The sequence below is a fragment of the Panicum virgatum genome, chromosome 1K (genome assembly GCF_016808335.1).
Source record: "Panicum virgatum strain AP13 chromosome 1K, P.virgatum_v5, whole genome shotgun sequence".
In the NCBI taxonomy this organism is placed as follows: domain Eukaryota; kingdom Viridiplantae; phylum Streptophyta; class Magnoliopsida; order Poales; family Poaceae; genus Panicum; species Panicum virgatum.
This window is the reverse complement of record NC_053136.1, coordinates 4,052,040-4,122,883: the sequence shown is the minus strand read 5'-3', so window position 1 is coordinate 4,122,883 and position 70,844 is coordinate 4,052,040. Positions and strand designations below refer to the sequence as shown.

At 47.5% G+C, this 70,844-nt stretch overlaps 4 protein-coding genes, 1 long non-coding RNA gene and 1 pseudogene across 5 annotated transcripts; 4 read left to right on the top strand and 2 right to left on the bottom strand.

Moving 5' to 3' along the window:
- The first annotated feature begins 13,122 nt into the window (after positions 1-13,122).
- LOC120651590 (polyubiquitin-like) lies at positions 13,123-15,540 on the top strand. The gene is made up of 2 exons (XM_039929177.1): positions 13,123-13,309; positions 14,381-15,540. The coding sequence occupies exon 2, from the start codon at positions 14,381-14,383 to the stop codon at positions 15,296-15,298; it is 918 nt and encodes a 305-aa protein (XP_039785111.1). The 5' UTR covers positions 13,123-13,309; the 3' UTR covers positions 15,299-15,540.
- A 26,488-nt stretch (positions 15,541-42,028) lies between these two features.
- LOC120648002 (vegetative cell wall protein gp1-like) lies at positions 42,029-43,201 on the bottom strand. The gene has a single exon (XM_039924792.1). The coding sequence runs from the start codon at positions 43,199-43,201 to the stop codon at positions 42,029-42,031; it is 1,173 nt and encodes a 390-aa protein (XP_039780726.1).
- Positions 43,202-48,335: 5,134 nt separating this feature from the next.
- On the top strand, positions 48,336-49,422 carry LOC120647992 (annotated as a pseudogene).
- Positions 49,423-51,714: 2,292 nt separating this feature from the next.
- LOC120651526 lies at positions 51,715-58,564 on the top strand. The gene is made up of 6 exons (XM_039929064.1): positions 51,715-51,939; positions 52,483-52,844; positions 53,469-54,024; positions 55,181-55,326; positions 55,906-56,208; positions 56,752-58,564. Exons 2-6 carry the CDS (start codon positions 52,593-52,595, stop codon positions 58,324-58,326), a joined length of 2,832 nt encoding a protein of 943 aa, XP_039784998.1. The 5' UTR covers positions 51,715-51,939; positions 52,483-52,592; the 3' UTR covers positions 58,327-58,564.
- A 2,382-nt stretch (positions 58,565-60,946) lies between these two features.
- LOC120651444 lies at positions 60,947-63,960 on the bottom strand. The gene is made up of 4 exons (XM_039928952.1): positions 63,713-63,960; positions 63,237-63,544; positions 62,443-62,681; positions 60,947-61,709 (listed from the first exon to the last, which is right to left on the bottom strand). Exons 1-4 carry the CDS (start codon positions 63,850-63,852, stop codon positions 61,128-61,130), a joined length of 1,269 nt encoding a protein of 422 aa, XP_039784886.1. The 5' UTR covers positions 63,853-63,960; the 3' UTR covers positions 60,947-61,127.
- Positions 63,961-69,119: 5,159 nt separating this feature from the next.
- LOC120651389 lies at positions 69,120-70,560 on the top strand. Its single transcript, XR_005666169.1, has 2 exons — positions 69,120-69,471; positions 70,117-70,560. It is a non-coding gene; the product is annotated as an uncharacterized LOC120651389 (long non-coding RNA).
- Positions 70,561-70,844: the final 284 nt, after the last annotated feature.

Genomic DNA, 70,844 nt, shown 5'->3' with positions numbered 1-70,844 from the left:
CCGACCCTAGAGGGGGAGGGGGTGAATAGGGTCGCTAATTCGCTTTCTAATCTTAGGGCTCAAACTACTTGTATAAGATAAACCTAACACATTCTACACATGCTAGTTATGACTAAGATTTATCTATGCTACTCTCTACTTACCCCAAAAGACTTGCAACCTATAGTCAATCCTAATCAAACTAACTAAAAAAGTAAAGGTACGCAAGATAGAGTAAATGTGGAAACGAAGTGCGGTAAATAAAGAGGTAAGGGAGAGAATATGCAAACTCCCATGAAGACACCAAGACACACGATTTAACATGGTACGGTTATGACACCAAGTCCATCCCTACGTCCACGGCCACTTGTCCAACAAGAACAAGTGTGATGCCGAGTCTCTTCGCTTGATCACCGTCTTGCGTTCGCCACCAAGGCTTCCGGCAAGCAAAGGCTAAGTGACCCCAAGTCACCAAGACAAGGCCACCGCCACCGTCTCTCTCGAAGTGTCACCAACAGCACCGTCTTCACTATCGGAGCTTCTCACCAAGAGGGGTCTCCTTCCTCATATAAAGTATCGTCGCCTCTCTACACCAAGTCGGAGGGTCACACGACGAGTACACAAGATGCTTGCCGCAGCAAGGCTTTCACTCAAGCTAGTTTTCTCAAGAACTAAGCCTAATCAAGCACTAAGCACTCTCACAAGTGTGCTTAAGCCTATATGATGTACAATGAAGCTCTAAGGTGGTTGGAGAGGATCTTCAACTCTTTTATGCTTCCTTAGTCTCCATCCCACACAAATGAGGCGTGGGGTGGCATATATATAGCCCAACCCCTCAAACTAGCCGTTGGAAAAAGGCTGACGAAATTCCTTAACGCCGGTTGATCCGACGCTCAGTTTTTGTCATCACCGGTTCAACCGGTGAATGCTTTTTCCCAGCAACTAGCCGTTACTGCTCCAATGACTACTTGATCAATTGCACCGACGCTCTTGAAAAGTATCGTCGGTTTAACCGGTGTATGTAAGCTCAGAAACCCCCAAAACGGAGTCTCTGGACAACTGCACCGACGCTTGTCTTCAGGCATCGTCGGTTCAACCGACGCCAAACCCTAGCCTTAGCTTCTGGGTCCATTGCACCGACGCCATCATTTTTCCCATCGTCGGTTCATCCGGTGCACTCTGCTGACTGAGTCTTCTCTGAGCTCATTGCACCGGTGTATGTAATTTGCCTCGCGTCGGTTTAACCGGTGAGTGCAAATTACCTCTGTCTTGGTCCTTTCGACCTGATTTCTTCGGGGGTTTGTATCTTTTCATCCCTTGGACCTATAAGCCTAATAATGATCATCTTAACACATATATTAGTTGAAGTGTTGTGTGTGTCATCAATCGCCAAAACATTATATTGAAATATGGCATGAGAGGCCATTTTCGCTACACCGGTTAGACCGGTCCAACAAAACTGAAGCGTCCCCTCATAAGAGAAGACTTAAATGTGTTACAAAGCACCAGTCCCAGGAGGCTGATGACACATTTATTACATCAGATGGTTCATTACCGTACAACCCTACGCGGTAGTGAGCAGAGGAATGCCACTATCGCGAGGATTACAATCCACACACACGCGACTATATTAAAAACAAAGAGAAAATCATCAAGGTCTTGCGCCATGCGGAAACTCCGGCGGGTGACCCAAGTCCACAGGCAAGGCTGGGTGCAGGACGATAACCCTACTCGGCGTCGTCTGGCACAAAGTCTGGATCTTCTTCTGTAAAAAGGAAAATGGGGTGAGTACAAACGTACTCAGCAAGTCCAACCACACCCACGGAGGGGGTTATAACAGAATAATATGCTTAGGTGAATCAAGGATAAGGTTACGGCTTAAGTTGCAGAAAAACGACATTTTATGCAGGGTTTTGTTTTATAGAAAACCTTTTAGAAATCAGTTTTTGTTTAACACGGAGTTCAGGTTTTAAAACTGCTACCGGACTCCCCGTCCGTCGTAGCACACGGCACAACTGCCGGAACCAATTCCAAAACAACTCACACCAGCCCATCCCAAAGAAACACTAGTTATGTGACCACACCGTAACTCGCCCAATACCGTGGGCACGGACTATTCGAATAGATTCTTAACTCTGCAGAGGTGTGCAACTTTACCCACAAGTAGGATACCACAACTCGAACACCATCGTGTCGGTGTAGATCCCAACATAGCCATTACCCACCATAGCTAAGCCTGACTAGCCATCACGGGATGCACCAAGGGGTCATTGACCGTTCACTTAGGTATAACCGGGCATAAGTCACTCGGGGCTCATCCCTTTTCCTTAGTCACCCGTTGCTCTCAGCTCTCCTGATGGCTATCACACCAACTAGTGGGATTTATGCTACGCCGTTGCCCACTCAACGGTTGAGTGGTTTGCACGTTAGTGGAGTTAGGTGAGATGACACATCAACTCGGTCCTTAGTCACGACAAGATGGATATCTCCCTTCTTTGCCCTGCCACACAGGCATAAGCACACCAATCGGCAATTCACACAGAAATGCCGTCCATCCCGTCCATACTCATCTTTTGAAAATCCACATTTTATCCCTTCCCACACACACGCATTTTTTTTATAAAAACAAGTTGTAATGAGTATGAGGTCCTAAGCGTTCTAGCAGCGATTAACGTCCAAACAGAATCAGACTTTAATCTAGGTGGTCAAGGATTGATTATAACAAATCAAGGGGTGGCTATCCGACCGTGTTTTCATGCAAGCAAAACATATGCAATTTTATAAAACAGGACATTGGGTTGTGTTTTATAAGAACTAGGACAGAAACATGCATCAAAGGATGGGATTGAACTTGCCGTCTTCAAAGCCTTCGGGGAAGTCCTGTCCTTCGGGCTCGGGGTCGCGGAACTGGTCCTCGTTCTCCTGCTCACAGTACGGCTCGTTGACGGGTTCTCCTTCGTTCACTCCGTGGTCTACAGCGCACACAAACAAGCACACAATCAATACACAGAACAAAGATATGTCGTCGAGCTCGGTTCGGAAACACACGAAATATCGAGCATAGAATATTATTTTTGAATGGTTTCTGAATGGTATGGCCAAAACTGAGTTAAGAGAGGCGTGGTAAAATTTTAGGTTAATCCGGGGTCGTTTGGCGCATGAAATAATAGGTCAAAGGAATGCTTAGGGCCCAGACAGGGGTCCAGGGACCTAATTGTAATTAAGTTTAAGAAGGCAGGGGCTTGGTTTATATTTTAGAAACTTCTTGGGTCATTCTAAAAAAGGTCAGGGTTTAATTAGTAATTTAGTTTATAAGGTGGGGGTTTGTTTTGAGAATATAACAAAAGAAGGGGTTTTAATTGAAAAAGGGCTTAAAGGGGTGGGGTTTCTTTAATGAATAGAGGAAAGGGGAGGGGGCTCAAGGCAAAACTGCCTGTCTTCTTCCTCCCCCGCGCTGAAAAACAGGGGAGGGGCCGGCGGCTCGCCGGTGTTGCCAAACCCGGCGGCCAAGGGTTCGAAGCGGCTCCGGGGTAAGGGGAAAAGGGCCAGGGAGGCTCGCGGGGTTGATTCCCGACCGCGGCTCGGCCCGAGGCGGCCGGAGTTAGTCTAGCCACGGCGGCGGCGGCAACGGGTGGCGGTGGTGTTCGGCGGGCGGCCCTAGGCCACGATAGTGGATGGGGGAAGGGGGAAAACGAAATGGAGAGGTGCGGGGTCCGATCCCCGGCTTCACCTTGAGTTGAAGTGGCGTGTGAGGGCGGATCGACGAGGCGGCGGCGATGGAGGAGTTAGGCGGCGGCGCTGCGAGCTAGGTGTGGGGGCCGGAGATGGTGGGGATGGTTGTGGGGCGAAGGGGCGGTGCTGAGCGCCTTTTTATAGGCGAGCTAAGGCGGTGGCGGTGCAAGCGGGGCCGGCGAGCGGGATGGGACTCGACGGGCGGGTCGCTGGTGGCGCTGTGCGGGGGTCGTCGCCGCTGTACCACGTCAACGACGGTCGGCGGCGTGGCGCGAGCGTGCGAGGATGGCTCGGTACGGCTGCGTGCGAGCGGCTTGAGTCGCAGCTCGGTGCGCCGAGTGCTGCGTGCGCGTGCGCGCGCGGGCGCACGGGCTGGCCGGGCGGCGTGCGTGGGAGCGGTCGGTGGCGGCCCGAGCGCCGTTGCGGCGTGCACGCAGGCGAGCGGGCCGGGTAGGAGGGGCGTGCGTGCGCGAGCGGTGTGAGCGGGACCGGTGGCGTGGTTCGTCTCCGTGGCCGGCGTTGAGGTGAGCCCGGGCCTGCGCGTGCGCGGGCGTTCGCGTCGGCCGGGGCGCGGGTCGGGGCGCGCCGAGCAGCTGTAGGGCGGGCGCGCGCGGGAAGGAGGACAGGGCCGGGCCGGCGTGCTGCGTGGCCGGAGCGTGGTCCACGGATGGCGTGTCCGGGTGGAGGGCGCGGCCGGGTGAGCAGGGGGCAGAAGGGGCCGGGTCAAGCGCGCGGCAGAGGAGGGAGGAAAGAGAGGGAGGGAAAGAAGAAAAAGAAAAAGAAAAAGAAAAAGGGAAAGAGAAAGAGAGAAAAAGGAAAAAGGAGGGGAGAGGAATAAAGAGAGAAAGAGAGAGGGGCGGGCGCGTCGGCGCCGATCGCGGCCGCGGTCGGCCACGCGTGGCGCCCGGGCGCGCGGGTCGAGGGGAAACAGGGTGCTGGATACGGGTGTCGGGTCTTTGGGGAATCGAAAGATCTGGCGGAACAGGGAAGTTTCCGGAAAAACTGGGGTTAGGGTTTCAAGGAGGGATCTCGAGCTCAACGACAAAGCAAAATTTTAGCGCATGATTTATTTTAGTAAATTTTCGGGATGCTACAAAAACAGACATGGTGCACACCCAACCTGCCCATGCGCACCCCGCGACCCCCTAGTCTAGCTATCCGGTCCAATGACCTCCCATCCTTCTGCGTCCCGGCGGATGAACTTGACGTAACAGGGACAGAAGTCAATGTCTGGGTGGCTTGTAAAAATTTGGTGGTAACAAATTCTGAGCAACTAATACTCAGCAAGACTTATCCGACTATTGGATATACTTAGCCCACATATTAGACATGCAAGACATTTGGTTGGTGGTTTATTTGCAGAAAACGCGGCTAAAGTAATTGCTCATTTTCATTATTTTAGCTCCAGATTCTATATATAGATTAACTATAATCTAATATTTGCATACCAACTATAGCAAACATGGTGGAGCAATAAATAATAATTCAATATATTCATCATCACATATATAATTATCATTCCATTATAACACTACGATGTGACGCAGTGATCAAGGTGCTCATATCCGAGAGCGACTGACGGCGAATCGATCCAATTTAACCTTGCAAGGTGGACCTAACCAACACGGCACGCATATGCCCTGTTGGACCACACGCACCAACCATTCCCCTCCTTGCCTCGAACTACAGAACCGTCCCACCTACTTATAGTCAGCTGAGCTCAATGAGAGACCACCAAAAGTAAATACATGATCCCGTTTCTCCATGACTACTCGACTCGCCCTAAGGGGTGGTGATGAAGTTCTGTACTTTCGAAGCAAGGCAGTACTAGGCTTACCGGTTTTGACTACCTCCTTCTCCCGGCATGCAGTTAGTGCAATTCAAACATAATCAGCAGGGCCAACAACGGTATGGTCCTTAACCGATACAGACGGGGCTAAGACACCCAGGAACCCTATCCTACTGCCATACCTATACATCATCATCATTCCCTGTCCAGTCTCCAAATTTCCATTCATTTCATATTGAATATATAGTAAACCATATAATGTAATATAAAGACAGCCTATATCTCGCGAGTGACAGAAAAATCACTCGACTTCTAACGAGCCCTATTAAGCATAGCAGCGCTACCGACCTATCCATACTAGTATAAGGTCCTGGAAAACCTAGAGATCATGCAACTAAGGTCTCAAACAACTCTTGAAACGTAATGCACAAGTAATAAATATATATATTAATTCATAAATTGAAATAATAGGACATGCACCGGGGCTTGCCTTGAGTCTGCTGCTCAGCACCGGGGTCAACTAGGCCTTGGGCCAACTCCCCACGAACCTCCTGCTGTGGGGCTTGCCCCTGTGGCTCCGCAACCACCTTGTATACAGTCACCTCCACCACGACTGCTACACGTATGCACATGCATATGATACGAGGAATGCAATTATAATTTTTCAATTTTAGAACACCCGATATACCAAAAACAATTGCTAATAAATTGCCCTAACTTCCCTAAGTACTACATGCAAATATAATTTTTCAATTTTAGAACACCCGATATCCCAAAAACAATTGCTAACAAATTGCCCTAACTTCCCTAAGTACTGCATGTCAAAACAAAGCTAATCCAACTGGTTTTATATTTTTAGCATGCGGCTAACTCCAACTATGCATTTATCAAACCATAAAAGCATTTTATATAGCCTAATTAAAAATGCAAAGAAAAAGTTGTCAAATAACACATTTCATAGTTTTATCATATAGAGCATAAAGATACGAAACTAACAAAATTAGTTTTGCATTTTTCTGTAATTTTCTGTGCATTTTACAAGTACAGTACTGATAGGAAGTTCCGACCCAGTTGAAGGAAGTTCCAACAAACGTCGAAAGTTCCGACAAGCACGTTTTCAGCCAAAAACAGAAATCGCCAAAAACAAAAATCCTTCTTGGGACAAAAATAACCAACCAAAATCGAAACCCTTTTAGATCCTAGTTAAGGGATGCATATAGAGACGATTGACCAAGGGAAATCACTTAGAACTTCCTAAAAAGATAGATCGGGCCGGCACAAGTTTGTATACCTAGAACAAGCTTTTCCTTGCACGAAGAACTTGAAATCAAGGGCACCCCGGGGAGGAGCATGTGGAGGAGAAGGTGCTACGCGCCATCTTGAAGTCTCCTTGGCCTTGAGATGGATTTGGGATGGAGGATTTGCACTCTAGGGCATTAGAAAGAGAGGGAGCTCATCCTTGGAGGTTTCGGTGATCTCTAGAAGGACGCGGTCTTCGTATCTGTGTGTAGTTGTAGGTCTGGTTGTACACGTGTGGTGTGTGTGGTGTGTGCGTGTGTAGGGTGGTGCGTGCGTGCGTGTATGAACAGATGCTACAGCTGTACCCAGATGAGAGGCGTCAAAAAAAAAAAGAGAGGGAGCTCATGAGGGAGAGAGAGAGCTCGTAAGGGAGGGAGGGAGAGAGAGTGAACGTGAGGGAGAGAGGAAGAGTGAGCTGTGAGGGGGGGAGTGAGATTCATGTTTTAATGATTGTGGGGTTAAATAGGTCATACAAGTTCGACCGATCTGACCGGTTACTCACACCGGTTGGACCGATCTGGCCCGAGTTAAACATCAAAGTTTCAACTAGTAATTTTTGTCGCGTAAATTTAAAATTAACGGCTGTGATTAAATTTAATTATAGGTGATTAACGCTTGAGGGGTTACATGCACAAGCATACATGAGCGTCTAATACATATAATCTGAGTAGGTGCATTTAGCACATGCATGCGTATCAGCAGGAATTAGGTGTCTATTCAAACAAGTATTTACGCATACTTGGTCTAAAAAAAAAGTATATACGCATACTTTTTGCTCAAGAACGGGACGTATCCATGCATACGTTTTTTCCTTAAATATGAATACGTAAAAAAAGTTAATATACCAAGGAAGTATGAGCCCATACTTTATCTTAGAATAGTATGAACCCATACTTATTAGGCACAGTTAAACAAGGAGTATGGATGCATACTCGCCGGAAATACCTTTTTAAACAAACCTACTGTATTCCTTTGATTGTAAAAAAAAATTAAAAGAAGTATGTAAATTCAGACTTGCTTCGTATCGGGAAAAGTATACATCCTGTGCAGTTTCAAACAAATAAATTAAAAGAAACATGTAGATTCAGACGTGATTCATATCGGGATGAGTATGTACGTCCCGTGCAGCTTCGCCCTAACCGACTAACAGAGATGGCCCCGGCACGCTGCTGATTGTGACCTTAGCTTGTCGACCTTTGCCACCGGTGAAGACGAACCTTGAATCCTTGATGCGTATCTCCGTTGCCGCGATGATCTTGTCTGGTACGGCCGCTGGCGAATGATGGCTGCCTGCCGAGAAGTGTGCGTAGCCGCCGCTGAATAGCCGCGTGAGGAGAATTACCTCGTTTACGTGTGCTTGACGAAACAATGGAAGCGGCCGCGGGATCCGAAAATAGCGTTAGGATATAACCGCGCATACTCATCCGGATAAGCAAGATGTATCGGGTTTAGGTTTCAGTACCCGATAAGGTGACGATGTGGCCTGGTACACAAGCCTAATTGCGGTGGGAGTAACTACACGCAGGTGTAGAATAGATTTTCCATATATATAGTCTATTTTACACACGGGGTGTTGAATACCGGCGGCGCTGGTCTTTCTCTGACGAGTAAAATCCACAGCTCACCATTAGTAATTATTACTACCCCACCAGTGCGTACCGTATTCATCAATGCAATTAAAAACCTACACCCTGTAATACTTTGGCCTACATTTTACAGTCAAGAAAGTAGCTACTTACCATCAATTTACTCCACCGTCATTAATTGAGCCAATAAAACTCCACATCCTTTCTTAGTTTCTCTCTCCTTTCTTCCTCCTAAAAACTAGAGCTCCAGACAGCGCCGATCTTCCCCGTGCCCATCCCGCCATTTCAATGCATGGCGGCATGGTCGGAGCTTCCTCGACGTCTGCTTCCCTATGACGACCGAATCCATGATAGCAGCGTGAACCTCGTGAAAATGGATGACCGTGGATGGCTGCACAAGCAAGCTCCCGAGATCCAGTAGGCCCTCGAGATCGGGCACTACGTACCACACCAGGTTAGTTAAAATCAAACACACTAAAAATTCTCGTTCTTCTGTGCGTGTTCCAGCAGATTAAATCAAAAGGAAACATGTAGGCGGTGGATATCCTGCAAAATCTCCATTGCATGCTCTTGGTTAGCAATCTCACATTCTTTTTTTTTTTGCGGGTAGCAATCTCACATTCTGATCTATCTGCTTCAATTCAATCAACTAATACTACTAGTAGGTTTCTTGCAGGAGCATCCCTTCAAGATAACAAAAAATCATTTTTGCGATCCTATGGTTACTGGCTTTGTTTCCCTCTCGCGGCCATGGGATTCATGGTGAATGGCAGCAAGTGGTGGGTAATCCACACGGTTTTGTCCTCACTCCAAGAAAAAGTGGGAAATTAATGTGTTTGTCGGTTCAGCTTGTACATCACTTAATCTTTGTTGAATCAAATTTTGTGTGATCATCTAGTGATTTTTAAGATATGTGATTACATATACCGGATATTACTTCTTGTTTGGTCGCACATTGTGAAGTTCAAAAGATCATTGTTGTCAAGATGCTGATAAATATTGCCCTAAATTTTGGAAATTACTTAAAGTCATTGAAGATACTTACTTTTTTATGTTTGAAAATTATTTTCTTCGAAAATTACTCCTACAACTTACTTGAAAGTTTAAACTTACTTAAAGTTATTGTAGATATTACTTTTCTATGTTTGAAAAATTACTTCTTTGAATAAGAAATTATATTTTGATTCAAATGGAGTAATCTTGTAGAACTCATTAAAATATTATTTGAAATTTCAAAAATTACTTATAGTTATTGTAGATATTACTTCTCTATGTTTGAAAATTACCTCTTTGAACAAGAAATATTCCTTAGATACAAATGGATTAATTAATCTTGTTGAACTCAACGTTTTTAAACCAAATAATGATGCATGGCTATTCACTCATGAGGCAAAGCAACCGCTTGTCTGCACTCATGCAAGAATATCTCTCCCAAATACAAATGCATGAGTGTATTGCTCTCCCTAATCTCGCTCACATTAATAAACATGCATGCATTTTAACTATCCCTGAAATCCCTCTCTTGCTGCAATTTTACCTGAATGGATAAATAGAGATTCCATGCATGCATGGTGTATATATGGTCAAAAGATTTGCATGCCCTGTATTTACGGCTCATCAAACATGGCGCACGACTACAGTGCTTTCTTCCACGGCTCATCTAATATCTGTGGTGCCGACAAATCAAAAGGTACGTTGGACACGCCCAGAATATCTAGTAGCACCAGCAAATCAAAAGGTCATTAAAACAGATGCGCAATACAGGTTGGATAGGAATATACGTGGACAGGAATTAGATGTACGCGCAAATCTTGAGGAGTATATATAAGCACATCATTAAGTATGAAAACGTACGAGTGCACGTTACAGGTCTGAAAAGGAGGTAGTATATACAAATCACGAATTTTACTACTTTTGACGAAAACAGAGTAATTTGTAAAATTGTGCGTATATAGTAACATCGACAAAACGCAAAAATTTTCACTTCCACACATCCCACTTTACACTCCATCTGCATTATTCCAACAACTCTGCAATTGCTGATGTGACCCCAACTCAAACATCTGTGGATGGCATCATTTTTAACGGTACAACAGTATTTTAATAACATGCGAGACAGTCAAACGTGCATTAATATAGTCCATAACTGTGACAAACCAGAGTCTCCAGTGCTAATTACGCATTAAAAACACACATTGCTACAAATTTTACTACCCCTCCCAATTGCCACCGTAATTTGCTCTTACCGCAGACTCCATTCTTTTGCTTTTATGTTCTGTGATTGCAGTCAAGATTCACTACAGATGCACTCCACACGACGCTTGTACCTTCGAAAAACTACTTTCATTCACAACTTTTTACTACCTAACAATCCAATTTATACTTCAGCGATACGCGGGGCAAGACAGCCCATAAGACACACGACTGGAACAATAAATTGTTGATGCCACGCCCCACACATAAGTGTGTCCTAGTTTTTTACTTCCGCAGATTCCAGTTTATACTCCATGTAAACATTTACATCAAACACAGGAAGATATGACACGCTCATGGCCAATTATGCATTGAAAGCACACAATCTAAGGATTTTACTACCCTCACATTGTTGTACCATAATTTTCCCTCAATCAGTCACATTGAAAGTCAATTATGTATTAATACAGTCAATAACCGCGACAAATCAGGGTCTTCATGGCCAATTATGCATTGAAAGCATACAATCTAAGAATTTTACTACCCTCACATTGTTGCACCGTAATTTTCCCTCACTGGAGTGCTGGTGGTGCTCCGCCGTGGGTGTTGAATATTATTCAACACCCGGAATGCTAAATAGACCATATATATATAATGTATGTATTTCATTTTTATACCTAATTTTCTGCATTACCTTCCTTGAATTGTTATCCATGTTCTTGACACCTGTTAGTCAATTAATAATTTAACATGACTAGATGCTTAGCCCTGCATAGATTACTTATATCGCTTGCTAGGAAGAAATGTCTTGGAGTATCACACTTACCGATAATCCTTGATTGCACTGGTTCGTTGGGGTAATATTGGAGTGGTAGTATCGAAATTCGAGCGGAATGGTAGAGCCTAGAGAAGCAGTCACATGGGCATAGTCCGCTTGGATCGTATAAGGACCGTCCGTGGATGCCATCATCTTTGAGCAACTTTTTGTGCTACCACATATCCAATATAACGGTACGAATGAGTCTTGTTCGGAACAGTTGATGTGAGTACCCCCTCGCCTGACATGATCGGTTGGGTGAGCCGCATGGTCCTCGCGTTGTGTGGGTAAAGTAGTACACCCTTGCAAGGTTTTAATTAATTCAAATTGCCGCGCTCTCGGTTATGAGCAAGCTCCTTGTTCGTCGAATTCCTTGTAGAGAGTTTCGATTATGTTCAAAATGATTTTGTTACTTACATGATCAATTGTATTTCATATCATGCTTTTAGTCAACTAAAATTATCTGTGGTTGGACAATAATAATTAATTCTGCTAGGTGTTAGGTTAGAGAGCTTATGCCTATGCAATAATTATTTAACCTTAAAGCCTCATTTGTTGAGCCTGTGCATGATCCTTGTTTAATTATTCGTGTAAGACTTGCGAGTACCTTTGTACTCAGGTTGCCTTCTAAACCTAGTTGCAGGTGAGCTGGAAGTGGTGTTCAGCCACTTCTACCCCGCTAATCCAAATACGGGGGAGGAGTAGGTCCTTGTGGCTGTGATGGTGTCCTTGAGCAAGTCACCATTATCTTAGTATATTTTTATCGTAATCGAACTCCGTGAGAGTATGTAAATTCAATAAACTTTAAGTTTCGGTTTAATATGCCGTTCGTGAGCCCAAGACTTGTAAAGGAAGATTGAACCCACCTATATCGAACTTGTAATATTAAATGTGTAAAATTGCTCATTGTGGATCATCGGTAATGTACGTGCTTGTATAACAGTACGCGTGCTTAATCCTGGGCATGTGTACCGGGACTACCGGATTTGCGATTGTTTTAGGTGAACTGTGTTGATTAAGTGCCTCTAAAATATGGATTAACACGTGGCGTGTCGAGAGACGGACACGTGTTAACTCTCATCTTAATGGATTAATCAATAATTTTCACTTAAATCGAGTGCAAATTGGGCGGTTCTCACATGTGTAACTTTTTGAGACGAATCTAATGTGCCAAGTTCGACCATAATTGGCTACAGTGATGCCTGTCCCTAATCATCCTCCAATCATGTGGTCAAATATCTTATTAGTTATAGTACCATAATTGTGGAGGTTGTTTTATAATTAAACTTCATTTAATATCTCTAATTAGTGGTCAAAGATTCATCCCTAACCAAATAAGGCCAGAGATTCTTGGGCAAAAGTCATACGCCTAGCTAAAGTAGAACCCACGGAAAAGTAAATATCTTGATGAATTTGTGTTATTCTTGAAAACATAAAAATGAATCCACCCATAAGAAATTGTCCAAGTACCTTGGGTGGCGGTGGCTCTGCCAAAAAGAAAACAAAAAAAAACAGTCTCTGAAAAAAAAGAAAACAAAAAAAATACGGGACTCTCCTCTCGGTGAGAAAAATCTGGTGGTGGGCCATGCATGTCGGCGACGTGCGAGGTCGAGGAGGAGCGCATTAACGGCGTCGACAAGTCTAACGGGCTAACGGCCACCAACCAGCGAACCCCCAGTCCGTTCGCGTCGGACCCGCCCGGAAATTGCCGTGCGCTCCTCTCACACGGAACGGAACCGTCACGGCACGGGATTCCTTCCCCACCTCTCGCCCCTCTCCTTCCCCCGCCGCCATAAATAGTCGCCTCCCTCCTCGCCTCTTCCCCCAATCTCTCATCTCGTCTCCTGCCGTTCGCAGTCAGAGCGCGCCGCCCCCTCTCGCGTGCCTCGGCGATCCCTCCACCCCGCTTCCAAGGTACGGCGACCCTCCTCCTCCCCCCTCGCTCGTCTAGATCGATCGGCTCTGTAGCTCCTCGCTCTGATTGGTTGGATCGGTGGTTAGGACTCATGCGATTTTGTAGTGTTGATGGCAGCGAGGTGGAATTTTTGTGTAGATCTGATAGGTTCTGCTGCTATGCCTGCGGCGCTCGTGCGATTTAGGTGGAATTGTGGGGGTGTTCCCATGCTGTTCGTGGATGATACCGTTCTCATGATTTTCCGGGTAGTACTTCGTAGATGAGACCGTTCTCATGATCTTCCGGGTTGTTTGCCTAGGGTTAGCTAGACCTACTCCTGCTTTTCTTCGTTTCTGATGATGATGCGGTTAACCAGCTTTTCTCGCTTTTGTACGTGTTACCGAATGTGTGCATCTATAATATGGTTCCATGGTGTTAGCTCGGTCTATGAGCTTGGTTTCGATCGATTTTGGTAGCATGCGTTTTTTGGTCTGATTCAGCTGTTGCTATGAGTAGAATAACATATACATATCTTTGTGGGTTACTAAAATTGGATCTGCCTGTGTGACGTGTTCAAAATTAAGGTGATGCATGAATATATGCTTAGTTGCAGATATATGCTGCTGTTTTTCTGTAGATCAGAGCAGATTAGAATAAGTCTTGTCAGCTATCTTCTTGTGTTATTAAAATTGAATCTGCTTGTCTCACAAATGTGTTCACGTTTAAGATGATGGATGTATATATATGCTTAGTTCTAGATATGCTGCTGTTTCTCTATGACATGGTAGCTAGATATGCATGCTTATAAAGGATGAAGATAAATTCTGCTATGCATGCTCATAAAGTTTGAATATAAATTCTGTTACATACTGTACGATGGGTTTTTTGAAGTACCTGATGATCATGCATGCTCCTGTACTTGTTTTGATATAGTTGGATGATAACTTGCTGCTGCTGTTTGTTGGTTTTATAGAACCCATGTATTGTACAAGCATGACCTATTAGTATGTTCCATGTTATTGCTATTTGTTTGAGAAGTCTGTTAGTTTACTGCTAGATACTTACCCTGCTGTTTGGTTATTCTTCTGCAGATGCAGATCTTTGTTAAGACCTTGACTGGGAAGACCATCACCCTCGAGGTGGAGTCTTCTGACACCATTGACAATGTCAAGGCCAAGATCCAGGACAAGGAGGGCATCCCCCCGGACCAGCAGCGTCTCATCTTCGCTGGAAAACAGCTCGAGGACGGGCGCACGCTTGCTGACTACAACATCCAGAAGGAGAGCACCCTCCACCTGGTGCTCCGCCTAAGGGGAGGCATGCAGATCTTCGTGAAGACCTTGACTGGCAAGACTATCACCCTTGAGGTGGAGTCTTCCGACACCATCGACAATGTCAAGGCAAAGATCCAGGACAAGGAAGGCATCCCCCCGGACCAGCAGAGGCTCATCTTCGCCGGCAAGCAGCTCGAGGACGGGCGCACACTTGCTGACTACAACATCCAGAAGGAGAGCACCCTCCACCTGGTGCTCCGCCTGAGAGGAGGCATGCAGATCTTCGTGAAGACCTTGACTGGGAAGACAATCACTCTGGAGGTTGAGAGCTCCGACACCATCGACAACGTCAAGGCCAAGATCCAGGACAAGGAGGGCATCCCCCCGGACCAGCAGCGTCTCATCTTTGCCGGCAAGCAGCTCGAGAACGGGCGCACACTTGCTGACTACAACATCCAGAAGGAGAGCACCCTCCACCTGGTGCTCCGCCTGAGGGGAGGCATGCAGATCTTCGTGAAGACCTTGACTGGGAAGACAATCACCCTTGAGGTGGAGTCTTCGGACACCATCGACAACGTCAAGGCCAAGATCCAGGACAAGGAGGGCATCCCCCCGGACCAGCAGCGTCTGATCTTTGCCGGCAAGCAGCTGGAGGATGGCCGCACCCTTGCTGACTACAATATCCAGAAGGAGTCCACCCTCCACCTGGTGCTTCATCTCCGTGGTGGCCAGTAAGCCATCGGTTGGTTGTTGAAGCTGCTGCTGTTCCTGGAAGCAGGTCGCTGCTGTGAAGGGTGTCGTCTTTGAAGTGTCTGTGGTGTTTGTGTCGAAATTGTATCTGGTTTCATGAACTGGATTGGGTCTGTGTTTACCCAAAACAGTTGCACTGCAGCAGTATGGGGCATATGCATGAATAAGTTATGTTTGAACTTAAATCTGTGCTTGATTTGGTATGCATTTCTTCTGATTATTTATTATGCCCGCTCTATCCTATAGCACCTGAGATCAAATTCTTTTTGAGTTCTTTCTGGCTTGTGATGGTGTTTGTGGTTCCTCCAGCTTCTAGCTGGCAACCGTTTCTACTCAAAACCCATCTTTGGGTTTTGAAATTCAGACTGGATGAGTTTTTGTTTGAAACTTGAAATTCATCTTTGGGTTTATGTTGTGCCAAATTCAAGCCTCCGGTTGAATGTTTGCAGGGCTAGAATATTCGGAGCGTCACAACGCTCCGGATGTGGCTTACCATGTTTGGGTCTGTGATGTACAGAACCTAATTTTCGATTTGTAAGGGTTCTCAGATTCATCGATCCATGTCATACTTTGAACTTCGAACTAGTTGGATATCACATATTTTATTTTCTAGGGATGAGATCATATGCACTCTGTTTTCTTTACTCGGTTTTCTGGAGAAAAAGATCACTCCGTTTTCTGGAGACAGGATCATATATGCTCTGTTTTCTGGAGACAGGATCATCTATGCTCTGTTTTCTGGAGACAAGATCATATATACTCTATTTTCTAGACAAGGTTGACTTGCTTTTCTATGGTATATAGTTTTGTGCTTTTGTATGTGTTTGAGTTTACTGCTTCACCATTGCAACAACTGAAGGGAATCAAGTTTTTTTTTTAACTCACGAGAAAGGAAGATAGTGGTTTTGAAATTTTTGACACCGATAAACCTATCTAAAGATTGCGTTGACTCATCAGAGTGCACAGAGCAGCTACTAATCGACATGCACATTTTTTGCCAATCTTGGAAAAAGGTTTGGTTCGAGAAATCAAATCATATTTTTTTTAGACAAACCCGAGAGCTTCATTACTCAAAAATAACAGGATTACAATCAGCACTCTCGCCAAACATTACGGAAAAGGAGTGTAACCACTGGTGGAGCTTGACCTCTAATTTCAGAAGAATGAGGGGGACACACTTTTGCTACAGTAATGAACAGTAGCCATTTTACTATTCACACAGTGGAGATTTTCATTGGCCGGGGGGCATGGCCCCCCTTGGCCCAATGAAGCTCCGCCATTGTGTAACCAAACCTCAACCGGGTTAGATAATGAGGCCAAGCCAAAATTCTGATTACATGAGCTCATATGATCAGCTCAAAAACTTACTACATGAATCTGATTACAACCCAAAGTTGCCACAATTGGACTTCTCAACTTAGTTTGTTTTAGAATTGGACGGCCAAATTCTTAGACACAAGTTATTCTCTTGTCACACCCGGTTTTAAGAACAAAACCGAATGCATATCCATATGTATGCCAGGATCAAGTTTCATATATATAGAGACATTATAAGTGAATAATCAGTAACAGTATCACGAAAAGGAGAAAAACAATAACTAAAAGACTATCAGAGTTATACAGCTTATCCTGGAAACGAAGGCTTCAAACTTCACAGGCAATCGACTGGGGTTGCGTACGCCTAGAACTCAGCAACATCTTCAACAGAGTTCACCACAACATTCTCCTTCTGAGCAGCAGTAAGTAAGGGTGAGTACACTTATGGTTGGTACTCAGCAAGGCCACAACAAATAACCAGAATATGATTTGAGCTCATCTTTAAGTTAAATTAATCATGTGAGAGTCCAAACCGCTCATGACCGTGAGCACGGCTGATATATCAGTTTTACACTCTGCAGAGATTGTACACTTTCACCACAATTCGCGTAAAAGTTCCGAAGAACTTTGAACCCAACCACGCAATGTGCTAGCTAGGCACAGCATCACACTTCCGAGGTGTGATTGCATAGGGACGCTACGAGGCCTTTACAAAGATTCCCTAACCCGTGACAATCCGCTAAGGTTTCAAGCCAAAGTGGTCATAACACTGTCCTAATGAGGTGGTACATTGCCAAAGGACCATTAAACAATACCAATTGCCCCAAGAGGACCGAGCTATACCCCATCGATGCATCCCCTCTTGCCCTTTCGGTAAGACTGTCACAAGCTAGAGTCTCTAATTAATCAGCCAAGACCAGAGCCATGTAGTATTGTGGTTATACGGTTTTCTTGGGTGGTTCTTCATGTTCCAATTAAATCAATATAATACTCTTGTAAATAAGCATAGACAGAAAGATGGTTAGGGTCACTTGCCTTTCTCCAACGAAAAGCTACTCTTACTGCTCTTCCGCTCTGGCTCACTTGGAAATCTTGATTCTTCAATCTTCGAACAGCGATCCTTCTACTCGAAGCGATCCTTCTACTCGAAGCAATCATCGAGCAAACATACAAAGCAACAAACAAAAAACACTAAGAACAGTACACCAATCATATAAAAGCATTAAAAGGTTGTACTAAAGGATCGGGCTGGCTGCTACGGTTACGAGAGCGCAAAAAACGCGGAAAATAGAACTAAAACGACAATTCTATAGACTAAACGGTGCTTCAGGGATCTAGTCGCGATTAACTAAAGGGTTAAGGTCTAACAGAAAAGATTTATGAGACACAACAAAGTGTGGTCACAGAGGATAACAAGGTGATAAAGCTATTGCACACGTCACAAGGATCACGTGAGCGTAAGAATTGATGAAAACGGAACTAAAACAGAGAAGTTATAGCCAAAACATGGTTCTAGGGGCTTAATTGTAAAAGTTTTGGGAAGAACATGGGCTCTGGGTGAAGAAACGAAGGGCTAAAACGTAATTAAACCCTAAACTTGGGGGCTAGTGTGCAAAACAGCAGCTCAGGGATGGCGGGTTCTATTTTTTAAAAAAAACAGGGGTCAAAACATAAAATAAAGGGCTGTTTTGTAAATCTTTTTGAACTAGCATGGACGGCGGGTTAATTTCCTAGAAACTTAGGGGTTTTTCTGCAAAACAGAGGGGGCCGGCTCGGGTTGACCGGTATTGACCCGATCTGGACGTATCGGGTCCGTCGGATCGTCATCCGACAGCGGAGAGGCGGGGAGGCTGGCTCGGCGCGCGGCTACCGGCTCGGCTGCGGCTCCTCACTTAGACGGGCGGCTAGCGGCTCAGCGCGTGGCTCGGGGCGGCTCTGGGCGAGGCGAGCTGCGCTGGGTGCCGGCGGTCGGCGGCGCGCGGCGGTGAGTCGCCGGAGTAGCCGATTCGGCGCTCTGGGGCTCGATTTGGCTCGGCTTTGGGTCTAGGAGCAAGAACGCGGCACGGCGAACTCGATGACAGGGTTCGCGCACGGCTCCGGCGAGCTCGCGCGGACGGAGGAGAGCGAGAGGGAGGGGAAAAAGGGGTCCGAGAGCTCCCTTGCTACCTCGCGAAACTCCGGGCGGTGAACTTGTCGAGGAGGAGCGGCGGATCGGCAGCGGCACCGACTTTTGGGCTCCAAATGGAGGCGCGCGCGGCTAGGGTTTTGCGCGAAGCGGTGCGGGTCGGGGGGGGTCCAAGACGGGTCCGGTAGCCCTTAAATAGGGGCGAGCGGGCGGCCTCGGCGTGCGGGCCACGCAAGGCTCGGACGGCGCGTGGCGTGCGGCGGCCGGACTCCTTGAGTCCGCGTCACTCACGCGAGGGAGACGACCCCGACAGGCGGGGCCCGCCTGTCGGTGGCAGAGAGAGGAAGGGGGAGGCGGAGCGAGCCGCGCGTGAGGAATGGGCCGGCAGAGCGAGTTGGGCCGGCGTGGAGAAGAAAAAGAAAGGAAGGGGAAGGGAGAGAGAGGTTTTGGGCTGGGCTGGAAAGAGAAATGAGAGGGTGAAAGGTTTTGTATTTTTTTTGGGAATTAGATCAAACGAGTTCAATTCAAATTTAAATTCAAGAGAATTTAAACTCGAGTTGAACAACAAGCAATAAAATAATGCATTGCAGCATGAATGCAAAACAAACCAAACAACCTCATTTAATTTAGAAAAACAACCAATTATATATATTCTTATACTTAAATTCCCTGTAAAGAAAATAAATGTTGGGAATTTTTTTAAAATTATAAGAAAATTATTGATTTATTTTTAATTTTAATCACATCCTGAAATCCAAAAATTTCAGGGTGTGACATCTCTCCTAGAACACTCACGGATCAAAGTTGACAGTAACATTCACTGAGATCAACGCAAAATCATTTTTTCTTCTCCCCAGTAGCATGCCCATGCTTGCTCGCCTTGAAGTTGAAGTGTTGACAAATCTGCTGACGCTTGACTTATTACTCACTACAAAAGATTTGCCCGGGGTAAAAATGAAATCTCCAAGATGCCCATGTTTGCTCCTCTTTTTGACACTGGTGGGAAAGGTGCCGCTGACATGATGCCGATCGCTGTAGCTGTGCTCGTAGGGCGTGTTTTCCCGGCGTGCCAGAAAGCATGGCCTGATGCTGTTACGAGTCTGAATTCTCTGAAACACTGATGGATCACGGGCACATGGCTTGCAGTTTGTATCTCTATCCCTATCCCGTTCGTCCCTCGTTAGTTGGTTATTACTGGCCTAGGCAGGCTGGCAATTTCTTCAGGTTGGAAGCACTAGCTAACACACGAGGACGATCAGCCGGATGATTCATCAGGATTCAGGAATAATCAGACCGTTTCTGATCCCCTGTCTCCTCTCATTCAGATTTGTTCAGTACGAAACTCTGAATACGAACTCAGAAATAAAATAGTGATCCGCGAGTGTGAGCTGTGAAGGCGGACGCTCGTGTTCATCAAAGAAACGAGAAGACACATGTAGTAGCCGAATGCAGGTGGACGCATTTCATTCCCCTGTGATCTGAACAGAAATTTAGCCTCGCGCTTGTTCGGGTAGCAAGAAGCCAAGAACAGCCAGCGGCGGCGGCGAACCGGCAAGCATGCGATGGACGGAGCGGGAGGAGTCGCGGTCGGATCCAGGAGGCGGAGAGGACGTTGGCGCATGGATGATATTGCGGTCATCCCGCATGGTGTCTGAACCGACGATTCCGCCGGCCGGAGCTCGCGCTGAGCGTCGAGCTCGCTCGGCGTTCGACGCCGAGGAGAAGCCGGGGCGCCCGCGCGGCCGCGCCTGCCTTCAGTCCGTCGAGACTGGAGAGGTCAAGTTGCTCCGGATCCGCGGCGCAGGCTCGCGCGTCAACATTCAACTCGGGATCTTGGATTCGGGCCGCCGCTTACAGCCCAGCGGATGCCGCCGGCGCCGGCGCCGGTGAACTGGCGCGGCCTCAGGGGCGGGAAGAGCAGACACGCGGGGTGGACGGTAACCCAAATACCGTCCAGGGTGGATGGTAACCCAAATACCGTCCAGGGTCGGGTTGGTTTTGACTGTCCGATCGGTATTAGACGGTCTAGATTCGTTGGACGAGATGCATATTCGGAAGGAATTTCTTGAAACCCCCCTGACGAGCCATTTTTCCTTGCAAAAAGACCCGTCCTCACTCCCCGACCCCTTCCTCTTCCCCGCGACAGCGGCCATGGCGGCAACGGAGAGCCCCCGAGGGTGAGGCCGCCTCTGCTTAAAAAATTTAGCGCCTATCCTATGGTAGCAGCCGTGCAGCGCGGAGAAGCATTCCCATGGGCAGAACCCTTGATCCTTATCTGCCCTCTGCCTCCATTGACCCCCGTTCTGAAATCAAATCTCTCCGATTAGTTGCTGGGACGTGTCCAGGAGAAAGGATCGCTCCTCCCCTTGGCATGTCGACACACTGAAGCAAGAGGTGGCTCCTTTCGAGCTATGAACTTTGAACAGCTCCCATCTTCAAGCGCGGTAGTTCATCTCCCATGTTCACTCCATGAGAATTTGGTGCTCATTCTCAATCTCAATCATCTCCAGCGAGTTCGAAAACTTTCTGGTTGGCATTCTGCACCATGTGATGTGACTCACCTCCATGTTCTAGCCAACGCTCTGTTTATCCTTTTTTTTTTCTTGAAACAAACGCTTGGTTATCCTAATTGTTGTTGTTTTTCACCTCCAGGTTGCAGACTATCTTCAAGTGTAAAGTATCATATCACAAATTCTTCGTGTTGCAGTGGTGATGACTAGATGATCCATGACCTGCACGTGCATGGCAGATACGCCTTGTTTGTTTTTTTTCGTCTTCGTCTTCTGCCATGGAGCGATGCAGTGATGATACTGGGCTTCATATCATCTCTGTAGGCTATGGATAGGTAGATCGGTGGATGCTACTGCTCTTAAGATCTTTGCCCAAGATCCAACTGTGCCGGAACTACCAAATTAAAACTCTAATTAAGCATAATGGACGTCATTTGAATACATCGAGCGCATTAACTTAACGGCTTAATTTGGCGATCCTTTCTCAACCCACGTCCCGATCGAAATAACACCGATAGTCTCACGCGAAGGTGAGCGCAGATGGTACACGCATGACAAACATTTGAAAAATACATCCATATACATAAGATTCTACCTTAAGTTTTACAAACCAAATTTGAATACATATATAGTTATAAAACTTTACAAAACCGGAATTAAGGTTCGAATAGAGTGAGGGCCTACAACTACTAAAAGTGTACCCTAGGGAGATCCCAAGCTAAACATCTGGTTCCACAACCTCTCATCCCTCTGCATCCCGGCGGATGAACTTAGCACAGCAGGGACAAAAGTCTACGTCTGCGTGTCCTGCAGTAATGTTTCCACAAAATCCCTGAGCAACTAATACTCAGCAAGACTTACCCGACTAGTGGGTATAACTTAGCCCACATATCTAGACATGCAAAGCTTTTGGCTGGTGGTTAGTTTTGCGGAAAAAGCGACTAAAGTGAATTCTTATTACCATATTTTAGCTCATGATTCTATATATCTTGACCACCATCTAAATTTGGCATATCTAGAGCAAACATGGTAAAGCATATAATAACATTCCAAGTGAATATAACCATATGCCATACATACTCCTACTCGATGCTACGCTGTGACGCAGTGATCAAAGTGCCCATGTCCGAGAGCGACTGACGGCGAATCGGTTCGTTTTAACCTTGCAAGGTGGATCCAACCAACACGGCATGCAAAAGCCCCGTCGGACCCCACGCACCAACCCTTCCCCTCCCCGCCTCGAACTACAGAACCGCCCCACCTACATATAGTCAGCCGAGCTCAACGAGAGACCACCAAAAGTAAACAAATGCATCCCGTTTCTGTACTCGACTCGCCCTAAGGGGTGGTGATGAAGTTCTGTACTTTCGAAGCGAGCCAGTACTAGGCTTACCGGTTTCGACTACCTCCTACTCCCCGCATGCGGTTAGTACAGTTCAAACATGATCAGTAGTGCCGACAACGGCTCGGTCCTTAACCGACACAGGCGGAACTACACCTCTTCCGCCCGGTCTCAGATTCTATTCATTCTTTCATTCCAAGACTTTCATCCCAAGATGAATAACTCATATATGGAAACATAAAATTATCCTATATCTCGCGAGTAACCAAAAATTACTCTACTTCTACCGAACCCTATCTAGCATAGCATTTCTATCGTCCTATACATACTAGTATAACTCAAGGAAATCTAGGGTTCATGCAACTAGGGTTTCAAACAACTCCTAAACGTAATGCACAAGTAATAAATACATAGATATGTGTCATAATTTAAATTAATAGTATGTGCACCGGGGCTTGCCTTCGGGCTGTTGCTCAGAGCTAGGGTTAGACGGGCCTTGGGCCGGGTTCTCACGCCTCTCCTCCTGGGCTTGCTCCGGATGCTCCTGCGGTGCCGCTATCACCTCATACACGACGTCCTCAACGGCGGATGCTACACGAATGCATATGAAATAATTGAGTGCAGCTCAATGATGTAACTACTATACTTCAAACTGGACTGCCCTGCGGACTGTCCGCGCCCAAGTGGCGGACCGTCAGCAGTACAACTCTGCCGACCCACCAGAACCAACTACCTCTCTGGACAAGTTTCAATCTATACGGCGGACCGTCCGCTCCAACATAGCGGACTGTCCGTAGTTTAACTCTGCAATACTACCAGAGGCAACGACGCCTCTGGACAAAATTTTAATCTCTACTACGGACCGCCCGGCCCTCCTTGGCGGACCGTCCGCAGTTCACTCTGCCAATTCCACCAGAGACGATAACGTCTCTGGACAAAATTCTAGACTATACGGCGGACTGTCCGCTCTCCAATAGCAGACCGTTCGCAGTTCAACCCTGCGAACCCCACTAGAGACAACATCGTCTCTGGATAAATTTTGATCTCTACGGCGGACTGTTCGCTCTCCAATAGCGGACCATCCGCAGTTCAATCCTACGAAAACACCAAAGACAACATCATCTCTGAACAACTTCTAACCTGACCGGCGGACTGTCCGGCCCTCCTAGGCAGACCGTCCGCGACTCACTTTTGCAGACCACCCGACAGGCGGCAGTAAGCACGGCGGCGGCGGCGGCGGCGACGGCGGTTCACCGGCGCCGGCGGCGCACAACGGGAGGGGGAAAGAGGCCAGGGGGCACAAGTTACTCACAACGAATCCATTCCCGCGGTCGGTTCGGGCGGGGGATGACGGGAGAAGCGGATCGACGGTGGAGCAAAGCTTCAAGTGCCTCCAATGGTGACCGGCGGTGGTTGGGCGATTCCGGCCGGGGAGAAGCCGGGCTAGGGGTTGAGGAAGGTGGAGGAGGTGCCGGGGAAGGTTCTCGCACGAGGAATCGAAGTATGGTGGCTGGAGGAGGGAGATCGATGGAAGGGGGCGACGGCGGCGCGAGCGAATGAGCTGCGCTCGTCTCTGGTCGGGGTGGGAATGAGGAAGGAGGAGATGATCACCAGGTCCACATCCAGCTAAATATCTGGGCGTTACTCTGGCGGACCATCCGCCGATCCCTAGCGGACCGTTCGCGGTTTTCCTGGGTGTTACAATCCTGCCCCCTTAAAGAAATCTCGTCCCGAGATTTAGAGTGAAGTTACTAATTGAAACAGAAGCGAAAGGTTAGGTACCTCGATAAGTTTGTAGCAACTCCGGACACTTGGATTGAACAAATTCTCCCGTTTCCCAAGTGGCTTCCCGCTCGGAGTGATTGCTCCATTGCACTTTATAGAAATCACTGGTTTAATTCCGAGTGACCCTGGTCTTGTGGTCAACAATTCTGATTGGATACTCCGGATAGACAAGATCGGGCTCCAGTTGCAACTTTTCTATGTAAATCACCTTTTCTGGAACACGGAGGCATTTCCGGAGCTGAGAGACATGAAAAATATTATGAACCGCGAATAATTGGGCAGGAAGTTCCAGGCGATATGCTACCGGCCCGCACCGCTCAATGATAGGAAAAGGCCCAACATAGCGAGGGGCGAGCTTTCCCTTCACTCCGAAGTGCTGGACTCCTTTCATTGGAGATACCCGCAAGTAGACATGATCTCCCACTTGAAATAAGACGGATTGACGTTTCTTGTCTGCATAACTTTTCTGTCGAGACTGTGCTATTTTCACATTCTTCTGTATGAACCAGACTTGTTCTTCTGCCTCACTGACCATTTCAGGGCCGAATACATTCCTTTCCCCGGCTTCTGACCAATTCACTGGAGTTCTACACCTTCGCCCATATAGTGCCTCAAACGGGGCCATTCTGATGCTTTCTTGATAACTGTTATTGTAAGAAAATTCTGCCAGAGGTAGGCACTCATCCCATTTCTTGCTGTAAGAGAGTACATAGGCTCTAAGCATATCCTCCATAATTTGATAGATTCGCTCAGTTTGACCATTGGTCTGAGGATGATATGCGGAGCTGCGAATAAGCTGAGTACCCAGAGATGCATGCAACTGTTCCCAGAAACGTGCAACAAACTATGAGCCTCTATCTGATATGATTGTCTTGGGTACACCATGAAGACTTACAATCCGAGCCATATATATCTCAGCATATTGGTGAGATGAATAACGGGTCTTCACTGGAAGAAAATGAGCGGATTTGGTGAGGCGGTCAACGATAACCCAAATAGAGTCATATCCCTTTGTCGTGGGAGGCAAACCAACAATGAAGTCCATACTATACCAGCAGGTCTGAGATGACTTGCTTTGACTCTTCAACAGATATCGCACTCGGACACATATTTGGCGACCTCACGTTTCATCCTAGTCCACCAGAACCGCTGCATGAGATCTTGATACATTTTGGTACTGCCCGGGTGAATGGAATAGCTAGAAAGGTGAGCCTCATCAAGAATTTGTTTCCGGAGTTCTAAATCCTTAGGTACCACCACCCGGTTCTTAAACCATAAAACACCCTCGCCATCTAAATGGAAGCGTGCCACTCGAGGGTCATTTTCTCTGAGTCTTTGCCTAATCTTTTCCATGCCAATATTGTTTTTCTGAGCCGCAATAACTTGATCTCGGAGGGTTGGAGTTAGAACAATGTTAGCAAGAGTACCCTCAGCTACAATAGCCAAATTCATCTTCTCCTTTTCTTGACACAAAGTTTCATGCAAAACTGTAGCTGAGACGCAGTTGCAACTTGTCTTGCGACTCAATGCATCAGCAACAACATTTGCCTTGCCTGGGTGGTAATGAATCTCCAGGTCATAATCCTTAATTAACTCTAACCACCGTCTCTGGCGCAAATTCAGCTCGCTTTGGGTGAAAATATATTTGAGACTCTTGTGGTTTGAATATATATGAATCGGATTACCCAGAAGATAATGTCGCCAGATTTTTAACGCATGGACCACTGCTGCTAGCTCTAAGTCATGAGTAGCATAATTCTCCTCATGCTGCCTGAGAGCTCTGGAAGTATAAGCAATCACCCGCTGATTTTGTATAAGGACGCAGCCGAGGCCCGTACCTAATGCATTACACAAAAATGTCAAGGCCAGAGCAATATCAGGCTAAGCCAAAGGCAGAAATGGGAATGTGGCCAAGACTCGTACCTGATGCATCACAGTAAACATCAAAAGGCCGAGTAACGTCCGGCTGAGCCAAGACAGGGGCCGACGTCAATAACTTTCTCAAGGTCAGGAAAGCATGTTCACATTTGTCATCCCAAACAAACTTCACCCCTTTCTTAAGCAATTCGGTCATGGGCCTAGCAATTTTGGAGAAGTCCGGTACAAACCGGCGATAATATCCTGCTAGCCCAAGAAAACTTCGAATTTCTGGAACTGTCTCAGGGGTCTTCCAATCTAGCACATCTCGGATTTTGCTGGGGTCGACAGAAATACCATCCTCCGAGATGACATGGCCTAGAAATTGCACCTCTTTGAGCCAAAATTCACACTTGCTGAATTTGGCGTATAACTTGTGCTCCCTAAGACGCTGAAGGACAATGCGAAGATGCTCTGCATGCTCTTCTTCATTCTTGGAAAATATAAGAATGTCGTCGATGAAAACCACGACAAATTTATCCATCTCGGGCATAAATACTGAGTTCATGAGATACATGAAATGTGCCGGAGCTTTTGTTAACCCGAAGGATATCACCAGATATTCATAAAGTCCATATCTGGTAGAGAAAGCCGTCTTAGGAATATCTTCGGCTCGGATTTTGATCTCGTGATAACCCGAGCGGAGATCAATCTTGAAAAATACTTTGGCCCCGAATAGCTGATCAAACAAAATATCAATCCGGAGAAGTGGATATTTATTCTTGATTGCGACGGCATTCAGAAGTCTATAGTCAACACACAATCTGAGGCTTTGATCCTTCTTTTTAACGAAAAGTGCTGGACAGCCCCAGGGCGAAGTGCTAGGATGAATATAGCCTTTGTCGAGCAGCTCTTGCAATTGCTTCTTTAATTCCACTAGTTCATTGGGTGGCATCCGATAAGGTCTTCGGGAAATTGGTGTCGTTCCCGGTTGCAATTCAATTGCAAATTCAACATTGCGATCCGGTGGCATCCCGGGTAAATCCTCCGGAAAAACATCCGAGTACTCACACACCACTGATATGTCAGCCAAAGTCTTGCCCTCGGTGTGACTCACAGTTGGAGTAATTAACTCATGGTCCCTTAGAGATAGGGTCATAGAACCATGGAGATGAGAATTTATATGCACAGAATATGACAAAGTGTCTAGAAGGATCCCATGAAAATTCATCCAATTCATACCAAGGATAATATCCACCTTCTGTGTTGGTAACACAATTAAATGAGTGACAAATTTTTTCCTTGAAGCCGTAAAGGCACTTGCTTGACCGTTTGGTTGGTTAGTAATTGCCCTCCAGGTGAATGAGTACTATAAGGAACCAACATATTTTCTACTTCCAGCCCAAGTCTAACTGCACACTCTTTGCTAATGAAAGTATGAGACGCCCCAGAATCAAATAATATTGTGACAGGGTGATCGTTAACTGAGAACGTACCCGTCATCACTGGAGCTCCCTCAGGAATACCCTCGAGATTGGTGTAGTGCAGTTGCCCCGGCTTGAAATGAGCCACATTCTGCTTCTGGCTCTGCTGACCGGACTGCTGGCCCTGCTTTGGTGGCATCGGGCAGTTCCGGGCAAAGTGTCCCGGCTGCCCACAGTTGTAGTGCGGAAACAAATTGGGGCGCACCCCCGGCTGCTGCACCCAGACCTTCTGCTCATTCTGCTGAGGGGCAAGAGGCCTGACTGTCCCCTGTGGCTGAGTGTACTGAGGGGGCATGTATCCCCACTGCTGCTGTGGCTGGTGCTGAAAGGGGGCACGCTGTGGGCTCGACTGCACCAGGCGGAACCTCTGAGGAGCACTGCTAGAAGACCCCACTGCCGGTGACTTTCTCTTCTTTTCTGCTTTATGAGCTAGGTGGGCGTCCTCCTGAACGATAGCCCCATTGACTAGCTCACTAAAAGTGTTGAATTTGAACATCGCCAGGCGATCCTGGAGCTTACTGCTAAGCCCCTGCCTGAAACACGTCTGCTTCTTCTCATCCGTGTCCACGTGGTACCCAGCGTACTGTGAGAGTGTGTTGAAATTCTGGGCATATTGCATCACACTGTTTGTTGCCCTGCTTTAGGGCCAAGAACTCCGTGAGCTTCCTCCTGATCACTCCCGCTGGAACGTGATGCGCCCTGAACGCTTCCTTAAATTGGGCACAGGTGAACAAAGTGCCCTCGGGGAACATGGCCATGTGATTGTCCCACCAAGTGCGTGCGAGACCCCTGAGCTGTTGGGCTGCAAATCCTGCATTGTCCCCATCATTGTACTGGTGCAGGGTGAACTTGGACTCGATGGTCCGGAGCCAGCTATCCACTTCTAGTGGCTCATCCGCCTTATGGAAGAGCGGTGGCTGGGTGTTAAGAAACTGCTCATACCCAGGGGCAGCTGGCTGGTGGTGATGCTCATGCCGCTGTGCTCTGCCTTGCTCAACAATCTCCCGGAGGAGTGCCGTCTGCTCGTCGCGTCCGGTGAGCATGGCCGTAATGGCCTGGGCCAAATCAGGAGGGTTCGGGGGTGCTGCCATTCTACATTTAACCATGACAAGATTAGTTCCATCATTCAGTTTAATTAAAACAATCCTGCTTAATCTTTCTATTCCTGGCACAATGCAGAATGTAGAGCTTCAAAACAATTCTGGATGATGCTTGCAGGTGGGGCCAGGCGGTTCGATCGACTCAACCAGTCGGTCTGACCGGGCTGCCCTGGTCCAGCCGAAAAATGTATGGCGGACCGTCTGCTGTACAAGGACGGACCGTCCGCTGTATAAGGACGGACCGTCCGCTTTACAAAAATCCAGCTAACCGGACCGTCCTTTGAGTTTCTGCAGATCGTCCGCATTACAAAATGTCAACTCAACTCAGTTTCAGATGGTTTTGTGTGTTTCTCCTCAATAGCCGGCAGAACCGTCCGCATATCATTACCGGACTGTCCGCTGAACACGGTTTTTAAACTACCAGACCATGTCTCCGGTCCGGTCGACGACACTTCCGCTACACTTTACGGCAAGCCTATGAAACCTCACGACCCGAACTTCATCTTACATAGGTCCTTAAGGTCTTAAACTCACTCCCCCAAACAACTCCTACGGGACAAATCCCAAAACACAACAAAAAATATGATGCATGCTCGCCCTACGCTAAAATTCATTTTTATATCTTTGGAAAAACTTGAAATTAGTCATGCCTGTACCACCCTCGGTGCATTTCGGCTCTGATACCAGCTGTGACTGAACCGCCATATTAAAACTCTAATTAAGCGTAATGGCCGTTATTTGAACACATCGGGCGCATTAGCTTAACGGCTTAATTTGGTGATCCTTTCTCAACCCACATCCCGATCGAAACAACACCGATAGTCTCACGCGAAGGTGAGCGCAGATGGTACATGCATGACAAACATTTGAAAAATACATCAATATACATAAGATTCTACCTTAAGTTTTACAAACCAAGTTTGAATACATATATAGTTATAAAACTTTACAAAACCGGAATTAAGATTCGAATAGAGGGAGGGCCTACAACTACCAAAAGTGTACCCTAGGGAGATCCCTAGCTAAACATCTGGTTCCACAACCTCCCATCCCTCTGCATCCCGGCGCATGAACTTAGCGCAGCAGGGACAGAAGTCTACGTCTGCGTGTCATGTAGTAATGTTTCAACAAAAACCCTGAGCAACTAATACTCAGCAAGACTTACCCGACCAGTGGGTATAACTTAGCCCACATATCTAGACATGCAAAGCTTTTGGCTGGTGGTTAGTTTTGCGGAAAAAGCGACTAAAGTGAATCCTTATTTCCATATTTTAGCTCATGATTCTATATATCTTGACCATCATCTAAATTTGGCATATCTAGAGCAAACATGGTAAAGCATATAATAACATTCCAAGTGAATATAACCATACGCCATACATACTCTCACTCTACGCTGTGATGCAGTGATCAAGGTGCCCATGTCCGAGAGCGACTGACGGTGAATCGATTCGTTTTAACCTTGCAAGGTGGACCTAACCAACACGGCACGCAAAAGCCCCATCGGACCCCACGCACCAACCCTTCCCCTCCCCGCCTCGAACTACAGAACCGCCCCACCTACATGTAGTCAGCCGAGCTCAACGAGAGACCACCAAAAGTAAACATATGCATCCCGTTTCTCCGCGACTACTCGACTCGCCCTAAGGGGTAGTGATGAAGTTCTGTACTTTCGAAGCGAGGCAGTACTAGGCTTACCGGTTTCGACTACCTCCTACTCCCGGCATGCGGTTAGTACAGTTCAAACATGATCAGTAGGGCCGACAATGGCTCGGTCCTTAACCGACACATGCGGAACTACACCTTTTCCGCCCGGTCTCAGATTCTATTCATTCTTTCATTCCAAGACTTTCATCCCAAGATGAATAACTCATATATGGAAACATAAAATTATCCTATATCTCGCGAGTAACCAAAAATTACTCGACTTCTACCGAACCCTATCTAGCATAGCATTTCTATCGTCCTATACATACTAGTATAACTCAAGGAAACCTAGGGTTCATGCAACTAGGGTTTCAAACAACTCCTAAACGTAATGCACAAGTAATAAATACATAGATATGTGTCATAATTTAAATTAATAGGATGTGCACCGAGGCTTGCCTTCGGGCTGCTGCTCAGAGCTAGGGTTAGACGGGCATTGGGCCGGGTTCTCACGCCTCTCCTCCTGGGCTTGCTCCGGCTGCTCCTGTGGTGCCGCTATCACCTCATACACGACGTCCTCAACGGTGGATGCTACATGAATGCATATGAAATAATTGAGTGCAGCTCAATGATGTAGCTACTATACTTCAAACTGGACTGCCCTGCGGACTGTCCGCACCCAAGTGGCGGACCGTCAGTAGTACAACTCTGCCGACCCACCAGAACCAACTACCTCTCTGGACAAGTTTCAATCTATACGGCGGACCGTCCGCTCCAACATAGCGAACTGTCCGCAGTTTAACTCTGCAATACTACCAGAGGCAACGACGCCTCTGAACAAAATTTTAATCTCTACTACGGACCGTCCGGTCCTCTTTGGCGGACCGTCCGCAGTTCATTCTGCCAATTCCACCAGAGACGATAACGTCTCTGGACAAAATTCTAGACTATACGGCGGGCTATCGACTCTCCAGTAGCGGACCGTCCGCAGTTCAACCCTGCGAACCCCACCAGAGACAACATCATCTCTGGATAAATTTTGATCTCTACGGCGGACTGTCCGCTCTCCAATAGCGGACCGTCTGCAGTTCAATCCTACGAAAACACCAGAGACAACATCGTCTCTGAACAACTTCTAACCTGACCGGTGGACTGTCCGGCCCTCCTAGGCGGACCGTCCGCGACTCACTTTTGCAGACCACCCGACAGGCGGTAGTAAGCACGGCGGCAGCGGCGACGGCGGTTCACCGGCGCCGGCGGTGCACAACGGGAGGGGAAAAAGGCCAGGGGGCACAAGTTACTCACCACGAATCCATTCTCGTGGTCGGTTCGGGCGGGGGATGACCGGAGAAGCGGATCGACGGTGGAGCAAAGCTTCAAGCGCCTCCAATGGTGACCGGCGGTGGTTGGGCGATTCCGGCCGGGGAGAAGCCGGGCTAGGGGTTGGGGAAGGTGGAGGAGGTGCCGGTGAAGGTTCTCGCGCGAGGAATCGAAGTATGGTGGCCGGAGGAGGGAGATCGGCGGAAGGGGGCGACGGCGGCGCAAGCGGACGAGCTGCGCTCGTCTCTGGTCGGGGTGGGAATGAGGAAGGAGGAGATGACGACCGGGTCCACATCCAGCTAAATATCTGGGCGTTACTCTGGCGGACCGTCCGCCGATCCCTAGCGGACCGTCCGCGGTTTTCCTGAGTGTTACACCAACTATGCATGTCTCTGTGGGCTTCATTTTTTTTCTTCTCCGCAGTAGCATGCCCATGCTTGCTCGCGTTAAAGTTGACAAATCTGCTGACGCTTGACTGATTACTCAATACTCCAAAAGATTTGACCGGGGTAAAAATGGAATCTCCAAGATGCCCATGGTTGCTTCTCTTTTTGACACTGGTGGGAGGGAAAGGTGCCTCTGACATGATACCGGTCGGGTAGCTGTGCAAGAAAGCATGGCCTGATGATGTTACGGGCCTGAATCCTCTGAAACACTGATGGAACACGGGCACATGGCTTGCAGTTTGTATCTCTATCGCTATCCCGTTCGCCCCTCGTTAGTTGTTTATTACTGGCCTAGGCCGGCTGGCAATTTCTTCAGGTTGGAAGCACTAGCTAACACACGAGGACGATCAGAGCTGGATGATTCATCAGGATTCAGGGATAATCAGACCGTTTCTCTGATTCCCTGTCTCCTCACATTCAGATTTGTTCAGTTCGAAACTCGAACTCAGAAATAGTGATCTGCGAGGTGAACTGTGAAGACGGACGCTCGTGATCATCATAGAAACAAGAGGACACATGTAGCCGGATGCAGGCGGACGCATTTCATTCCCCTTCGATCTGAACAGAAATTTAGCCTCGCGCTTGTTCGGGTAGCAAGAACATCCCGGCGGCGACGGCGAACCTGCAAGCATGCGATGGACGGACGGAGCGGGAGGAGTCGCGGTCGGATCGAGGAGGCGGAGAGGACGTTGGCTCGTGGATGATCTTACGGTCATCCCGCACGGTGTCTGAACCGACGGTGCCGCCGGCCGGAGCCCGCGCTGAGCGTCGAACTCGTTCGGCGTTCCACGCCAAGGAGAAGCCGGGGCGCCCGTGCGGCCGCGCTTGGCTTCAGTCCGTCGAGACGTCAAGTCGCTCCGGATCCGCGGCGCAGCCTCGCGCGTAAACTTTCAACTCGGGATCTTGGATTCGGGCCGCCGCATACGGCCCGGCGGAGGCCGCGGGCGCCGGCGCCGGCGGACTGGTGCGGCCGCAGAGGCGGGAAGAGCGGACACGCGGGGGTTGGACGGCCAAACACCGTCCGGGGTGGACGGTAAATGAGATACCGTCCGGGGAGGATTGGTTTTGACCGTCCGATCGGGAATAGGCGGCCTCGATTCGTCTGACGAGATGCATATTGGGGAGGAATTTGTTGAAAACCCCCTTGCCGAGCCATTTTTCCTTGCAAAAAGACCCCTCCCCGCTCCACGACCCCTTCCTCTTCCCCGCGACTGACAGGAGCGGAGGACGCGGGGCGGCTGCCATGGCGGCAACGGAGAGCCCCGGAGGGTGGAGGCCACCTCTGCTTAAAACTTTTAGCGCTTCTCCCAGGCTAGCATCCGTGCAGTGTGGAGCAGCATTCCCATGGGCAGACTCCATGATCCTTATCTCCTAATACTTCCGTCCTTCGGTCCTTGAGACCTCCATTGTTCGTATCCCCTGTTCACTCTTCTCAATCATCTCCATTGAGTTCGAAAACTTTCTGGTTGGCATTCTGCACCATGTGACTCACCTCCATGTTCCAACCAACGCTTAGTAATCCTAATTGTTGCTGTTTTTCACCTCCAGGTTGCAGACTGTCTTCAAGTGTAAAATATCAGATCACAAATTCTTCGTGTTGCTGTGGAGATGGCCCATGACCTGCACGTGCCTGGCAGATACGCCTTGTTTGTTTTTTTCGTCTTCGTCTTCTGCATGTAGCGATGCAGTGATGATACTGGCTTCATGTCAGCTCTGTAGGCTATGGATAGGAACTAGATCGGTGGATGCTACTGCTCTTAAGATCTTTGCCCAAGATCCAATTATGCATGTCTGTATATGGACCGAACATCGGTGGAAACAAGGTGACTTTGGGGAAAAAAAATGTGCCGTCTTTCCCTGCAGTGCAAGAAAACATGGCCTGACGTTACAGGTCTGAATTCTCTGAAACACTGATGGAATACGGCGTGGCGTCTGTATCTCTATCAGACTATCACTATCCCGTTTGCTGGGCGTCCTGGCAATTTCCTCCGTTGGAACCACGAGTTTGTACACGGAGGACGATGTTGAAGGACAGAGCCAGTTGATCCGTCAGTAATAAGGCCGTTTCCCTCCTGCCTCCTCTCCTTGATTGAGATGGTTCGGACTGAAACTCTGAAAGTCTGAATCTGAACTCAGGCAGACTGATCTGTGAGTGTGAAGGCAGTGATCATAAACAAGAAGACACATCTAGCTGGGAACACAGGAAGGCAACGATGATTGGCGCGCGTTCATTCCTCTGGCCTCAGTGATCTGATTAGAAATTTCGCGTTTGTTCGGGAACATGGAACAAGAACAGCCTGGCGGCGACGGCGAACTGGCATGCAAATGGACGGAGGAGTCGAGGTTGGATCGAGGAGGTGAAGAGGACGCGATGGATGGATGATCTTGCAATCATCCAGACCTAGCCTGAACCGGTACCTGAAGCCTCGCCGCCGCCGCCGCCGCCCGGATGCTGCGTCGTGGACTGGCGCGGCCGCGGCGCGGGAAGAGGGGCCATGCGGCGTGGACGGCAAGTACCGTCCAGGGGTGGACTGTGAATGAGATACCGTCCAGGGTGGGTCTGCTTTCGACTGTTGGATCGGGAATAAGTGGCTCAGATTCGTTCGAGAGAAAGTATAGTGGGAAGGAATTTCTCAGAAAACCCCTTGCCGAGACATTTGTTGTTGCATAAAGACCCTCTCCAGTCTCCTCTCCCCGACCCCTCTCCTCTTCCCCGTCGCATCCCCCGTCTCCCCGCCAGATCGAGGCGGCGTGGCGGCGGCAATGGCGGCAGCGGCGAGCCACGGAGGGTGAGTGGGTGAGGTCGCTGCTGAATTCTGATTAAAGTAATGGCGATTCTCCCATGCTAGCAACTGACAACTTCGGAGCACCATTCCCATGAGCAGACTCCATGATCCTTCTCTCCCAAGTCCTCCATGTTCCAACTGACGGCATTCCATATCCTACCTGCTTTCTTTCTACACTCGACGTCACTTGTTCAGCATCTTTCTGCACCTTCAGGCTCCCATTTGTAACCAGACCTCAACTTGTAGGATGTTTTATCTTAACTACAAAGAATGATGCAATTTTGCGAAGGAAATGAAATTAGCAACTGCAGACCAGGGTTGACAGAAAACATGGTCTGATGTTACGGATCTGAATTCTCTGAAACACTAATAAAACATGGCTGGCGTGGGCGCCGGGCGGGCTGACAATTTCCTCCGATGAATTGGAACCACGAGCTGATAGATGGAAGATGATGATGATGAAGGATAGAACTGGATGGATTGTCTCCATCCGTCATCACGAATAATCAAGCCGTTTCCCTCCTCTGACATGTCACTTGAGATGGTTCAGTCTGAATCTGAACTCAGAATGAGTGTTCTGCTGCGACCTGCGAGTGTGAAGGCGGACTCTCGTAACGTCGTAATCGTATGAACGGAAGACACATCTAGCCGAAAAGCAAGCTGACGCATCTCATTCCCCTAATCTCGGTGATCTGTACACAAATTTAGCCTCGCGCTCGTTCGGGAACAAGAACAGCCTGGTGGCGCCGGCGAACTGGCGAAGCATGCCATGGACGGAGGCATGATGGAGCGGACGGAGACGAGGATTGTAGCCTTCTAGGTAGGACCGTAGGAGGAGGAATTGGATCATGGATGATATTGCGGCCATCCGGACCTAACCCCCACGGTGTCTGGGCCGACAATGCCGGCCGCCGGCCGGAGCTCGCGCTTGAGCGTCGAGCGCGTTCCATGCCAAGGAGAAGACGCGGCGCCGGCGCACAGCTTCAGCCCATCGAAGCTCATGTTCCGAAGCGCAGGCTCGATCATAAGAAATTGGGTGCAGGCCGCCGTGAACGGAACCTCGGAGGCCGCCGGCGCTGGCGACGGTGGCCCGGCGCGGCCGCGGGGCGGCATGAGTGGCCACCTCATGGGGACGGCAAACCAAATACCGTCTGGGTGGACGGTAATTGAGATACCGTCCAGGGTCAGTTTGATTTTGACCGTCAGATCGCGACTGGGCGGACAAGATTCGTTGGAGGCGATGAATACTGGAAAAGAATTTCTTAGAAACCCCCCTGCGGAGCCATTTTTCGTTGCAAAAGACCCCTCTCCTCCTCTCCCCGACCCCTTCCTCTTCCCGGCGACGTCTCGATCTCATCTCCCCACCGCTGGAGCGAGGAGCGAGGAGGTGGGGTGGCGGACATGGAACCGGATCCGCTGCAGTTACCTCCCCTGCAGTTGGGTCATTGCCACATGGGCCCCACTCGTGCAGGCCCCACACGCAGTGACTCAACTGCACGGCGGCCAACTGCAGCGGAGCCTCGTCCGGCGGACATGGCGGCAACGGCGGATCCCCTGATGGTGACAGGTGCACTTCTGCATAAACCTTGGGCGCTTCTCCCAGGCAAGCAGGCGTGAAGCTGGAGCAGCATTCCCATGAACAGACTCCATGATCCCTATTATCTCCCTCCATTGACCCCGTTCTGAAATCTCTCCGGTTAGTTGCTGGGCCATGTGCAGGAGAAAAGGATCATTCCTCCCCCTCTCAAGTCGACACACCGAATCAGGAGGCGGCCTTCGAGCTCTGAACTCTGAACATCCTCCCATTTTCATGCAGGATTGTTCATCCGCCCTATTCACTCCACGAGAATTTGGTGCTCAACCATCTCCAGTGAGTTCGACGCCTACTGAGTTATGCGCGTCGAAGTTCCATTAACTTGTGGGCATCTGTGCTGCACGCGTGCAGTTTCCAAATTCCAACCAACAATATCTATTTTTCCTCTCAAAGCTAGCCGGCTGCTATTCGTCTTGATAATTTTCCAGCACATTGCTGCAGGCACCTCCAAGATGCAGTCTGGATTTAACTTGTGAAGTACCACATCACAAATTCACAAGCACTGAATGCTGAAGTCAGATGAAAATACTGACAGGGGTTCATTGCTCTGTGCTAGGTGACGTGACACATGCTGAGTTTCCTGCGCACATTGTCTCAGTTGAGCACTTGTCATTTGTCAACTGTCATCGCAAGTGGGACTTGTCAAAGTTTTGTTCTTCCTTTCCTGGTGGCGCCGGCGAAGTGGCGAAGCATGCCATGGACGGACGGAGGCATGGAGCGGAAGGAGACGAGGAGTCCAGGTTGGAGGAGGAATTGGCTCATGGATGATCTTGCGGCCATCCGTACCTAACCCGTCCGGTGTATGAATCGAGGCTGCCGCCGGACGAGCGCGACGGCCGCCGGCGCCGGCGACGGTGGACTGGCGCGGCCGTGGGGCGGGAAGAGCGGCCCCACGGGGTGGCCGGCAAACCAACTACCGTCCAGGGGTGGACGGTAAACGAGATACCATCCCGGGTGGGTTGGTTTAGACTGTCCGATCGGAATTAGGCGGCCCAGATTCATTGGATGGGTGCCAGGTGGGGAGGAATTTCATAGAAAACCCCCTGCCGAGTCATTTTTTTGTTAAAAAGGATCCCTCGTCGCTCCCCGACCCCTTCCTCTTCCCCGCGGCACCTCCCCGCCGGATCGAGGAGCGAGGAGGCAGGGCAGACGGCGGCAATGGCGGCGAAGGAGGAACCCCGGATGGTGAGGTCACTGCTGCATAAACCTTCCGCGTTTCTGGTTTCTCACAGGCAAGCAACCGTGAAGTGCAGAGCAGCATTCCCGTGGGCAGGCTTGCTCCACTGCACGGCGGCTTCCGGTCTATCAACTCTGAAGTCTGAACAGCTTCCATTTTCTTGCACGATTGTTCATCATCTCCCCTGTTCGTTCACTCCATGGGAATTTGGTGCTCAATCATCTCGCGGGTGAGTTCGAAGCCTTCCCATGAATTTTTTTTTGATGGTCAACGGAGGGGGAGAGAATCCCCCACCTGATTCATTCAAATGTGGCCCAAAACGGCCCGCAGGATGTGTACAAAGTTTACATTTTCAGTTTTTCCTGGGTTTACATTGCCAAAGAAAAGAAGGAGCACCATTGATCGCCAACAGCGATATCCTGCCGGGGCAGCCGTGCTATCCAGAGTCTTGCTTCTGCCTTGCATCCCGCAAGGAGTTGGTGTAATGTCACGTGCTCCTGCCGGAAGACGATTCCATTCCGCCATTTCCACAGTTGCCAGCAACACAAGAGGACTAATGTTTCAAAGTGCGCGGCAGGTACATGAGGCGGCGCCTACAGAGTGTGTAGAGAGCTGACGGTGAAGCCGGGTGGGATCTGAATCCCCACGGCCCTCCAGAAGCTTGAGGCCATGGGGCATTTGAAGAGCAGGTGTGTGGTGGTCTCCGCGTCATGCCCGCACAGATCACATACAGCATCATCCACTATCTTTTTCTTGTGTAAGTTCTCTTTGCTCTGCACACGGTCATGAACAAGTAGCCACCCGAAGAACTGAACACGAGGTGGAGTAGTGCGGGACCAGATGAACTTGGCAGCTGCATCCAGCGTTCCCTGACCTGACTTGAGCAGCTTGTAGAGAGTTGACGTTTGGAGGGAGCCGTCCAGGCCGATCATGGGCGACAGCCTTTTGTCCCGAGTTTCGGTGAGGCAAATATTCTCTGTAAGTTTTTTTTTATCAAATCCAATTCTGCAACCGCTGCTCCACTTAGACGGGGAACGAGGAACTGTTGTAGCCCCGAAGCACAGACCTCCTGCACTGTCTGGGACGTGCTTGTGCAGTGGCTCAGCAGGGAAGGGAAGCGATCGGCAAGGCTGTCGTCCCCTGACCAGACATCGTGCCAGAAGGAGGTGCTTCTCCCATTCCCAACTGCAACTGTGGTGATGGCACGGTAGATGGGCAACAGGTCCCGAAGAGAATCCCAGTGGCTCCCCTGCAAATTTCCTTCCAGAGATGCCATGTTTACCTGCTGCCGCGCCCAGAGCGCCCATGAAGAGGCTTCACCATCAAGCAGCTTGTGGAGCAGTTTGAGTAGCAAGCAATTATTCTGAATGGCGAGGTCCTTGATCCCTAAACCTCCCTGCGCCTTCCCGTCCCTGACTCTATCCCAGGCAACCAAGCAACTAGAACTATGTGAGTCTCCTTCTCCTGTCCACAAAAAACCACACCGCCGCTTGTCTAATTTCTCGATTACACCCAGGGGGAGCGGCAGAGCCCCCATCAGATATGTCAGTTGGCCGTCAAGAACAGCATTGATCAGGACCACACGACCCATTGGATTAAGAAGGCTTGCCTGCCACCCGACTAGGTATCGATCAGCCCGGGAGATGTATGGGTCAAAGGCTGAAACTCGAAGCTTGTCACAGGACAGCGGAAGTCCCAGATACACCTGTGGGAATGTTTCTTGACGACAGCCTAGGGCCGCAACGCATTGAGCAGCAAACTGCTCGTCCATGTGCATCGGAAACGTTGTACTTTTGTGAAAGTTGATGCGCAGACCAGTGGCAAGTGCGAATTGGTCCAGGATGTGTTTCACCTTACTGACATCTGCCAAATCACCGCGGAGTAGCAAGAGGGTGTCATTAGCGTACTGTAATATCGGGCAGATTTGGCTAGGGTCAAGAGGGTGCCTCACAGTTCCATCATTCCGGATCAGTGCTTGTAGAACGCCGGCAACAAGGAGGAACAGGTACGGCGACATGGGGTCCCCTTGTCTGAGCCCACGCTTGACAGTAATCCACGGACCAGGGCATCCATTCACCAACACGGCGGTGTGAGAGGTCTGTAGCAGCTGCAGAACCCAAGATGTCCACTGCTCAGGGAAACCACGGGCATCAAGAATGCGGAGGAGGCCTGACCAATTGACAGTATCAAATGCTTTCGCGAAGTCGAGTTTGAGGACGAGGGTAGGCACTTTCCGTTTGTGGCATACCTGAAGCAGTTCGGCTGCATACACAAAGTTCTCTGCTATTGACCGACCCTTCAGGAAGCCTATTTGATTGAGATCAATCATGGAGGCAATCTCGCGTTGCAGCCTGGTCGTTAGAATTTTCGCGGCAATCTTGATACTGCAGTTCTGGAGGCAAATCGGCTGGAAGCAATCCACAGCTACTGCCCCAGGCCTTTTGGGCAATAAAACCATGTAGGATCGGTTGATCCGGGCAATATCTGCTTCCCCCTGATGAAAAGCTTGCAGGAAGTGCAGAACATCAGTTTGCACAGTGTTCCATGCTGCGCGGTAAAAACTGGGTCCAAAACCATCTGGCCCTGGTGCACTACATCTGTTCATGGCACGAACTGCCTGTAGAGCTTCAGCAGCTGTGAATTCCTCAACAAGCTTCTCGCTGGCACGTTGGCATCCTTGGTAGAGCATATCCAGATCAAAGCTGAACGTGCTATTCCCCTCCTCAGCCAGGACTTTTTTGTAATACTGAGTCAAGGCAGTGATCTTGCCGTCGTGTGAGCTGATCTATGCCTCATCAACCTCGATCACTTTGATTGAATTTCGCCGGAGGCACTGGGTTGCATGAGCATGAAAGAAGCTGGTGTTGGAGTCACCTTCCCTGACCGCTTTCCTCTTCCCCCGTTGCTTCCAGTAAGCAGCTTGTTCCTTTAGTGCTTGAGCAAGTTTCGTCTGGCAGAGTGACCGAACATCGTGTTCAGCTGAGGACAGGCTGCGACATCCTTCCAAGTAATCAAAGAGCATGATAATGAACTTGCAGTTTGGTATAAGAGAAGGAGGCGCCCTGTTACGCCGAGCCCAAACCTTTACCGCAGCCCGAGTCGTCTTGAGGCAACACGCAAGCCGTGCGGCGGCATCAGCATGAACTAGAGCATCATTCCAGGCTGGGAGAATCGAAGGCAGGAAGGAGCTACTGTGCAGCCATGAATTTTCAAAGCGGAAAAGGCAGGATTTCGGGATGGTGGTGGCGATGTTGAGGAGGATTGGTGTGTGATCAGAGGTCGCCCTAACCAGTGAGGTTAGCGACGTGTTAGGGAAAAGGTTGCACTGGTCGCGTTATCAAAAACTCTGTCTAAACATGCAAGGGTGGGGTTAGGGCGCTTGTTACTCCAAGTGTAGAGCCGGTCAAGTAAGGGGACCTTAGTGACCTCAAGACGGTCCAACGTGTCATTGAAAGCACGGCACAGGTTACTATTGACGGGCCCCGAGTTTTTGTCAGCAGCGGAGCGGTGCAAATTGAAATCCCCAGCCATGACCCAAGCCCCAGAAATGTATTGCCGGAGCACAAGGAGATTGTCAAGAAAAACAAGTGAGTCCCGGTGGTCCGCCGGTGCAAAGACGTTGGTGACGGAGAGACGGTGCTCGGACTGTGTGGAGGCAAGCACCGTGGTGAGTGTGTGTTGGCAGACCACGAAGGATTCTAGGGAAAAGCAGTTAACATTCCAAGCAGCGAGGATACCCCCACGGGTGTTGTTTGCACGGATAAAATGAAGGGAGCTGGCAAAGGAGGGAGGTAGGAAGCTACGTGCTTTAAAGGTGGTGATGTCATGGAGTTTGGTTTCTTGTAGGCAAATGATGGAGGGTGCGGCAGCGATCAGTTCATCCCTAACAATGCTGCATTTATCCGAGTCGCCTAAACCACGAACGTTCCACGACACAACACCAAACGATTTCAAAGAGCTAGACATCGGGGGATAAACGGACTGCTACCTCCAGGATCCCTCCAAGAGTTACAACACAGATTCCCGAGGCACAAAGCCCAAACAATACAACAACAAAGCAGTGTGAAGGAGGCACAAGGACGACAGGGAGAAGCAAGCCCCTGCACAAGCACAGTGCAACCGAAAGACCAGGAACATCTTGACATCCTGCTGATAGCCCAGCCCCACCGAGATCTCAAAAGAGAGCAGGCAACCTCGTCGGTGGGGAGCATGAAGCAGTGGAGTGTCATATGGATGGTCCAGGCACCACCCCTCCAGCCCCTGGTCCTGCACCCAAGCCTGCTGCAGAAACCATCCTGCGGAGGTCAGAGGCTGAAATTGGGAGCTTGGAGCGCTTGAGGATGCCTTTCTTCTGCACGGCGTTCTTTAGTGATGAGGAGCAAGGCACCAAGGCATTTTGGAGGGCCTTGAGCTGCACAGCTTTCTCGGTCATGTCCACGAACTTGCCACCAGCTTTGGCTGCTAGGCGCTCACTCTTGCGTTTGTTCTTCAAAGCAGACATCCGAATGCCAACCCTTGGCCTGCGACCACAGCGTCCTGCCGAGTTGCTGCTGCGAGAAACAGAGGCAGCAGGAGATGGCGGCAGAGCAGGGGGGCTATCCTCCACCAGGTTCAGGGAGTTTATGTTGTCTGGGAGCATGGCTAGTGGAGCCGAGGTGGTGGAGCAGTAGCTGGTTGAAGGCGGCGATGCAGTGGTGGTGGTACTGGGGGATTGCAGGACGAGTTTGGTGGCTGCAAGAAGCGCGGCCAGCCGCAGGATAATGGCGGCAGTATCAGCGTTGTTTTGAACAGGGCCTGGAGGGTTGTTGGATTGCGGCCCAGCACCGTTGCTTGGTCCTAGTTGCAGCGGGAGCGCTGGCTCAGGCTGAGCCGGCTGTTGTTGGGTTGGATTCATCGGTGGCGGCCCAAACAACGGTAGGAGCTGACCATTGTCCCCTAACTGTGCATTGCGAGGCCAGACTTTGATCACCATAATCGGTGCAATGCTGCCCCCCAAAATGTTGTTTCCTGCATCAATCCAAACGTCGACAGCTCTTGGGTAGATCTGAGACGGGGGCACTGTGGTCGGGCCCGGAGACGGCATCGCGGCGGCCGGATCCCGCTTCCTGAGCGGGCTACGCGGGAACACCGAGCCAGCATGGAGGGTCTCCACGGCAGTTGCCAGACCGTGTGGCAGCTCAGAATTCGGGGCATCCGTGCATGAGGAGGCGACGAAGCTCAGTGGGTCAAAGGCAAGCGCGTGGTTGGGTGTGTTCATGGGGGTTGGTGGTGGTGGTGGTGGTGAAGCAGCGGAAGGCGGTGGTGGCGATGGTGGGGAGCCAGAGCGCGCTGTGTAGGGGACAGGGTGGACGGCGGCGCGCGGCGTGGGTTTTGCGATGGTGGGGCGGCGATGTGGCATGGGCGTCACCCTGCTAATGGTTTGGAAATCAATCCAAAACCACACCAAACTATTTCATTATCAATATGCTTTAGAAACCAAACCAACTCCATCCACTTGCTATTCCACCCAAATCAATCCAAACTAATTCCTATTTACTCCCAAAGCAAACCAAATCAATAGTTTCAACCCAAGCAAACCGGTTTCGAACTGCTGCGTCTAATTCTCTTCAACTAGTTTAGTGCATCCACTCTTGACATGGGGCTCACGTGTAGTATTTGCCACACTGCTTTTCATAGAGTAGCTGCCAGCCATATTGAGTCATCTCCAATAAGTTTCAGTCAATTTCGATAAAATTTTATAGTGTGAACGCGAGGTTTTATTTCCAGGGTCCGACTCTTGACGTGGGGCCCACGTGTAGTTTTAGCCACACTGTTTTGCACAGAGTAGCTGCCAGTCATACTGAGTCATCTCCAACAAGTTCCAGTCAATTTCGATAAAAATTTATAGTGTGAACGCGAGGTTTTATTTCCAGGGTCCGACACTTGACATGGGGCCCACGTGTATTTTTAGCCACACTGTTTGCACAAAGTAGCTGACAGTCATACTGAGTCATCTCCAACAAGTTTCAATCAATTCTGATAAAATTTTATAGTGTGAACATGAGGTTTTATTTTTAGGATCCGACCCTTGATGTGGGGCCCACATGTAGTTTTATCCACACTGATTTGCACAGAGTAGCTGTCAGTCATACTGAGTCATCTCCAACAAGTTTTGGTCAATTTCGATAAAATTTTATAATGTGAACGCGAGGTTTTATATCTAGGGTCCGACTCTTGACATGAGACCCACGTTTAGTTTTAGCCACACTGTTTTACACAGAGTAGCTGCCAGTTATACTGAGTCATGTCCAACAAGTTTCAGTCAATTGCGATAAAATTTTATAGTGTGAACGCGATGTTTTATTTTTGTGGTCCGGCTCTTTATGTGGGGCTCACGTTTAGATCTAACCACACTGCCTTACCAAGAGTATCTGCGAGTCATATTGAGCCATCTTCAATAAATTTAAGTCAATTTCAAAAATTATATGGTGTGAATTTTTAGTTTTAGGGTCCATACTATTTTGGACAAAATATCCATTTCAATCCATTCCAACCTATCTTAACCCGTATTTATATAGAACCCACTCCAATCCAACCCACTACTTAATTCAACCCATTTCAACCCACCCAAACATAAATCCATCTTAAAACCCAATCCACAAAACTCATTTCAGCCCAAACCATTAACAGGGTGACATGGGCGTGAGCACGCGGGCGATCGGCATGGTGCAGTGGCGGAGGCGGTGGCCGCAGCCGCGGCAGTTGCGGCAGCGGATGGGATCACGGCAATCGCTGATCTTGTGGTCGGTCGCGAGGCAGCGGAAGCAGCCGGAGGTGGTGGTGATTGGTTTGGGGCGAGGCGGTAGTGTTTGCGGCGGCTTGGAGGGTGTAAGGCAAGGTTTTAAATAGCCGGCTATAGCTTCCGCTATAGACCACTATAGCTTCTAGAAAGGGCGGCCGCTATGGCATTTAGCCCGCTAAAACCGGCTATAGCCCGCTAAATTCCGGATATAGCCCGTTAAACGCCGTAATGGCAGCTCTGCCGCTAAACGTCTTAGCCGGCGATTTAAAACCTTGGTGTAGGGAGGGCGCGGCGATAAGGATCGCAAGGTGGTTGGGGGGCATTGAAGGTTGTTTCCCCAGCTGGCAGAGACGTGCGGAGCGGCGTGGGTGCAGGCGTTCCTTGACCGGGAGACAAGACCCCTCCAGAGAGAGGAAGGTGTGGTGAATCTGCTGGGATTTGGGGCGCCGGGCGCTGCCCACCAAAATGTCCTCGAGCCCAGTGCCTCTTTAACTTGCCAGTGCCAGAGTTTGAACTCGCCTTCACCCTGGTGGCTGGTTGTTGTGCAATCAAGGCAGCGTCTTCCCCGGCTTCGTCTGGCGTAGCTTGAGCAGCTCGAGTTGCTGCATCCATGGTGGAATGGACCAGGAGAACAGAACCAGCCATACTCAGACGACCGCGAATAGCTAGAACGTTCGCCACATTCTGACAGGACACAGTGACTCGGAACACTCTAGCGCGGACGCGAACGACCGTAAGACGACTCGGAGCAGCAGCTATGGTGTAGTTTAACATGTTATGGACAAAGGCAAGATTGTAGCGAGAGGCACGGGATGCAGGTGTGATCCAGAGGGAAGCAGCAGATTGGGCAGGAGCGATTGCACCTGGAACAGCGGTTGTATGAAAATCTCGGAGTAGCTCTTCCTGCAAAGATTCTCCAGGCCTGGACGTGGCTCCAGTCCTCTGCGACGCGCTGATGCTGCGCCGGGCCTCAAGACGATGCCGGGCTTGCGGCGCTGGGAGAGGGCTGGCGGGGGCTGTGGGGGTGGTGGTGGGTGGAGTGGTGAGTGCGGTGGCGGACGGTGGCGGCTAGCCGGGAGGTCCGGCCGGTGCATCGCCGGCAGTCGCCGCGCGGTCGCCAGGGGCGGACGCGGGCATCCTACCAGCCTCCCCCATCGACAGAACAAACATTGTGTTAGCAGTGTGTAGGTGCCTTCCCATGAATTACTATCAGTAATGCTCATGCAAAGTCTGGTTAACATTCTGCATTGTGAAACTCGCCTGCAGGTTCCAACCGACGGTATTCGTTACCCTACTTAGCTTTCTTTCTGCACTCGATGTCACTTTCTGGTTTTCGGTTATGCCAGTTTTATCATACAGCTTCTGACATCAAATTCTTTTGAGTTCTTGTTGGCTCGTGGGGGCTGTTTGCTGCTGCAGCTCCTGCTACTGGCTAGCGACAGTTTCCTACTGAATGTTAACTCATCTTTGTGTTGTGCCAAATTCATACCTCCGGCTGAATATTTGCAAGTGTTGGATTGTAACTGGAGGGTCACAACTCACAACGCTCTCATTACTCACTACTCTGATCAAGTTGGAGATCATATATTCTCTTTACGTTCGTCGAAAAATATACATATATTTTCTGTTTACTAGTAGATACAAGATCTATATTCTGATTTTCGGAGACAAGAGACAAAGATCATAGATACCCTGCTTTCTGGAGACAAGATCAATAGATCATATATACTCTGTTTTCCGGAGACAAGGTATCATATATATGGGAACATATTTGGTGAAAACTACAACCTTCGTGAAAATCTGTACAAACCACGACAAAAAAATCGTCTAAATTTACTAAAAAAAATGGAAGAAGTCTACATAACCCCCCAACTATCAAAGTCGGAGCACTTACCCCCCCCCCCAACTACAAAATCAGATATCTAACACCCCAAACTATCAAATACCGTGCACTTAACCCCCTCGGGCGGTTTTGCTAAACGGTTTCGCCACGCTGGACGCTGATGTGGCCTCCTGACGTGTGGGGCCCACTTGTAAGCGACACATGGATCCTTTCTTCTTCCTCTATTCTTCTCCAGGAGGGCCTCGCCGCTAGCGCGGCGCAGGGGCCTCGCCGCGAGCGCATCACCCCTCCTCTGCTCCTCGCCCCTCCGCTCCCTCGCGCGCCGGCCACCGGAGCTGGAGCTCGCGCGCGCCGGCCTCGATGGCGAAGCAGGGAGGCCCGCAGCCGCCGAAACTCCAGCTCCCCACATGGAGCTGGCCCTCCTGGAGCTTGAGCTCGGCCAGCGCAGGGCCATGGCGCGGGCCGGCGGCCGAGCTCGGCACGGCTCGCCGTGGACGCTCGCGCGGGGCGGCGCCCGAGCTCACCGTGGACGCCCGCATGGGGCGCTGCCCCCTCCCTCTACCTCCCTCTTTCTGAGGTCGACGGCGGTGGAGCTCGCCCCCCTCCTCCTCCTTCGTCCTCCCTCTGCTCCCTCCGCCCGCGAGGCCCGCGCCCCTCCAGCTACGCCGAGGCGACGAGGCGTCCATGTACTCGTCCAGCCAGGCCGCGCCGCCAGGGAGGTGGAGAAGGCGCGCCAAGCTGGCGGCGGCGCGACGGCGACAGGAGAAGAACAGAGGAAGAAGGAAGGATTCATGTGTCGCTTACAAGTGGGCCCCACGCGTCAGGAGGCCACGTCAACGTCCAGCGTGGTGAAACCGCTTAGCAAAACCGCCCAAGGGGGGTTAAGTGCACGGTATTTGATAGTTTGGGGTGTTAGATATCCGGTTTTGTAGTTGGGGGGGGGGTTAAGTGCTCCGACCTTGATAGTTGGGGGGTTATGTAGACTTCTTCTCTAAAAAAATCACACATGTAGATGATATGATGATACACAACCTTATTTTTTGGAGACAAGATCATATATAGTCTGTTTTCTAGAGACAGTGACTTGCTTTTCTGTGAGTTTTGTGCTTGAACATTGCAAATTGAAGTAGATAGGTTTTTTGAGTAAAAAAAATGGAGAATAATTAAATGATTTTAAAATTTTTGACATCGATAAACCTTTCTAAGGTTTTGCATTGTCTCATCAGAGTGCACAGAGCAGATACAAATCGACATGCATATTTTTGCCAACCTTCGAAAAAGGTTTGGGTACAGAAATCTAATCATATGATCAACTCAAACACTTGCTACACCAGTCTGATTACAACCCAAAACAGCCACAACTCGACTCTCTGAACTCTTAGTTTGTTTATTATTCGGAGGCCAAATTCTTAGACAGAAAATTTATTCTCGCTTAGAACCCACGGATCAAAGTCGACCAAGTCACCTTTGCTGAGATCAACGCAAAATCAGTCGTTTTCTCCTGAGTAGCACGCCCATGCTTGCTCGCCTTGAAGGAACAGCAGTGTTCAGCAGAGATGGATGAGTCTGCCCCTACCCTGAACTTCAAATCCATCCAAGTATCCATCACCACTTCAAATCTTTGCAAAGATAAACGGAAATCTTGTCACTTGTCAGTTGCTACTTAGGAGTTGCATTGTTAGATGTTTGCAGAAGTAGGAGACATCTAAACCATCACGCCCTAACTATATTGCAGCGTGCGAAATTGGTCGATATCTATTCAACATGAGTTTGGTCTAGGGACAAGGTGAGATGGGATGGTACCATCCACCTTTTGTTTGGTTGGATGACTAGGAATAACCACATAAAAACTCTGGTCACCTTTTCTGGTTACAATATAACTCGTAATTTGTTTATGAAGCTCGGTTGGTGGCAATGATGTTATCAGATCCTGCTGATTGCGTCCTCCGTGTTGATGGAACTTGCATGTGGCATCCACCTCGCCCGATGTTGCAGATTTTCTCACTAAAGTTGCATAAAGTTCATGTGGACGGTGGCTTGGTAGAGTTGTATAGGATATATAGCAGCGTGAGATCGTCTGGATCCATTGCTTAATCATGTCATCAATTTCAGTAGGGATGATCCCATCATTGTGGAGCAGGTGAACATCTGTGATCATTTGTAAAGTTTTTTAAATTGCTATATTCGTTTCAGAATATAAGACCAAACCCACCACATGGCATAGAACTGACCATGCTACATAGGTTTATCTCGTTGAATACTTTTGATTCAAAACAAAACCGATTTAACAATGATCTTGGTCATCAATAGTAAAAGTATCCCTTTTAAGTACGAGTGGTACATCATAAGGGAAGGGTTTTTCTTTACCTAATACTTCGATATGAAGAGCTTCTAAATAATAATAATTTTGTAGGGTTCTCTCATCAACATGGCTGGCCCTAAGCGAGGGATCGAATTAATGGACACTATTCTAATAGAATATGACTTGAGGATCAGGACTGGCAAACATGAAAATGATGATCTACAGCTGATTGATGGTGCGTCAATCATAGACGACATTTGGCTTGAGGACCGGGACATTTTCACAAGACGAATTCATGGTGAATATGGCTCAATTGAGATAAGTGCATCACGTCTTCTCTATGCAGTTGAGGCGACCATAGAAGTTTTCATATCAGAAGTGTATAAAAGCTTCAATATGCATCTTGGATGTTTTACGAGCGGGTTGCATGAACAAATTCAGCTCTTTGATGGTGACATTGGCGAGTCATGTGGCTTAAAGAGATCTGTGGTTGCTGTAAGGATGCATACATCTGTGAAATTGAAGTTCAAGGTAGGTTCAGAGTCATCCAGATCTGCAGAGCATTGCTGTTCCTTCAAGGCGAACCAACATGGGTGTGTCGGTAAAGAGATAAAGACTGATCTTGCATTGATTTCAGTAAAGGTGACTTGGTCACCTTTGCCTCTCGGACTAGATGTAGTGTTTCCTGCCTAATAGGTTTATGTGGCCATATATAGCAAGAAAATTGGCCGTTCAACCTTGTATAGAACTTATTAAAAATTGCCTCTGTTATGAGGAGGCCAAGAAAGATTAGGCAACCATCAAGACATGATGCAAGGTTGTAGTGGCACTGGCAGCAATCGAACATCAAGCTAACAGTATTCTGTCTGCCTGTAATTGTAATCAGACTTGTAAAACCAAGTGTCTGCTGTCTGCTCATGTAATCCCAGAACGTCTCCTCTACCTTAAATGACACGGCAGTGCTCCTACCCTTTCCTAAAAAAAAAAAAACTCTGACCCGCTCCCACACTTCACAAAGCTGCAGTGCAGTATCAGATGTGCTGCGGTGTCATGTTGTTGATCACATATCCTACAGGTTGGATTACATGGCCAATGTTTTTGCACTCAATTTGTCCGTAGTGGAAATTCAGCAGCTGAATTACTCGTTCATTATACTACTCTGCTTCGAAAGGCTTGTCTGAATTCTACATTGCGCAAATGTATGGAATCATCTTGTTGGCGTGTATAACAAATTATTTCTGTGTTCCACTTGAGATCGCCCAATTAACACAGTCAGGGATTGTCGCTGCGTTCCTTTGCTGCAATCTGTTGCTTGTTGAGTATGCATGAGTAAAATTGGAGGAGGAATTTTGTTTAGCACTGCCTTTTTGGCCAGGCTAACAGTCAGGCAAATGCGCGAAGTGAAAGTTCCCTAGTTATTCAATAGGAATTTACCGCTCCATCTATTCTATTAGAAGAAAGCATGCGCAGAACTAAATTCTAGTATCAAGCTTTCATGGGAAATATCCTTAAGAAATGTAAATAAACCATCTATTATTTATATTAGTATACGGGATTTCTAACTGCGCAATTATAACACAGTAAAAATCACTGGAGTGAAAATCTGCGCAAACAACCAACCAAGCCCCGAAAACTTCATCTGCCTTGGCCCGTAAGTTTCACGGGCTCGGCCCACTTGGCTCACTTCGTTTGCCTTGGCCCGTAAGTTTCATCGGGTCCAGCCTGGCATAGTGCGGCAATGCGGCCGGGCCGGGCCGGCACCCCTCTTCCTCCTCTCCTCCCTCAGGGCTCTTCCCGGTTCCCGCTCGTTTCCATTCTCCCCCCGCTCCTCTCCTCCTCTTCCTCCTCCCCTCTCAGCCTCGTCTCGAACCAAACTACCATCCCAACCTAGTTACCTAGCCTCTCGAACCTTCCAGAGCCCGTGTGCTCTATCCCTCCCGCCATGGCGTCCTCCTCCTCCGGCGACGGACCCTCCTCCTCCGGCGACAGACCCCCTACTTCAGGAGGTGGGCGCTCCTCGCGGCCCGTGTGCTCTACCTCCCCTCCCGCCATGGCGTCCTCCTCCTCCTCCTCCGGCGACGGACCCCTTACTTCGGGCGGGCGCTCCTCGCGGCCGCAGTACTGGGACTTGCCGGCGGTCGCGACGACAACAAACGCGAACGATCTGGCGCTCCGGGAGCTCCTCGTTGCGGTGATGAAGCTAGACGTCGTCAGCGCGAGGAGTAAGTCCTCTCGATTCGATCGCTGGCGTGGTTTCGAATTTGCGATCTGATCGTTTCGTTTTCTCGATGTGGGCTTCCTTGGTGGGGGTGGGGTTAGGATCCATCGAGAATTCGATCGAGATTACTTTTTTTTTTGAGGGAATTCGATCGAGATTACTAGCTCCTAGCCTTGTTGGTTCATGCAGAGTTCGCGGAAAAGCTGATGAGGACAGGTCTGGACGAGGCAGAGAGCAAGCGCTACGGGCCGCTCCACCTGGCCGCGTGGACAAACTGTTTGGAGATGTGCGACATGCCGGTCAAGGACTGTGGCTGCAACCCAAACGCGACCAATGCTGATGGTAACTAGTTCTGCATGCGTTTGATGGGTTTGGTTTTGCGTTGTTTAGTCGCGCAACTATGGGGATTGATGGTTGAGTGTGCTTCCTAATGCTCGATTGGGATTGATCACGTGTCATGGTAAACAAGAGCAGATGCCCCCCATCAATCGTCGGAACTATGATCCGGGCGGCGGCAGGCATAGGCGTTACAGCATTTGTATTGAGGAAACCATAGATTGTTAGTAGCGAGCTTAGGAGAGGGACTCGTGCTTGGTTGATTGCTGCAACGAAAACGTGGGTGGGATTAGCAATTGGGCTTGGCCCAGCTTGGATTTGGGCTTAGAAATTGAGCTTGGTCCAGCTTGGATTTGGGCTTGGGGCCATGTATAGCAGTCTATCAGAGCCGCTGCCAGTCGCACTGGCGGCGAGGCGCGCGTGGCCGCGTGGGTGGGCGGCGCCCAAGCGCCCGAGCGTGATGCGCGGCGACGGCGAGGGCACCGCCGCGCCGCCCTCGCTGGGCTCGTGGCCGCCTGGGTGGGCGGTGGCCAAGCGTGATGCGCGGCGACGGCGAGGGTGCCGCGGCGCCGGGCGCGTGTCGAGCAGCCGACCCGTCGGGGCCGCAAGTGGGAGGGGATCCGGCAGCGCAGCGCGGCCAAGGCGTTGATAGCCAGGTGAGATAGCGGCACGGCTAGGCTAGAAACTAGTGCGATTATCTTTATTTGTAAAGGAGTGTTTGTCAGTTTAATGTGATGTCTGGTTAGTTTAGCAGTCGAGTGAATGTAGTTTGAACTACAGAGACCAGCCTTTAGAATTTTGCCATGTGCTGACACAAAATGCACAAGAGAGCAAAGGAAATCCGGTAATCTGTAATCACAAAACCTATGCTCCTGCCGTCATTTGTTTCTGGCAGGAGTGGAACTAGTAGTTAGTTTTTTATTTTATTAGTGTAGGTCTGCAAATGTATCAAGCCGTAGGAAAACATTAACTTGGTGGTCACAGCTGCACCTATCCAGATATAGGTGAGTTTCTAGGACAGCTTAAGTTTCAATAATCGATGTTAATTTAGCTTTAGCTTTCAGGTCTATAAAAATTCTAAAATGATCAATTATTAAAATATTGAGATCTTGGTGATGATTGATTTTTCATTATGAAACACATGTTATTGAGATATCATACAAGTCAATTATGTGATTATTTTCATATGTTTCATCCAGGTTACTGGGAAACAGATGAGTACTTGTTGTCCAAAGGAACTAATGTTGATACGATATGTCAAGATGGTGAAGCCTCACTACGCATTGCTGCTTGCCATGAGCATGCAAGAATGTTGGAATTATTGCCGAAGCATAACCCAAATGTGGATTCTGCCATTGGGAGGGTTGCTTCTGTAGATTCTGGCTTATGGTGGATTATTCTTCTTCGTGCTTACACCAGATGGACAGGGGATTCTCTGGCTGAAAGCCCTAACTGCCAAAGGGCCATGCACCTTATTCTCAGGCTGTGTTTCTCAGAGGGGTGTGATACTTCTCCAGCCTTGCTTTGTGCTGATGGCTGCTCCATGATAGACCGAAGAATGGTAGGAGCTCATATCCAACTACTTCTGTTTTTCAGTGTTATTGTTGACAATACACCTCGTGCCTGTTTTCTCAGGTTCTCTAGAATCTTGCTGTTCTACTGCATTCTTTCAAGTCCAATATCAATCAGAACTGAAACTGTTTTGCCTGTCTGATAATCTGTTGATACTTTGGAAGTTTTGATATGAGTTTTATAGAAGGATTCACTTGTAGGATGGTCTTGTAACTGCTAAGATCATGACCAAAAACCTGAAACACAAGAGTGCTGTGGACATTAATAATGCTACAAAATAGTGCATAGGTTTTGGAATGCTATATAGTTGTGAACAACAGTGTACTTTGTGTATAGTAAACATGTCATCAAATTCTTAGGCTTCTCAATTTAGGTGCTAATTTCCTTTCTGTTTGAACCCATGCTTTGTTCTTATTGAACATGCTTAGTAGGCTGCAGGTAGTTTATCTTAATTCCCTGTGGTTTGTGACCTAATCACTACATATTCATCCTTTAGGGAATCAGTTTGATGCCCTTGATCTTGGGATGACAAGTTATTAGTGCTTTTCTTGAAAGTTCTTTCCATGTTTTATCCTGTATCTTGTTTACTGAACTATTGACTGAATCCTTGCAGGGTATATATGGCTATCCAATTGAAATCCAGTCTCTCTTTTTCATGGCTATGAGATGTGCCCTAAGTATGTTGAAACAAGATTCTGATGCTGACTTTGTGAACCACATCACCAAAAGAATCCAAGCTTTGAGCTGCCATCTGCACAGCTACTATTGGCTTGATTTCCAAAGACTCAATGACATATACCGCTACAAGACTGAAGAGTACTCGCAGATAGCTTTGAACAAGTTCAATGTGATACCTGAATCAATACCTGATTGGATATTTGACTTCATCCCTAGCCATGGTGGATACTTCATTGGCAATGTTAGTCCTGCGAGGATGGATTTCCGCTGGTTTTTCCTGGGCAACTTCATTGCAATTCTGTCGTCACTAGCAGCTGGGGAACAGGCTGAAGCTATACTGTATCTTGTGAAGGAGCGCTGGGAAGAACTCATCAGAGAGATGCCACTCAAAATCTGTTACCCTGCAATGGAAAATCAGGAATGGCAGATAGTCACTGGATACGACCCGGAGAACAGCAGGTGGAGCTACCACAATGGAGGCTCGTGGCCAGGTTAGGGCGCTTTGGAAACTCGATATATAGCACTGGACTGTGTTATTGAACATCTTAACAGTCATATTATTAGTTTGTTAAGCATTATATGGTTTAGGGAGTAATAAGTAGCTACATTTCAAATCTTATGAACCTACGAGATTTGTTATTTGTCGATCTTTTGGGTTTGGAAAACTGATAGCAATATTAGCTTGATTTGTCTATATGAACTTCATCTTTGGGTTTAGCAAATCTTTACTTTTATAATCTACCGATGTACTTCTGGTAGAAAAGATCAAAAGATAGTGTGTATATACAGATACAGCAAGCTGTACATCCTTGATTGGAACTAGGGGTGGTAATGGGCCATGGCCCTAGTGGTCTCTTCACAATCCAAGTTGGCCCTTATATATTTTTAGCTCAAAATTGTATAAGATTAGAGCCCAGCCCTTAGATAATCTAAGTCAATTTTAAGGCCCTTTACCACCCCTAATTGGAACAAAGCAAGCTAGAGTTTGTGAATATGAACAATTTTTTTTGCAAATTGATATCTGTACATTATTGACCTTGCATTAACATCCTTTTTACATGGCATGCTTTCGTCTTCTGTTTGTCCTGCTTATTAATCTGCTACTCTGGCTCCTGGTGGTCCTGGGAGTCGTTATTAATGTTATACCATGTTAGGAATGGGAGAGGAAGAAGATGACTGCACTGTGTGTGTGTGTATTGGATAGCCCCAAAGTGGATAATATATACATGAGAACACCCAAACCCTAGAATAGGAAAAGACTAAACTACCCTTGACTTATTGATTCTTGTACCCTTAACAATTAATTCTGTGGTTTAGGGACTTGGCAATTCAATTTCATATTGGTTATTTGTCGATCTGATCTTTACTTTAACTGTTTATAGGAATTCCATCTCTGGGTTAGCGTATGTGTACATGTGTAATCTGCTCTGGCAAAACAGATAGTATGTAGAAACTGAAAACTATCTTCAATCAGTACAGTTTGCATAAACTGAAAGCTATCTTCAATCAGTACAGTTTGCATATATGACCAGACATTTTTGTTTGTCCAATTGATATCATTGGTGTACATTATTCACCCTGCATAAGCTTCCTTTTTATGCTGCATGCTTTCTTCATCTGTTTGTTTAATCCCGGGTGCCTGTGCAGTGTTGCTGTGGCTGTTGGTGGCGGTGAGCGTGAAGCTGGGGCGCCCGCACCTCGCGAGGAGGGCAATGGAGCTGATGGAACGGCGGCTGGCGAAGGATGAGTTCCCCAAGTACTACAATGGCTGCTCCATGATAGACCGAAGAATGGTAGGAGCTCGTATCCAACTACTGTTTGATGAAAGCTGCATGCCCTCCCTGCTTTCCACCTTGTCCCCATAACTGCTTACATGTTGGCACTCCAATGGGCAGTTTGTATATGATCTTACTGTTATGTTACTTTGCATGGAGTCAGAATGGGTACAAAAATACTATATAACGGTATAACCTTAAATTATCCTGGTTTTACTGTTGCATTGTTGGAGTGCTCATTGATGTTGGAGGAAAGAACACTTACATAGGGAACCTTGTTGATGAAAGCTGGAATTTTCACCAGAAAAATGTTTGGACATAATTTTTTGTATAGTGGTACAAAGGAAAAGAGATGGCATGGCATTGTGGCTTCCCATGTCCATGCTATCCATTTGCATATTTAATATATTTTGTAGGTAAAGTTGAATAAAGTGATCAGGTTCTCCTGTTCGTGACCTTGTATCTTATAATAGCTGGCATACTACACTGCTTGAACTTTTCTTTCTGCTCGAGTTCCACTTCTTTTCTTTGCAAACGAAGGAAATGCCATTTCCGAATTAAACTAAAGTTTGTTCTGGTATCATTGAATAACTGCAGGCAGAGAAGCATGGTTGTCACACTTATCAAGCCTTACATGCAAAGAGGAACGGGAACCTTTGCCGTATGTATAACAGTGATCAACAGAACTCTCAAGCTACAAGTTCTATCTTCAAAACAGCTCTTTACTGTGCCATGTCCTGGATTATGATGAAGATGGGTTTTAGTGATACTTCTGCAACTTTACTTTGTGCCAATGATTGGTCCGTGATGGATACTTTGATGCTGTTTTTCTCTGGTACACCTGATTATTCTCCAACCTTTCTATGTTGCATGGGCCTCCCAATAACAGACATGAAACTGGTAAGCTGGTCAGCTCAGGTCCGAGTACTTCAGTTCTTTCATTATTATGGTTGACAGTGCATCAATACCTGTTTGTTCAATTCTTATGACATATTGTTCAACTACATGCTTTCTAGTCCCATCTCAGTTAAAGTTCTTTATCGGGAAGAAACTTATTTAATATTAAAAATGACATTAAGCTCACCTGAAAATATATTGACCCTTCAGAGTTTCCATGTGGGTTCTAAAAGGAACATTTTTAAGATCAGGAACAAATACCTGAAGCACAAGAGGATTGTGAATATTAAGAATGTCACTGAGTAGTGCATAGGTTTTGAAAGACGTAGGAGCAGTATGTAGTTGTGTACAGTTTACTTTGTGGTTGGTCAGTTCGTCAAATATGGAAGTGCCAATTCCTTGTAATTTGAATCCATAATTTTTTAATGGAAAACTCTTAGGCAAAAAATCTCTCATAATTCCTGTTGTGTTCCTATGGCCTGCATATTCATCTTTTTAGAAAACCTGAAAAAGTACTGATCCGTTATAGATGGTATTTTGTTTCAGGTTGAATTTATTATGGACATCATTGATGAGATGGAAGTGAGCAATAGGGCCACCATATGCTTAGATCAGTCTGATGATGGAACTGAATTTGAGTCTCTAAAAAGTGTCCTGGGCGGTATTGGAGCCATCCGTGCCTGGTGCTTCAAATATGGCTTACGTTTTGACGTATCGAGAATTTATGGACCCAATCTCATTATCTATTCCACACCAGCTGGTGGTACATTCTATCTCACCATCAAGTACCTGGGACGCTCTCTTACCTTGTTGCTTGCTGGCAGAAGTTTGTATATTAGGGGTTGGAGGGATGGCTTGAATGGAGCCTTTGAAATATCAATGGGAACTGAGACGCCGTACATGCTGGGAAATGTGACTACTATATCTATTCCAGAAAATTACAGGTTTCTCAGTCCTGGTACCAGTGTTGGGCAAACTTGGATGGGCCCGGATGCTCTAAGATATGCATTTGAGACACTGTACAAGTGTCAGGGGAAAAGATCCAGAGATCTCAAGCGAGCAATTGGAATTTTGGCAGTCCATATTGCCAAGGCAGCACGCATACAATGTGTCTTGAAAGCAGAGTGCAGATCATTCTTGAGTTACGACCAGACTACATTAGATGGCGCACCTGAACATCATTCTGGATCAGTTCTCCAGGAAAGGAAAAACTCATTCTGGATTAATGAATATGGTGAGTCCTGTTATAAGAACATGGGAGACACTGAACATCGACTTAATGGAACAGTTCCACCGGGAATAGAAAACCGACAAGGTGATGATGTAGGATCATCAATTGAAGTATTCAGAGAGGTCAGGATCGTACTGCGGGATGCCTGTCGTGAAGCTGCCACGGAGGAAAAGCCTCCAATGGTTGAGGACCCTAGTGACTATTATAACAGGAAGATACTTTCTTCCAAGGGCCTTAAAGCTGGCATGAAGTGGTCACGATCGAGACAAGAGAGAGGGGGTCAGAGAAAGAAACGTCCTCTGGATGAATTTTCAGTGGGAGGAGGAGACAGAGGATCTGATCTTATTGCTTTGCTGTTGGAGAACTGGCTTCCGGAAGTGGATAAAGAACAAGAAGAAATCAAAGAAGAAGAGGATAAAGAACAAGAGGAAGAACCCAAAGAAGAAGAGGATGGAGAACAAGAGGTAGAAATCAAAGCAGAAGCATATGAAGAGCAAGAGCAAGAAATCGAAGAAGAAGCAGATGAAGAGCAAGAGCAAGAAATCGAAGAAGAAACAGATGAAGAACAAGCAGATCCATCCCATGGAGACTTTCTGAGTCATTTCCCTGGTGTCAGGAAGTTCATTGAAAAACAGCTAAACCAGGTGAGATCTGTTGAGAGGGTACCCATCCAGCCTTTTACCACGACTTTTACTCCCAGTTCTACAGATGTCGTTGTTTCTTCAGTGAGACAGATGCAGATGTCTACAGAAGAAGAAAGTCTCTTTTCTTTGAGAGCAAAGATGCGTTCAAGGTCTCTCCAAAGGCCATCGAGGGTCCTTTCCCAACCTAGTTTAGTAAGGGCAGGCCACTTCATTAGCAGATTTTTACGTTTCCGTTTCGTCCTTTGAGTACGTGCACGGTACACTATCTGGACAAGGTTGATGTGCAGGCCGATGCAGCACAAATATCTGTTCATGCGTATAGTCTGGTATTCTGAAGCAGTGAGTTGTAACTTCTCCACTATCTGGACAAGGTTGATGTACAGGCCGATGCAGCACAAATATCTGTTCATGCGTACAGAGTCTGGTATTCTGAAGCAGTGAGTTGTAACTTCTCTTTGAATGTGTATCACTGTCGTCTGTCATATCTCCCTCTTGGAAATGCATGGATGTGTATCTGGGAAATTCTAGTGCAGGACAAAACTGAGAAGAAACAAAATGTGCAATAGGCTGCACTGTGCGATGTCAACATGAAACTGTGGAGTATGCATGGCCACTGAATCAAAATGTAATTAGACAGTACAATTAGAGTACAATTATTACACTAGTTGGGTACGCCTGAACTCTGTTTTCATAACAATTGGCATCCGTGAACTTAGACTAGTGGTCCAGTGCTGCTGCCACCACCTAGATTGTTAACCGTGACGCCCAGCTTTTAAACAAAACGTCCCTAAGGTCAGATGAACAACCTCTAGGTTCAAAAAAAAAAAAAAAACGAAAATACCAAGCCACTTCACCAAGATTGACGCAGAATCAGTCTATATCAGCTGGCCGATGTCCATTGTTGTGCGAAGGAACAAGGAACTAGAAGACCCTGCGCCTAACTAGAACTTCAAATCCATCTGAGCGCCCATCACCACTGCAACCACAATCCTCTCCAAGCAACGGGACTCCACAATGGTGCCATCAAAGAGCTTGATCTCTCTGGTTGCTATTTGTACATGCACATAGAAATTATAGGTCGGCAGTCAACGTAATTTCAAGAAGAAAAAAAGTGTCACCAAAGCATGACAGTTTTGCCAGTTTATTACTCCCTTCATTTCAAAATATAGGTCGTTTTGACTTTTCTAGTTTCATAGTTTTTGTTATGCATCTAGACATATATTATATCTAGATGTATAGCAAACACTATAAATCTAAAAAAAATCAAAACGACCTACATTTTGGAACGAAGGGAGTAGTATTTTACTATACATTTGAAAACAATAACTCGTGTTTTAATCGTGATCATTATGGTGACAGGATGGGAGCGCGTGACATCAAGGTGGGGCTATCGCCGTAGCTCAAGCTTATTCACAAAATGAACTGGACTCAGGTTCAGATATTCCGATTCCAAAGGGTATTCAGCACTTACAATAAAAGGAGATGCCAAGATTTCAAGCTGTGTTGTATCATCTTGATGTAATGTTTTTGAAATTAATCAAATCTTCCTTTTCCAAAAAAAAACCAACAAAAGGATATGGAAAACAGATTTCCTCCTCCTCAATCCTTGTGGTCGCTGCGGAGCTCTTTCCTTCCATTCCAACTATCGGGCAAAAAAGAAGGCAAAACCTTTGGTCATGCAAACAATTACGAGTTACGATTTAGTGGATAATAACAGGCTTTGGTAAGTTAAGTCGTCAGTGTGTAGTAAAGTAATTAAGTAAATTTCGCAAAAAAATAATTAAGTAAATTTCCTATACTTATTCGAGTCTGATCCTCTGTTTTCCACTGTTACACCAACTAGTAGGGATGCACGTGCCCAGGCACGTGTTTAAAAGTAGTATCAATAATTAAAAGGGTTTTTTTAATCAATAATTAGAAGGATTTCAAACTAATATCATATATCACTGTACATATAACCTATTTAGTCTATGTTATAAGGATTTCATCAAGAATATAGCAAATGGACAGATCATGAAGAATATGTACCACACGTGTTCATGAGCAACAAATGGACAGATCAACAAATAAACAAAATTGCCGTTGGCTTAGCTTTCAAAGCAACTCTTTAACACCTACCCAGCACCCAATAGAATTGTAGGAGTCTGGGAGAGACCCCTTACGCGCCCGTGCTATTTTTGGCGTTTCGATGTCCACGCGCGTTTCATGAAGGCGTGGCAACGACTCATTACGGATGACGTGAGCTTGCCTTCAACCTCATGCCGCCGTTGCCAGTTAGGGTCGCCGTTGTCAGGTGAGCCTTTCCGGCGAGAACATTCAGGTGTCGACCATTGAGGGAGTTCTTGCACTGCCGTTTGTGGTCATGGGCCCGCTGGCCGTGATTGGCGGAGTGTTGATTCGGGGACGAGAGACGGCAGCCTGGAGAATAAGACGGATCGTCGGTTGTGTCTGACCAAGATTTGCGCCGAACAATGGTTACTGACAACGAACAAGACCCACCATCTTTGGCGCCAAAGAATTCAAAACAAGCAAGGCCACCGGCCTGCCAACTATAGCTAGCCCGCGCCTGCTAAAAGCCACTGGCACCCAGCAAGCCCAGCAAAACGCTACGCAGGCCTGTCTCTAACCAGATGATCTAGGCCAGAGCCAAAACGAGCCCATGATCTCATCTGCACAAGCGCAACAAGTCTCTTGGGCCAATCCGGGCCCCAACAATTTATGGTCAAATTTCTCCACGTGTAATTTACTTGCCCATGGTCAAAGTGGTTTCTGTTCTCTTTTTTTTATAAAAAAATGGATAAATCTGATTACAACCCAAGTCCTGATTACAACCAAGCCTGCCAACTCTAAATACAGGCAGACAGAATACTGTTAACCTGAATGTTCGATTGCTGCCAGTGCCACTACAGCCTTGCAAGTCGTGATGGTTGCATAATCTCTCTTGGCCTTCTCATAAGTCATAACAAGAGGCAACTTTTGATAAGTTCTATATAAGGTTGAATGGCCAATTTTCTTGATATACAAGTATGGCACCATAAAATCTTATATTAGGCAGGAAACACTACACCTAGTCCTCTAGGCAAAGGTGACCAAGTCACCTTTACTGAAATCAAAGCAAGATCAGTCTTTATCTCTTTACTAACACATCCATGTTGGTTCGCCTTGAAGGAACAGCAATGCTCAGCAGATCTGGATGACTCTGAACCTACCTTGAACTTCAATTCCACAGAAGTATGCATCCTTACAGCAACCACAGATCTCTTTAAGCCACATGACTCGTCAATGTCACCATCAAAGAGCTGAATTTGTTCCTGCAGCCCGCTCGTAAAACATCCAAGATGCAAATTGAAGCTTCTATACACTTCAGATATGAGAACTTCTATGGTCGCCTCAACCGCATAGAGAAGACGTGATGCACTTATCTCCATTGTGCCATACTCGCCATGAATTCGTCTTGTGAATATGTCCCGGTCCTCAGTGCCAATGTCATCGATGATTGATGCACCATCAATCAGCTGTAGATCATCCTTTTCATGTTTGCCAGTCTTGATCCTCAAGTCATATTCTATTAGAATAGTGCCTATTAATTGGATCCCTCGCTTAGGGCCAGCCATGTTGATGAGAGAACCCTACAAAATTATTACTATTTAGAATCTCTTCATATCAAAGTATTAATTAAAGCAAAATGCTTCCCTTGTGATGTTTCACTCATATTTAAAAGGGAATAAGGGATACTTTACAATTGAAGACCAAGATCATAGTTAAATTGGTTTTGTTTTGAATCCCAAATATTCAAAAAAAAAAACTGTGTCTGATGAATAGAGAAAAAAATGTATTTCGTAATGATAGGATTATTTATGCTATTCACCTCCACATGCATATGAGGAACAAGAGAAAGTCAATTTTGTGTGGTGTACTAAGTAGCAGCAGAGGGCCAAAAGTATTAGATTTGATTTTCTTTGGTGTAACAGGTGATATGGATCTGATCATAAACCATCATTTCACAATCTAAGACTCAGTATATTTATTTGTAGTTTATATACAACCCAAAAATAATTTTTCTACTTTCGGACAGATTATTCAGATGGAAGCATCGTTTGGCGCTGTGACCCAAATATTACTTAAAATCTATGGTACAATAACTGTATGCTATTTCTAGTTATTAGGGAAATCAAGAGTGCAAACAGAACCTACTTTTCTATTAAACGATCCAAGAGCATAATTAATACAACATTCAGGCTCTTTGCCAACTTTAGTGATGTAAAAGAGATTAAGTTAATGTAGCATGATCAGTTCTATGCCATGTGTGTTTGGTCAAAGATATAGCAATTTAAAAACTTTACAAATATCACAGATGTGCACCTGCTCCACAATGATGGGATCATCCCTACTAAAATTAATGACATGGTTAAGCAATCGATCCAGACGATCTCGCGCTGCTATATATCCATACAACTCTACCAAGCCACCATCCACATGAACTTTATGCAACTTTAGTGAGAAAATCTGCAACAGCGGACGAGGTGGATGCCGCATACAAGTTCCGTCAACATGGAGGGCGCAATCTGTGGGATCCGATAACATCATTGCCTCCAACCGAGCTTCATAAACAAATTACGAGTTATATTGTAACCAGAAAAGGTAAACATGGAGTTTCAAAATTCCACGGCTATATTGGAAAGTTCCCTTTTTCATTTACATGGAAGCTTTCTATGTCATTTTTACTAGGTTATTTTCTCCCAAGAAAAGTTCTTTTAGGAAACCACAATGCAAAAGAGTGGGACCAGAGTTTTTATGTGGTTATTCCTAGTCATCCAACGAAACAAAAAGTGGATGGTACCATCCCATCCCACCTTGTCCCTAAACCGAACTCATGTTGAATAGATATCGACCAATTTCACAAGCTGCAATATAGGTAGGGCGTGATGGTTTAGATGTCTCCTACTTCTGCAAACATCTAACAATGCAACTCCTAAGTAGCAACTGACAAGTGACAAGATTTCCATTTATCTTTGCAAAGCGCTGGCATTCAACAGTAAAAATAAACAAAATTAAGAAGAACTAACCTCAAGGTTTCAGCAAAGAATATATAAGTTAATGCTGCCTGCAAAATATACTAAAAAACTTAAATGGGAGAAGAGATATTGATGACTTACTCTCATTACGGTTTGCAGTACCAAATTCTTCTTTCCAGCTATCCGCGCCCCTGTATATAGAGCCATCACGGTGCCTGCTCCTTGGAAATCTATACAGAGGGAATATACCGTCGACAGGGAAACGAGGTATCTGTGCTGACCAGCCCTCTTCACCATCACTGTCTAGTTCAGTATCAGAGATGTCCAGAGTTCCCTCGGTTCTATCACGTTTGTCATTGGCAGAAGGGATGAGGAGGTGTCTGTCTGGTTTATCCATCTCCCCTTTCACTGCAATGCCGCTCGCTATGTTCCGATATCCATGTGGAGATCTACCACAAAACGCGCGTAAAAAGCTAATTCCAGCATCCGACACAAATAATAATATGGTACGAAATCGATTCCCTGGGATTCCTATGAGATCAACACTTCAACAGGATGGAACAACCACCCCAACTAAATAAACGAGCAATCTTTAGCATCAGAACAAGAAAACAAACCGGGAAACACGACGGACAGGTGGATTGGGGGCCGCCGTGAGTCGGAAAAGTCCTCGCGCAAGCGCTAGTGGACACCAGCGCGGGCCAGAGGCCATGAAAGAGAGGAGAGCCCGCGAGTGATAGGAGGAGAGGCGATGCATTGGGGCAGGAGCGGTGGCAATACTAGGACGTCGGATGAGGCGTGTTTGGGCACCTCGTACTCTGCTAAACTGAGCGCGGAGCGGCGGCGGGGTTGGGATCACCAGGCGAGGCGGCGAGGCGGCGAGCACTTGGCATCTTCTATCCACCGTCCACTGCATCCGACGGCTCTCGTCCGTCCTTCTCTGCTTAGCCTGACTACCGTGTGGCCCAGTTCGGCCCAGCAAACACCAAAGATTGACTACCGTGTGGCCCAGTTCCGCCCAGCAAACACCAAAGATAGATAAGCTACCGATTTCTCTTCCTATTTTCTAAAATAAGAATTGATTCTTTGATCCGCTTTAGGCTTGTACTGCATTTTATTTGAAACATGTGCGTGCGGCACATGAGCCTCTACTAGTCCATAATAAAAAAAAAACAATGACCGAATCAATTGGTGCTTTCGTAGAAGAAAACCTACAAACCTTCTATATTGCCTGACAATTATATGCATCGTTGAGGCAGCAACATGAAGATGTTATCTTGAAATACTCTTAGAGCATCTTCAAGAGACTAATCAAAATAGCTCAACTAGCCAAATTTTCTTCACACCAAAATAGCTCTCCAACAAACTAGCTATCCAATTCGTCAAGTCATCCGGCTCTCCAAATTGAACACCTCGCTAGCCAAACTTAGCTAGCCAGTCCGGCTAACTAAAATGGCTTGCCAAGTATGGCTCCATGCACAAGAAGAGTTGAATGTGATGTTGGAATTTGGGGGACCGAGCCTAGCTCGGTTGGCGCGCGCTCCAGGTGTGGATTTTTTTCCACCTGATGCTGAGGCATGTATGTGTGCGTGTGGTGTGAGTGACTTAGTATGGCGTGTTTCGAGACTACTCGGGTAGCCTCGTTTACGTTGAGTCCGGCCAGTGTGGGCGTCCAAAATCTTAAATGACTCTCCAGTGCTTCTGGGTGCTTTCAAAAAACAAGATATGTTGAGCAAATGTCTGAAATCATCTTGATGACGTGTATGCCGAATTGTTTGTATTTGGGATCAGCCAATTAACACAATCAGGGATTATCGCTGCATCCTAACAATTAAGTTTTGTTTGCTGCACTCTCTTGCTTGTTGAGTATGCATCAGAGAAGTTTCTTTGCTGCTAAGGATGGCAATGGGTCGGGTTCGGATCGGGTGGGGTGTCTGGGCACCCAAACCCGAAACCCGAACTTAAAACCCGAACCCGACCCGAACTCTGATTCGGGTGAGAATTCATGCCCAAAACCGAAACCCTCGGATATCCGAAACCCAACGGGTAATCCGCAAACCCGAATTTTTTAGAAACCTCTGCGCGACAGCCGGGGTGCGGGGCGCGGGGTCCTCTGATTTGCGCTCTACGGGGCGCTCTGCCTCTGCTCCGCTCTCTTCTAGGCTGGGCGCTGCTGCGCTCTGCTCTCGCTGGTCGGCGGCCGCTGCCTCGTGGCCGGCCGACAGTGGGGGTCAGGGCTGGCGAGTGGCCCGTGGCCGCCTGGCGGCAGGCCGGCCGGCAGTGGGGGCCGGGGCGGGCGGGTGGCCGCTTGGCCGGCAGGCCGGCGCCCGACGGGCAGTGGGGGCGGGGCCGGGGCGGGTGGGTGCCTGGCAGCCTGGCTGCGCCGCTGCAGGCAGCCGCCGGGTCGCTGGAATGGGCGACGGGTGAGGCTGCCGGGAGGGAGTGACGAGTGACTGAGTGAGGGTCTGATGTGGGAATATATACCTAGGGTTGTTAGGTGGGCTTTATTGGGCTATTGTTTTCGGGGTCCCAATGGAGCTCCACGGGTCCAATTAAAAATCCGACCCAAACCCGAAATATTTCGGGTATCCGAACCCGCAAATCCGTGGGCGAATATTAGAACCCGAACCCGAAACCCGCAAACCCGAAATCCGCGGATATCCGACCCGTACCCGATCCGCTGCCATCCTTATTTGCTGCACTCTCTTAGAGAAGCTGATTGAGATGCAAGAAGTGAAAGCTCACTAGTTATTCAAGTGGAGTATACTGATTGTTTTTATCTCAGGCAGGTGACCGTGAAAGTGATGTTATTCAGTGTGTTCAGCGCCGTGTCTCACCGGAGATGAATGAAGCTTTATTAGCGCCTTTCACTGGCGATGAGGTGTGGGCAGCCTTAGAGAGTATTGGGGACTTGAAAGCGCCGGGAGCTGATGGGATGCCATCAATTTTCTACAAGCAATTTTGGCAACTTCTTGGTGAACGGGTGAAGAAGGAGGTGCTTGAGGTGCTGAATGGCGGTGATATGCCACAGGGCTGGAATGATACAATTATTGTGCTCATTCCTAAGGTCAAGCAACCAGAGAAATTAAAGAACTTGAGGCCAATCAGCTTGTGTAATGTTCTTTACAAACTGGTTTCTAAAGTGCTGGCAAATAGACTGAAAAAGATCCTACTGGATATTATCTCTCCTTCGCAAAGTGCTTTTGTACCAGGCCGTATGATCACGGACAATGTGCTTTTGGCATATGAACTGACCCATCACATAAATAATAGGAGAAGAGGGGCTGGTAGATTGGCTGCTATCAAACTCGATATGAGCAAGGTTTATGATAGAATTGAATGGCCCTTTTTGAAGAAAATGATGCAAAAACTGGGTTTCCAAGTGGATAGATCTCATCATGAAGTGTGTCATAACAGTTTCATACCGCATAAAGGTGAATGGTGAGTACACTGATCGTTTTTTCCCTCAAAGGGGTTTGCGTCAGGGCGATCCATTGTCACCTTATCTATTTATTCTTTGCGCAGAGGGTCTATCAGCTTTGTTGCAGCAAGCTGAGTCCGATGGGAAGATTGAAGGAATTAAAATACGTCGTGAAGCCCCTCGGGTCAATCATCTATTTTTTGCAGATGATTCTTTAATTCTCATGAAGGCAAGGTGTTCTGGTGCTCAAGCACTGAAGCAAATTATGTGTAAATATGAACTAGCATCCGGTCAGGTAATAAACAAAGATAAATCATCTATTTTGTTCAGCCCAAATACTGGAGATCATGCAAAACAACAAATGAGATTAATTCTGTCCATCAATCAGGAGGCAAGCGCTGAGAGGTACTTGGGGCTTCCTGTTTCAGTGGGTAAATCAAAAAAAGAAAGCTTTTGAATACATTAAACAAAAGGTTTGGGCACGTATTCAAGGATGGAAGGAAAAGCTATTGTCTAAAGCAGGGAAGGAGATCCTTGTAAAAGCAGTAGCACAAGCGATTCCGACCTTTGCGATGTCATGCTTTGATCTAACAAAAGGCTTGTGTGATGAATTGAGCACAATTATTGGTCGGTATTGGTGGAGCCAACAAGACAAAGTGAATAAGATACACTGGTTAAGCTGGGAGAAATTGACGAGATCAAAGAAGATGGGGGGTCTGGGTTTTCGTGATCTACATTTGTTTAATATGGCAATGCTAGCACGACAAGCATGGCGACTCTTAACCAGCCCCGATACTCTATGTGGCCAAGTTCTAAAGGCGAAATATTTTCCAAACACTACTATCTTGCAATGCACAGCAAGAGAAGGCATTTCATACTCATGGCGTAGTATTTTGCAGGGACTTCAGCTCCTAAAACAAGGTCTGATTTGGCGAATTGGTAATGGTAACAATACTAATATATGGGCTGACCCATGGATTCCTCGTGGATGCATAAGAAAACCAATCACACAAAGAGGTTCATCCCTCCTGACCAAAGTTTCGGAATTGATTGATCCTAGCACAGGGGATTGGGATGAACAATTGGTCACTGATACTTTCTGGCCAGAGGATGCTAGTGTGATTTTGACAATTCCAATTGATGTAGATATGGTTGACTGGCCGGTATGGCATTTTTATCCAATGGGGAAGTTTTCAGTAAAATCAGCTTATAAGCTAGCTATTCAGATTCGAGATCAAAATTTGGGAAGGGATGTATCATCATCAATGGCTGCGAGTAGTAATGTAGAGTGTAACTGGCACAAAATATGGTAGCTGAAATTTCCAAACAAAGTGAACATGTTTATATGGCGGCTGGCACATAATAGCCTTCCTGTAAGGCGAAACTTAGCTAGGCGAGGAGTAAAAACTGAAACTATTTGCCCTGTGTGCTATCGATTAGATGAGGATTGTGGCCACTTATTTTTCAAATGCAAGATGGCTAAGGAATGTTGGCGAATGATGAACTTGGAGCATATAAGGGCTGAACTAGAGCAATGCAGATCTGGGAAGGAAACTGTAATGGGAATATTGAGTTTTGAGCAAAAGGATCAGAATAGAGTGTTTATATGGCTTTGGCGTTGGTGGTCAGCGCGTAATAAGGCGAATGTGGGTGAAAGGATGGCCACTGCAGTGGAAATCAGTAATTCTGTTTCCTTCCACATGATGGAATTTGAGAAGATGGCAAACAGGTGCATAACAAAGCCAAATATTCCAGCTCCCAAGTGGAAGCCTCCTCCTGTTCATCATTATAAAATTAATGTGGATGCCTCCTTCTTTGAATCTACAAGGGCTGGAGGATGGGGTTTTGTCGTCAGGGATTGTGAAGGTAAGTTTCTGGAAGGGGGAGCTGGAAGCTTTTCTCGAGTTGCAAATGCTTTGCAAGCTGAAACTCTAGCAGTTAAGTATAGTCTTCAACGAGCCGCTGATTTGGGAATGACAAGAATAGTACTAGAAACCGATGCATCAATTGTGGGAAGAGCACTTATGTCAACAGACTTTGATCGAAGTCCAAATGGATGTTTGTTTAGGCAGATACATGAGCTTATGATGTCTCAATTTGTTTTTTTGTTCTGTCTCTGTATGTGCTAGATCATATAATAAGGTGGCTGATAGTCTAGCTAGCTATGGGTGTACTTTAGAGAAGGGATCATGTATGTATATGAATTATGCTCCAGACTTTGTACTTGCTCTGGTATCTGGCGACTTGCCTAGAGCCACTGAGTAAAGGAATATTTCCTATTAAAAAAAAGTGGAATATATTCCTATTAGAAAAGAAAAACATCCCCATAACTTGATTATTATGTCAAGCTGTTATTGTGGAAAATGAAATGCAGACAAATTTTACTTAGTGGGCCAAACAACCAACCCGCCCACTCCAACCCAAAAAGAAAAAAACTGTGTTTACTTGGGTGCCAAGTTTCATCGGCTCGGCCCACTTAGAATAACTCCAACTATAACTCCAGTAGGACTGCTAAATTTGAGTCAGTAAATTTTACTCACCCACATTCCAACAAGTTTAGTAAATTGGGCTTCCATTTTTCCAACTGACAATTAGGCCCCACCTGTCATCCTCTCAACCACACCCCTCTCCCACTCCCACTCGTCCATTCCGTACCCCGCACCGCCGGCGCTCGCAACCCCATCGCCGCCCCGCTCGTCGTCCGGGCGCCGCCGCCCTCGCGCCAGGAGGAGGAGGAAGCGGGGTGGGGGGCGACCCGGGCGGCGCGCTGCGGTCCCCAACCTCCTCGCGCTACGGTCCTCCCACCGCCGCTGCCTCGTGCCTCCCCAACCTCCCTACCACCTCTGCCTCCCTGCCCGTCGCCGCCTCCCTGCCCTCGTCGGTGCGAGGAGGAGCCCGTCGTCCCGTACATCTACTAGGCGCAGTGCAGTACTCGGAGCTTTTGCAAATTCTGAGGTGGAAAAAAAATTGAAGCCTTTTGCATCGTGTTCGTGTCTCAATTTTTGCGATCTCGCCTCCTGTCTCTGATGTGCAATGATAGAACGACAGATTGTGTCAACCTCCTATCTCCTGTCTCAGGCTTTAATTTCTTGGCTTTCTGAAGTAGCATCATGTTATCTCGTGCCTCTACTAGCCCTGCTGGAAAGACTATATTTTGACTAGTAATTGATATTTGTAAGCATTTTTGTGTCCACCATCAAGAATCTTGCATATTTCTTGGCTTTCTTGTGTCAACTATCAAGAATCTTGCATATATATGGCCACTATATTTGCTGAATGCCTTCTGGAAAGACTAAGTTGGATGTGTATATTTCTTGCAAAGGTTCACAAATAGTTTGCGCCCCTGAACGCATAAACGGTTACCGGTTGTGACTGAGATGTAATAGAGAAAACATTCTGGAATATTAGTGTTTGTGATAAGTGTTTTTCCTTTTGATTTCACCCTAACAATGAATTAGATTGATATGCTTGCAAAGGTTCTGGAATATTAGTGTTTGTGATAAGTGTTCTGGTTCCCTAAGAAGAAATGCAGGAAACAACCCAGAATGGCATACTGTTAATAAGTCATTTACCAGTCTTCTGAATTGTTTGCTTTGCAAGGCTTGCTATAATCTGATGTAACTGTGCACTATGCAATCAAGATGAGAGAGAGGACGAGGATGATTTCAACTACAATCAGAAAGGTACTGTTACCAAGGTGTTGGACCCTAAGGATTACGAGCATCGTGATCCACAGCTGTTGGAGGAGTTCCTCAAGATGCATCAAGAGATCGAGGATAAATCGACACATGAGCAGCTCCGAAACGATCTCGTCGAGCGTTTGTGGGCGATCCATAGTTCTAGGTAGCTATAATTGAGATTTGTAACTGTACTCTTTTCCAGTAGCTGTCCTCTTGTAGATTTGTATTGGAATTTGGAGGAATTGTAATGCAGACAAATATTGTAATGCTCTCAGAATTGTAATGCTCTTCTCTTTCAGTGGATAGCTATGAGTACTTGCAAACTTTACAAAAAATATTCCAAAGAATATTTTTGTTTGTTTCAGATACACTGGCAGAAACTGCAATCAAGTCACTGTTACATGCCTGCAGTATAATTTGTTACATGCCTGCAGTCAATTGTGTGTCTGCAGCAGCAACACCGTTTTAAGCTCTGCATGCATTTCAGAAAATTTAGAAAATTGCATCTCTTTCTGAAGGTCTGTCTAGGTCATTGTCTGTCTTTTCAATATATAATGAACACCCTGAAATGGAGGATGAGACAAGTTGGTCATGTAGTGATAGTCAGCATGACCAGTTTCTGAATTTGTTGTCAAAACTGCTTTGTCA

What these genes read in the sequence shown, in the direction of transcription:
- LOC120651590 (XM_039929177.1), top strand. Translation starts at nt 14,381, where the DNA reads ATGCAGATCTTTGTTAAGACCTTGACTGGGAAGACCATCACCCTCGAG.
- LOC120648002 (XM_039924792.1), bottom strand. Translation starts at nt 43,201, where the DNA reads ATGCCACATCGCCGCCCCACCATCGCAAAACCCACGCCGCGCGCCGCC.
- LOC120651526 (XM_039929064.1), top strand. Translation starts at nt 52,593, where the DNA reads ATGTTGGAATTATTGCCGAAGCATAACCCAAATGTGGATTCTGCCATT. An exon ending in CAATGGAGGCTCGTGGCCAG is followed by an intron (nt 54,025 to 55,180) that starts GTTAGGGCGCTT and finishes GTGCCTGTGCAG; the next exon opens with TGTTGCTGTGGCTGTTGGTG. An exon ending in CCATGATAGACCGAAGAATG is followed by an intron (nt 55,327 to 55,905) that starts GTAGGAGCTCGT and finishes GAATAACTGCAG; the next exon opens with GCAGAGAAGCATGGTTGTCA.
- LOC120651444 (XM_039928952.1), bottom strand. Translation starts at nt 63,852, where the DNA reads ATGCATCGCCTCTCCTCCTATCACTCGCGGGCTCTCCTCTCTTTCATG. An exon ending in CCTGTCCGTCGTGTTTCCCG is followed by an intron (nt 63,545 to 63,712) that starts GTTTGTTTTCTT and finishes GTTTTGTGGTAG; the next exon opens with ATCTCCACATGGATATCGGA. An exon ending in ATCCCATCATTGTGGAGCAG is followed by an intron (nt 61,710 to 62,442) that starts GTGCACATCTGT and finishes ATAATTTTGTAG; the next exon opens with GGTTCTCTCATCAACATGGC.